Raw genomic sequence first — 72089 nt, 5'->3', positions numbered from 1 at the left:
CTTTTCAAGTGATGCTGTGTTCCTGAATGTTATATTCTTGTCACTATTAGTGATGAGCACCGGAAATTTTTCGGGTTTTGTGTTTTGGTTTTGGGTTCGGTTCCGCGGCCGTGTTTTGGGTTCGAACGCGTTTTGGCAAAACCTCACCGAATTTTTTTTTGTCGGATTCGGGTGTGTTTTGGATTCGGGTGTTTTTTTCAAAAAACCCTAAAAAACAGCTTAAATCATAGAATTTGGGGGTCATTTTGATCCCAAAGTATTATTAACCTCAATAACCATAATTTCCACTCATTTTCAGTCTATTCTGAACACCTCACACCTCACAATATTATTTTTAGTCCTAAAATTTGCACCGAGGTCGCTGGATGGCTAAGCTAAGCGACCCAAGTGGCCGACACAAACACCTGGCCCATCTAGGAGTGGCACTGCAGTGTCACGCAGGATGGCCCTTCCAAAAAACACTCCCCAAACAGCACATGATGCAAAGAAAAAAAGAGGCGCAATGAGGTAGCTGTGTGAGTAAGCTAAGCGACCCTAGTGGCCGACACAAACACCTGGCCCATCTAGGAGTGGCACTGCAGTGTCACGCAGGATGGCCCTTCCAAAAAACACTCCCCAAACAGCACATGACGCAAAGAAAAAAAGAGGCGCAATGAGGTAGCTGTGTGAGTAAGCTAAGCGACCCTAGTGGCCGACACAAACACCTGGCCCATCTAGGAGTGGCACTGCAGTGTCACGCAGGATGGCCCTTCCAAAAAACACCCCCCAAACAGCACATGACGCAAAGAAAAATGAAAGAAAAAAGAGGTGCAAGATGGAATTGTCCTTGGGCCCTCCCACCCACCCTTATGTAGTATAAACAGGACATGCACACTTTAACCAACCCATCATTTCAGTGACAGGGTCTGCCACACGACTGTGACTGAAATGACGGGTTGGTTTGGACCCCCACCAAAAAAGAAGCAATTAATCTCTCCTTGCACAAACTGGCTCTACAGAGGCAAGATGTCCACCTCATCATCATCCTCCGATATATCACCGTGTACATACTCCTCCTCACAGATTATCAATTCGTCCCCACTGGAATCCACCATCTCAGCTCCCTGTGTACTACTTTGTGGAGGCAATTGCTGCTGGTCAATGTCTCCACGGAGGAATTGATTATAATTCATTTTAATGAACATCATCTTCTCCACATTTTCTGGATGTAACCTCGTACGCCGATTGCTGACAAGGTGAGTGGCGGCACTAAACACTCTTTCGGAGTACACACTTGTGGGAGGGCAACTTAGGTAGAATAAAGCCTGTTTGTGCAAGGGCCTCCAAATTGCCTCTTTTTCCTGCCAGTATAAGTACGGAATGTCTGACGTGCCTACTTGGATGCGGTCACTCATATAATCCTCCACCATTCTTTCAATGGGGAGAGAATCATATGCAGTGACAGTAGACGACATGTCCGTAATCGTTGTCAGGTCCTTCAGTCCGGACCAGATGTCAGCATCAGCAGTCGCTCCAGACTGCCCTGCATCACCGCCAGCGGGTGGGCTCGGAATTCTGAGCCTTTTCCTCGCACCCCCAGTTGCGGGAAAATGTGAAGGAGGAGATGTTGACAGGTCGCGTTCCGCTTGACTTGACAATTTTGTCACCAGCAGTTCTTTGAACCCCAGCAGACTTGTGTCTGCCGGAAAGAGAGATCCAAGGTAGGTTTTAAATCTAGGATCGAGCACGGTGGCCAAAATGTAGTGCTCTGATTTCAACAGATTGACCACCCGTGAATCCTTGTTAAGCGAATTAAGGGCTCCATCCACAAGTCCCACATGCCTAGCGGAATCGCTCTGTGTTAGCTCCTCCTTCAATGTCTCCAGCTTCTTCTGCAAAAGCCTGATGAGGGGAATGACCTGACTCAGGCTGGCAGTGTCTGAACTGACTTCACGTGTGCCAAGTTCAAAAGGTTGCAGAACCTTGCACAACGTTGAAATCATTCTCCACTGCGCTTGAGACAGGTGCATTCCACCTCCTATATCGTGCTCAGTTGTATAGGCTTGAATGGCCTTTTGCTGCTCCTCCAACCTCTGAAGCATATAGAGGGTTGAATTCCACCTCGTTACCACTTCTTGCTTCAGATGATGGCAGGGCAGGTTCAGGCGTTTTTGGTGGTGCTCCAGTCTTCTGTACGTGGTGCCTGTACGCCGAAAGTGTCCCGCAATTCTTCTGGCCACCGACAGCATCTCTTGCATGCCCCTCTCGTTTTTTAAATAATTCTGCACCACCAAATTCAAGGTATGTGCAAAACATGGGACGTGCTGGAATTTGCCCATATTTAATGCACACACAATATTGCTGGCGTTGTCCGATGCCACAAATCCACAGGAGAGTCCAATTGGGGTAAGCCATTCTGCGATGATCTTCCTCAGTTGCCGTAAGAGGTTTTTAGCTGTGTGCGTATTCTGGAAAGCGGTGATACAAAGCGTAGCCTGCCTAGGAAAGAGTTGGCATTTGCGAGATGCTGCTACTGGTGCCGCCGCTGCTGTTCTTGCGGCGGGAGTCCATACATCTACCCAGTGGGCTGTCACAGTCATATAGTCCTGAGCCTTCCCTGCTCCACTTGTCCACATGTCCGTGGTTAAGTGGACATTGGGTACAACTGCATTTTTTAGGACACTGGTGAGTCTTTTTCTGAGGTCTGTGTACATTTTCGGTATCGCCTGCCTAGAGAAATGGAACCTAGATGGTATTTGGTACCGGGGACACAGTACCTCCAACAAGTCTCTAGTTGCCTCTGCAGTAATGATGGATACCGGAACCACGTTTCTCACCGCCCAGGATGCCAAGGCCTCAGTTATCCGCTTTGCAGCAGGATGACTGCTGTGATATTTCATCTTCCTCGCAAAGGACTGTTGGACAGTCAATTGCTTGGTGGAAGTAGTAAAAGTGGTCTTACGAGTACGACTTCCCCTCTGGGATGACCATCGACTCCCAGCAGCAACAACAGCAGCGCCAGCAGCAGTAGGCGTTACACGCAAGGATGCATCGGAGGAATCCCAGGCAGGAGAGGACTCGTCATAATTGCCAGTGACATGGCCTGCAGGACTATTGGCATTCCTGGGGAAGGAGGAAATTGACACTGAGGGAGTTGGTGGGGTGGTTTGCGTGAGCTTGGTTACAAGAGGAAGGGATTTACTGGTCAGTGGACTGCTTCCGCTGTCACCCAAAGTTTTTGAACTTGTCACTGACTTATGATGAATGCGCTGCAGGTGACGTATAAGGGAGGATGATCCGAGGTGGTTAATGTCCTTACCCCTACTTATTACAGCTTGACAAAGGCAACACACGGCTTGACAAATGTTGTCCGCATTTCTGTTGAAATACTTCCACACCGAAGAGCTGATTTTTTTGGTATTTTCTCCAGGCATGTCAATGGCCCTATTCCTCCCACGGACAACAGGTGTCTCCCCGGGTGCCTGACTTAAACAAACCACCTCACCATCAGAATCCTCCTGGTCAATTTCCTCCCCAGCGCCAGCAACACCCATATCCTCCTCATCCTGGTGTACTTCAACACTGACATCTTCAATCTGACTATCAGGAACTGGACTGCGGGTGCTCCTTCCAGCACTTGCAGGGGGCGTGCAAATGGTGGAAGGCGCATGCTCTTCACGTCCAGTGTTGGGAAGGTCAGGCATCACAAACGACACAATTGGACTCTCCTTGTGGATTTGTGATTTCGAAGAACGCACAGTTCTTTGCTGTGCTTTTGCCAGCTTGAGTCTTTTCATTTTTCTAGCGAGAGGCTGAGTGCTTCCATCCTCATGTGAAGCTGAACCACTAGCCATGAACATAGGCCAGGGCCTCAGCCGTTCCTTGCCACTCCGTGTGGTAAATGGCATATTGGCAAGTTTACGCTTCTCCTCCGACAATTTTATTTTAGATTTTTGAGTCCTTTTTTTACTGATATTTGGTGTTTTGGATTTTACATGCTCTGTACTATGACATTGGGCATCGGCCTTGGCAGACGACGTTGCTGGCATTTCATCGTCTCGGCCATGACTAGTGGCAGCAGCTTCAGCACGAGGTGGAAGTCGATCTTGATCTTTCCCTATTTTTGGAACCTCAACATTTTTGTTCTCCATATTTTAATAGGCACAACTAAAAGGCACCTCAGGTAAACAATAAAGATGGATGGATACTAGTATACTTATGGATTGACGAGCGACTGCCGACACAGAGGTAGCTACAGCCGTGGACTACCGTACTGCGTCTGCTGCTAATATAGACTGGATGATAATGATATAAAAAATATATATATCACTACTGCAGCCGGACAGGTATATATTATATAATGACGGACCTGCTGGACACTGTCAGCTCAGCACTGCAGACTCCTAAAGTAAGCTACTAGTATCAAGAAGATAGAAAAAAAAAACACCACAGGTAGGTGGTATACAATTATGGATGGACGAGCGACTGCCGACACAGAGGTAGCTACAGCCGTGGACTACCGTACTGCGTCTGCTGCAGTGCTAATATAGACTGGATGATAATGATATAAAAAATATATATATATCACTACTGCAGCAGGACAGGTATATATTATATAATGACGGACCTGCTGGACACTGTCAGCTCAGCACTGCAGACTCCTAAAGTAAGCTACTAGTAGTATCAAGAAGATAGAAAAAAAACAAAACACCACAGGTAGGTGGTATACAATTATGGATGGACTAGCGACTGCCGACACAGAGGTAGCTACAGCCGTGGACTACCGTACTGCGTCTGCTGCTAATATAGACTGGATGATAATGATATAAAAAATATATATATATATCACTACTGCAGCCGGACAGGTATATATTATATAATGACGGACCTGCTGGACACTGTCAGCTCAGCACTGCAGACTCCTAAAGTAAGCTACTAGTATCAAGAAGATAGAAAAAAAAAAAAACACCACGGGTAGGTGGTATACAATTATGGATGGACGAGCGACTGCCGACACAGAGGTAGCTACAGCCGTGGACTACCGTACTGCGTCTGATGCTAATATAGACTGGATGATAATGATATAAAAAATATATATATATCACTACTGCAGCCGGACAGGTATATATTATATAATGACGGTCCTGCTGGACACTGTCAGCAGAAGGCGTTTATAGAATAAAAACACCACACGACGAGTGTTTAACTTTTTCAGGCAGACAATCACAATATACTGGTGGTCAGTGGTCACTGGTCAGTCACACTGGCACTGGCAGTGGCACTCTGGCAGCAAAAGTGTGCACTGTTAAAATATGTACTCCTGCTATAACTGCTCCCCAGTCTCCCCCACAATTAAGCTGTGTGAGCAGTGAGCACTCAGCACAGTCAGATATACAGTATTACATAGATGATGCAGCACACTGAGGGCACACTGAGGCTGAGCACAGATATGGTATGTGACTGTGTCACACTGTGTATCGTTTTTTTTCAGGCAGAGAACGGATTAATTAAACTGGTGGTCACTGGTCACACTATCAGCAAGTAGTAGTGGTCACTGGTCAGTCACACTGGCACTGGCAGTGGCACTCTGGCAGCAAAAGTGTGCACTGTTAAAATATGTACTCCTGCTATAACTGCTCCCCAGTCTCCCCCACAATTAAGCTGTGTAAGCAGTGAGCACTCAGCACAGTCAGATATACAGTATTACATAGATGATGCAGCACACTGAGGGCACACTGAGGCTGAGCACAGATATGGTATGTGACTGTGTTACACTGTGTATTGTTTTATTTCAGGCAGAGAACGGATTAATTAAACTGGTGGTCACTGGTCACACTATCAGCAAGTAGTACTCCGTCCTAATATGCTCCCCAAAATTAGTAAATCAAGTGTCTCTACTCTCTACTCTCTAGTCTACACTAAACGGAGAGGACGCCAGCCACGTCCTCTCCCTATCAATCTCAATGCACGTGTGAAAATGGCGGCGACGCGCGGCTCCTTATATAGAATCCGAGTCTCGCGATAGAATATGAGCCTTGCGAGAATCCGACAGCGGGATGATGACGTTCGGGCGCGCTCGGGTTAGCCGAGCAAGGCGGGAAGATCCGAGTCTGCCTCGGACCCGTGTAAAAAGGCTGAAGTTCGGGGGGGTTCGGTTTCCGAGAAACCGAACCCGCTCATCTCTAGTCACTATGTGATGTGCTCTTATAAAAATAAAAGTCAAATACTTTGAACTTCCGTGACTCCTCACTGCTGATGTAACAGGAGCAGATACCAGCTCTTGCATGGTGGCTAGAATACAGTATACAGTATACATTAATACTGAAAATCTCACTGAGTGGTGACTGTGACCATTATTGGGGTCAAAATTAAAATAGCCCATACCCTGGTGGCCCAAATAGACACAATATCCTATTTCCTAGTGACCCAATGTACAATAGCGAGCCCTTTTTCTGGTGAGTAACTGTATAATGAAACCTAGCCCCATTCTCTTAAGAGAGCCGTATACAATAGAGCACAATGTTAGCATTATCATTTATTTATATGGTACTATGAGTTTAGCAGTGCCTCTACCCTCCCTGCATGTTAAACAGCCCTTTTAATCATGCAGTGCCGAGATGTCACATGGTAGTGTAGAGCATCTTTTTGTACAACTTTTTACATTAAAGTGTATCTTATTCGCAAAACAATGCGAATAGGTCACACAAGCAGCTTTTGGTGATTAAAATAATATGTGACATTTCTATATACTATTTGCGACCGCGGCTGTAACTGCATACAAAATATTCTGCTACTGTGTTTTCCTTGAAAAACAGAAAAAAAAGTGTTTTCGGAGAAAACCCTGTATCATAGCATTTCAAGTACAGATACAGGCATGGTCACACACAGAATATAGGCATACAGCATATCATTTTAATCTGCATAGTCCTATTCACATAGCAATGCAAATAAGATGCATTTTCTGCAAAAAAGATCACTAAAGGGCAGCGGGTACACACTACGCAACGGGGAATTGCTGGCGATGGACGACTACAGATTAATTGAGCCAGGGCAGTTGGACTTAATCCCCTGCTGTATTGTTCTCTCTGTATTGTATTGCAGCTGAGAACAATAGATGAAAGGCTTATGCTAATAAGCCATGGTGCACCTAGGCACAGCAGAGAAGCCTAGATGAGCGAGGCTCCATCTGTATATCGATAAAATCTTTATCGATGACATGACTGCCGGCATTCCCGATCATGCAGCTCAGCATGACATGATACTGGTGATCGCTGAACGGTGTGCGGGAGCGCGCATATAAGCCTAAAAATAAACAATAATGACACTTATATCATTAATGTTTATTTTTTAGGCTAAAATTGCCTAGTGTGTACTACCCTTAACACTAATGTAGTTGTACGGGACCTCAGCTCACTCACACCAGGCATCACTTGCTGTGTAGCGTATTGAGGCAAGATGTATGACGACACATCTGTATGTAAGAAGTAGAGATGTGCGGCAGACACTTTTTGGGTTTTGGGTTTTAGTTTTGGATCTGGATCTCCGTTCGTGTTTTGAAACTGGATTGGTGTTGCCAAAACCACCATATTCGTGTTTTGGTTTTGGATCTGTATTTTAAAAAACAAAACATAAAATCCGCTAAAATCACAAAATTTTGGGGTATTTTTGATTGTACAGTATTATTATCCTCAATAACATTAATTTCCACTCATTTTCAGTCTATTCTGAGTAGAGATGAGTGGGTTCGGTTCTCCGAGAACTGAACCACCCCTAACTCCACGTGGTTTACACGGGTCCGAGGCAGCCTCGGTTCTTCCCGCCATACTTGGAAAACCCTAACGAGGGAACACGTAATCATCCCGCTGTTGGATTCTCGCGAGATTCGGATTCCATATAAAGAGCCGCGTGTCGCAGCCATTTTCTTTCCTGCATTGTAGATTGAGCAGAGAGGATGTGGCTACATTCTCTATGTGGAAAGATCAATATCAGATCAATATCAGCTTAATATCTGTGCTTAGTATCAGTGCTGCATTGTGGTGACCAATATACTACAGTACAATAGTCCATTGCTGCATCTTGTTGCTCCGTGTCAGTTCTAGTATCCTCATCAGTGCTAAATATCTGTGCTCAGTATCAGTGCTGCATTGTGGTGACCAGTATATAATACTAGTACAATAGTCCATTGCTGCATCTTGCTGCTCCGTGTCAGTTCTAGTATCCTCATTAGTGCTCAATATCTGTGCTCAGTATCAGTGCTGCATTGTGGTGATCAGTATATAATACTACTACAGTACAATAGTACATTGCTGCATCTTGCTGCTCCGTGTCAGTTCTTGTATCCTCATCAGTGCTCAATATCTGTTGTCAGTATCAGTGCTACATTGTGGTGACCAGTATATAATACTACTACAATAGTCCATTGCTGCATCTTGCTGCTCCGTGTCAGTTCTAGTATCCTCATCAGTGCTCAATATCTGTGCTCAGTATCAGTGCTGCATTGTGGTGATCAGTATATAATACTAGAACAATAGTCCATTGCTGCATCTTGCTGCTCCGTGTCAGTTCTAGTATCCTCATCAGTGCTCAATATCTGTGCTCAGTATCAGTGCTGCATTGTGGTGATCAGTATATAATACTGCTACAGTACAATAGTCCATTGCTGCATCTTGCTGCTCCGTGTCAGTTCTAGTATCCTCATCAATGCCCAATATCTGTTCTCAGTATCAGTGCTGCATTGTGGTGACCAGCATATAATACTACTACAGTACAATAGTTCATTGCTGCATCTTGCTGCTCCATGTCAGTTCTTGTATCCTCATCAGTGCTCAATATCTGTGCTCAGTATCAGTGCTACATTGTGGTGACCAGTATATAATACTACTACAATAGTCCATTGCTGCATCTTGCTGCTCCGTGTCAGTTCTAGTATCCTCATCAGTGCTCAATATCTGTGCTCAGTATCAGTGCTGCATTGTGGTGATCAGTATATAATACTAGAGCAATAGTCCATTGCTGCATCTTGCTGCTCCGTGTCAGTTCTAGTATCCTCATCAGTGCTCAATATCTGTGCTCAGTATCCGTGCTGCATTATGGTGACCAGTATATAATACTACAACAGTACAATAGTCCATTGCTGCATCTTGCTGCTCCGTGTCAGTTCTAGTATCCTCATCGGTGCTCAATATCTTTTCTCAGTATCAGTGCTGCATTGTGGTGACCAGCATATAATACTACTACAGTACAATAGTCCATTGCTGCATCTTGCTGCTCCGTGTCAGTTCTAGTATCCTCATCAATGCCCAATATCTGTGCTCAGTATCAGTGCTGCATTGTGGTGACCAGTATATAATAATACTACAGTACAATAGTCCATTGCTGCATCTTGTTGCTCCATGTCAGTTCTAGTATCCTCATCAGTGCTCAGTATCTGTGCTCAGTATCAGTGCTGCATTGTGGTGATCAGTAAATAATACTAGTACAATAGTCCATTGCTGCATCTTGCTGCTCTGTGTCAGTTCTAGTATCCTCATCAGTGCTCAATATCTGTGCTCAGTATCAGTGCTGCATTGTAGTGACTAGTATATAATACTACTACAGTACAATAGTCCATTGCTGCATCTTGCTGCTCCGTATCAGTTCTAGTATCCTCATCAGTGCTCAATATCTGTGCTTAGTATCAGTGCTGCATTGTGGTGACCAGTATATAATACTACTACAGTACAATAGTCCATTGCTGCATCTTGCTGCTCCGTGTCAGTTCTAGTATCCTCATCAGTGCTCAATATCTGTGCTCAGTATCAGTGCGGCATTGTGGTGACCAGTATACTACAGTACATTACTAAAAGTCCAGTGTCTTGTGCTGCATCTTGCTGCTGTAGGGTGCTGTGGTAGTGTTCTGTCACTATGCATAAGTCATCATCATTCCAGTCACAGTGGAATCTGGTATCTATCTAGTGGTATCTAATTCCAGAAATTACTGCCGTCTAATTCCAGATATATTACTGGCATACCTAATCATGGCAGAGACGATTCAATGCCATCAACGTCGTCTGCCAAGGCCGATGCCCAATGTCCTAGTAGAGAGCATGTAAAATCCAAAAAAACAAAAGTTCAGTAAAATGACCCAAAAATCTAAATTAAAAGCGTCTGAGGAGAAGCGTAAACTTGACAATATGCCATTTACGACACAGAGTGGCAAGAAATGGCTGAGGCCCTGGCCTATGTTCATGGCTAGTGGTTCAGCTTCACATGAGGATGGAAGCACTCATCCTCCCACTAGAAAAATGAAAAGAGTTAAGCTGGCAAAAGCACAGCAAAGAACTGTGCATTCTTCTAAATCACAAATCCCCAAGAGAGTCCAATTGTGTCGGTTGCGATACCTGACCTTCCCAACACTGGACGGGAAGAGGTGGCTCCTTCCATCATTTGCATGCCCCCTGCAAGTGCTGGAAGGAGCACCAACAGTCCAGTTCCTAATATTCAAATTGAAGATGTCACTGTTGAAGTATACCAGGATGAGGATATGGGTGTTGCTGGCGCTGAGGAGGAAATTGGCAAGGAGGATTCTGATGCTGAGGTGGTTTGTTTAAGTCAGGCACCCGGGGAGACACTTGCTGTACGAGGGATGAATAAGGCCATTGACATGCCTGGTCAAAATACCAAAAAAATCACCTCTTCGGTGTGGAATTATTTCAACACAAATGCGGACAGCTGGTGTCAAGCCGTGTGTTGCCTTTGTCAAGCTGTAATAAGTAGGGGTAAGGACGTTAAACACCTAGGAACATCCTCCCTTATATGTCACCTGGAGCGCATTCATCAGAAGTCATTGACAAGTTCAAAAACTTTGGGTGACAGGGGAAGCAGTCCACTGACAACTAAATTCCTTCCTCTTGTACCCAAGCTCCTGCAAACCACCCCACCAACTCCCTCAATGTCAATTTCCTCCTTAGACAGGAACGCCAATAGTCCTGCAGGCCATGTCACTGGCAAGTCTGTCGAGTCCTCTCCTAACTGGGATTCCTCCAATGGATCTTTGAGTGGATCACCTACTGCTGCTGGCACTGCCATTGTTGCTGCTGGGAGTTGATAGTCATCTCAGAGGATAAGTCGGAAGACCACTTGTACTACTTCCAGTAAGCAATTGACTGTCCAACAGTCCTTTGCGAGGAAGATGAAATATCACAGCAGTCATCCTGTTGCAGAGCAGATAACTCAGGCCTTGACAACTATGTTGGTGTTAGACGTGCGTCCGGTATCCGCCGTTAGTTCACAGGGACTTAGAGAATTGCTTGAGGTAGTGTGTCCCCGTTACCAAATACCATCTAGGTTCCACTTCTCTAGGCAGGCGATACCAAGAATGTACACAGACGCCAGAAAAAGAGAGTCACCAGTGTCCTAAAAAGTCAGTTGTACCCAGTGTCCACTTAACCAAGGACATATGGACGAGTGGAGCAGGGCAGACTAAGGACTATATGACTGTGACAGCCAACATGTATTGCCACCTGCAGCAACAACAGCAGCAGCGGCAACAGTAGCAGCATCTCGCAAACGCCAACTCGTTCCTAGGCAGTCCACGCTTTGTATCACCACTTTCCATAAGAGGCACACAGCTGACAACCTCTTACGGAAACTGAGGAACATCATCGCAGATTGGTTTACCCCAATTGGACTCTCCTGGGGATTTGTGACATCGGACAAAGCCACCAATATTGTGCGTGCATTACATGTGGGCAAATTCCAGCACATCCCATGTTTTGCACATACAATGAATTTGGTGGTGCAGAATTTTTTTAAAAACGACAGGGGCGTAATGGAGATGCTGTTGGTGGCATGAAGAATTGCGGGCCACTTTCGGCATTCAGCCACTGTGTGCTGCAGACTGGAGCACCAGCAAACACTCCTGAACATGCCCTGCCATCAGCTGAATCAAGAGGTGGTAACGAGGTGGAATTCAACCCTCTATATGCTTCAGAGGATGGAGGAGCAGCAAAAAGCCAATCAAGCCTATACATCTGCCTATGATATAGGCAAAGGAGGGGAATGCACCTGACTCAAGCACAGTGGAGAATGATTTCAACGTTGTGCAAGGTTCTCCAACCCTTTGAACTTGCCACACGTGAAGTCAGTTCAGACACTGCCAGCCTAAGTCAGGTCATTCCCCTCATCAGGCTTTTGCAGAAGCATCTGGAGAGATTGAAGGAGGAGCTAAAATGGAGCGATTCCACTAGGCATGTGGGACTTGTGGATGGAGCCCTTCATTTGCTTAACCAGGATTCATGGGTGGTCAATCTGTTGAAATCAGAGCACTACAATTTGGCCACCGTGCTCGATCCTAGGTTTAAAGCTTACGTTGTATCTCTCTTTCCGGCAGACACAAGTCTGCAGATGTTCAAAGACCTGCTGGTGAGATAATTGTCAAGTCAAGCGGAACGTGACCCGCCAACAGCTCCTCCTTCATTTTCTCCCACCACTGGAGCTGCCAGGAAAAGGATAAAATTTCCAAAACTATCCACTGGCGTTGATGCAGGGCAGTCAGGAACGATAGCTGACTTCTGGTCCGGACTGAAGGACCTGTCAACGATTACTGACATGTCGTCTACTGTCACTGCATATGATTCTGTCACCATTGAAAGAATGGTGGAGGATTATATGAGTGACAGCACCCAAGTAGTCATGTCAGACAGTCCGTACATATACTGGCAGGAAAAAGAGGCAATTTGGAGGCCCTTGCACAAACTGGCTTTATTTTACATAAGTTGCCCCCCCCCCCCCCCAGTGTGTACTCCGAAAGAGTATTTAGTGCAGCCAGTAACCTTGTCAGCGATCAGCGTAGGAGGTTACTTCCAGAAAATGTGGAGAAGATGATGTTCATCAAAATGAATTATAACAAATTCCTCCATGAAGACATTTACCAGCAATTGCCTCCAGAAAGTACACAGGGACCTGTGATGGTGGATTCCAGTGGGGAAGAATTAATACACTGTGAGGAGGGGGATGTACACAGTGAAAGGGGTGAGGAATCAGACAATGAGGAGGAGGTCGACATCTTGCCTCTGTAGAGCCAGTTTGTGCAAGGAGAGATTGATTGCTTCTTTTTTGGTTTGGGCCCAAACCAACCAAACATTTCAGCTTCAGTCGTATGGCAGACCCTGTCGCTGAAATGATGGGTTTGTTAAAGTGTGCATGGGTGGGTGGGAGGGCCCAAGGACAATTCCATCTTGCACCTCTTTTTTATTTATCTTTCCATCATGTGCTGTTTGGGGACTATTTTTTTAAGTGCAATCCTGTCTGACACGGCAGTGCCACTCCTAGATGGGCCAGGTGTTTGTGCCGCCCACTTGTGTCATTTAGCTTAGTCATCCAGCGACCTCTGTGCAAATTTTAGGACTAAAAATAATATTGTGAGGTGTGAGGTGTTCAGAATAGAATGGAAATGAGTGCAAATTATGGTTATTGAGGTTAATAATACTATGGGATCAAAATGACCTCCAAATTCTATGATTTAAGCTGTTTTTGAGGGGTTTTTGAAAAAGAACACCCGAATCCAAAACGCACCCGAATCCGACAAAAATTCTTAAGGGAGGTTTTGCCAAAACGCGTCCTAATCCAAAACACGACCGCGGAACCGAATCCAAAACCAAAACACAAAACCCGAAAAATGCCCGCTGCACATCTCTAATTCTGAGCACCCCACACCCTATATTGTTTTTAGGCCAAAAGGTTGCACCAAGGTAACTGGATGACTAAGCTAAGCGACACAAGTGGGCGGCATAAACACATGGCCCATCTAGGAGTAGCATTTCAGTGGCAGACAGGATGGCACTTTTAAAAACTAGGCCCTAAAGAGCACATAATGCAAAGAAAAAAAAAAGAGGTGCAAGATGGAATTGTCCTTGGGCCCTCCCACCCACATGTTGTATAAACAGGACATGCACAGTTTAATACACCCATCATTTCAGCGACAGGTGGTCCCCCTGGAAAAAGCTCACCAAGTTCACAGAATCATTGCTAGCCACAAACATACCACCTCCATATTTAATTACTTTTCACATTATGAGAAGAGGCAAGAGAAGAAGACTGTGTCAAGAAGGTGATTAAAAATTAGAGAGGCACACGAAATCAGGAACAACACACAGGCTTTCACCTCCTCTCCTATATTGGTGTGGAACAGAAAGAACAGAAAGAACTTAAACCAAGCAAATATAGAATTACCACATTACTGGACAAACTGAAAAACTAGGGGCCAAAGCCTCAGAATTTGTACCCCCTTCTCCAGGGATTAAGATAATCTTGGATTTAATGCTGGGATGCAAATAAACTAGAGATGAGCGCCTGAAATTTTTCGGGTTTTGTGTTTTGGTTTTGGGTTCGGTTCCGCTGCCGTGTTTTGGGTTCGACCGCGTTTTGGCAAAACCTCACCGAATTTTTTTTGTCGGATTCGGGTGTGTTTTGGATTCGGGTGTTTTTTTCAAAAAACACTAAAAAACAGCTTAAATCATTGAATTTGCGGTCATTTTGATCCCATAGTATTATTAACCTCAATAACCATAATTTATACTCATTTTCAGTCTATTCTGAACACCTCACACCTCACAATATTATTTTTAGTCCTAAAATTTGCACCGAGGTCGCTGTGTGACTAAGATAAGCGACCCAAGTGGCCGACACAAACACCTGGCCCATCTAGGAGTGGCACTGCAGTGTCACGCAGGATGGCCCTTCAAAAAAATACTCCCCAAACAGCACATGACGCAAAGAAAAAAAGAGGCGCAATGAGGTAGCTGACTGTGTGAGTAAGACTAGCGACCCTAGTGGCCGACACAAACACCGGGCCCATCTAGGAGTGGCACTGCAGTGTCACGCAGGATGTCCCTTCCAAAAAACCCTCCCCAAACAGCACATGACGCAAAGAAAAAAAGAGGCGCAATGAGGTAGCTGACTGTGTGAGTAAGACTAGCGACCCTAGTGGCCGACACAAACACCGGGCCCATCTAGGAGTGGCACTGCAGTGTCACGCAGGATGGCCCTTCCAAAAAACCCTCCCCAAACAGCACATGACGCAAAGAAAAAGAAAAGAAAAAAGAGGTGCAAGATGGAATTGTCCTTGGGCCCTCCCACCCTTATGTTGTATAAACAAAACAGGACATGCACACTTTAACCAACCCATCATTTAAGTGACAGGGTCTGCCACACGACTGTGACTGATATGACGGGTTGGTTTGGACCCCCCCCAAAAAAGAATCAATTAATCTCTCCTTGCACAAACTGGCTCTACAGAGGCAAGATGTCCACCTCATCATCACCCTCCGATATATCACCGTGTACATCCCCCTCCTCACAGATTATCAATTCGTCCCCACTGGAATCCACCATCTCAGCTCCCTGTGTACTTTGTGGAGGCAATTGCTGCTGGTCAATGTCTCCGCGGAGGAATTGATTATAATTCATTTTAATGAACATCATCTTCTCCACATTTTCTGGATGTAACCTCGTACGCCGATTGCTGACAAGGTGAGCGGCGGCACTAAACACTCTTTCGGAGTACACACTTGTGGGAGGGCAACTTAGGTAGAATAAAGCCAGTTTGTGCAAGGGCCTCCAAATTGCCTCTTTTTCCTGCCAGTATAAGTACGGACTGTGTGACGTGCCTACTTGGATGCGGTCACTCATATAATCCTCCACCATTCTATCAATGTTGAGAGAATCATATGCAGTGACAGTAGACGACATGTCCGTAATCGTTGTCAGGTCCTTCAGTCCGGACCAGATGTCAGCATCAGCAGTCGCTCCAGACTGCCCTGCATCACCGCCAGCGGGTGGGCTCGGAATTCTGAGCCTTTTCCTCGCACCCCCAGTTGCGGGAGAATGTGAAGGAGGAGATGTTGACAGGTCGCGTTCCGCTTGACTTGACAATTTTGTCACCAGCAGGTCTTTCAACCCCAGCAGACTTGTGTCTGCCGGAAAGAGAGATCCAAGGTAGGCTTTAAATCTAGGATCGAGCACGGTGGCCAAAATGTAGTGCTCTGATTTCAACAGATTGACCACCCGTGAATCCTTGTTAAGCGAATTAAGGGCTCCATCCACAAGTCCCACATGCCTAGCGGAATCGCTCCGTGTTAGCTCCTCCTTCAATGTCTCCAGCTTCTTCTGCAAAAGCCTGATGAGGGGAATGACCTGACTCAGGCTGGCAGTGTCTGAACTGACTTCACGTGTGGCAAGTTCAAAGGGCATCAGAACCTTGCACAACGTTGAAATCATTCTCCACTGCGCTTGAGACAGGTGCATTCCACCTACTATATCGTGCTCAATTGTATAGGCTTGAATGGCCTTTTGCTGCTCCTCCAACCTCTGAAGCATATAGAGGGTTGAATTCCACCTCGTTACCACTTCTTGCTTCAGATGATGGCAGGGCAGGTTCAGTAGTTTTTGGTGGTGCTCCAGTCTTCTGTACGTGGTGCCTGTACGCCGAAAGTGTCCCGCAATTCTTCAGGCCACCGACAGCATCTCTTGCACGCCCCTGTCATTTTTTTAAAAATTCTGCACCACCAAATTCAAGGTATGTGCAAAACATGGGACGTGCTGGAATTTGCCCATATTTAATGCACACACAATATTGCTGGCGTTGTCCGATGCCACAAATCCACAGGAGAGTCCAATTGGGGTAAGCCATTCCGCGATGATCTTCCTCAGTTGCCGTAAGAGGTTTTCAGCTGTGTGCGTATTCTGGAAAGCGGTGATACAAAGCGTAGCCTGCCTAGGAAAGAGTTGGCGTTTGCGAGATGCTGCTACTGGTGCCGCCGCTGCTGTTCTTGCGGCGGGAGTCCATACATCTACCCAGTGGGCTGTCACAGTCATATAGTCCTGACCCTGCCCTGCTCCACTTGTCCACATGTCCGTGGTTAAGTGGACATTGGGTACAACTGCATTTTTTAGGACACTGGTGAGTCTTTTTCTGACGTCCGTGTACATTCTCGGTATCGCCTGCCTAGAGAAGTGGAACCTAGATGGTATTTGGTAACGGGGGCACACTGCCTCAATAAATTGTCTAGTTCCCTGTGAACTAACGGCGGATACCGGACGCACGTCTAACACCAACATAGTTGTCAAGGCCTCAGTTATCCGCTTTGCAGCAGGATGACTGCTGTGATATTTCATCTTCCTCGCAAAGGACTGTTGAACAGTCAATTGCTTACTGGAAGTAGTACAAGTGGGCTTACGACTTCCCCTCTGGGATGACCATCGACTCCCAGCAGCAACAACAGCAGCGCCAGCAGCAGTAGGCGTTACACGCAAGGATGCATCGGAGGAATCCCAGGCAGGAGAGGACTCGTCAGAATTGCCAGTGACATTGCCTGCAGGACTATTGGCATTCCTGGGGAAGGAGGAAATTGACACTGAGGGAGTTGGTGGGGTGGTTTGCGTGAGCTTGGTTACAAGAGGAAGGGATTTACTGGTCAGTGGACTGCTTCCGCTGTCACCCAAAGTTTTTGAACTTGTCACTGACTTATTATGAATGCGCTGCAGGTGACGTATAAGGGAGGATGTTCCGAGGTGGTTAACGTCCTTACCCCTACTTATTACAGCTTGACAAAGGGAACACACGGCTTGACACCTGTTGTCCGCATTTCTGGTGAAATACTTCCACACCGAAGAGCTGATTTTTTTGGTATTTTCACCAGGCATGTCAACGGCCATATTCCTACCACGGACAACAGGTGTCTCCCCGGGTGCCTGACTTAAACAAACCACCTCACCATCAGAATCCTCCTGGTCAATTTCCTCCCCAGCGCCAGCAACACCCATATCCTCCTCATCCTGGTGTACTTCAACACTGACATCTTCAATCTGACTATCAGGAACTGGACTGCGGGTGCTCCTTCCATCACTTGCAGGGGGCGTGCAAATGGTGGAAGGCGCATGCTCTTCACGTCCAGTGTTGGGAAGGTCAGGCATCGCAACCGACACAATTGGAGTCGGACTCTCCTTGTGGATTTGGGATTTCGAAGAACGCACAGTTCTTTGCGGTGCTACTGCTTTTGCCAGCTTTAGTCTTTTCATTTTTCTAGCGAGAGGCTGAGTGCTTCCATCCTCATGTGAAGCTGAACCACTAGCCATGAACATAGGCCAGGGCCTCAGCCGTTCCTTGCCACTCCGTGTGGTAAATGGCATATTGGCAAGTTTACGCTTCTCCTCCGACAATTTTATTTTAGGTTTTGGAGTCCTTTTTTTACTGATATTTGGTGTTTTGGATTTGACATTCTCTGTACTATGACATTGGGCATCGGCCTTGGCAGACGACGTTGCTGGCATTTCATCGTCTCGGCCATGACTAGTGGCAGCAGCTTCAGCACGAGGTGGAAGTGGATCTTGATCTTTCCCTAATTTTGGAACCTCAACATTTTTGTTCTCCATATTTTAATAGGCACAACTAAAAGGCACCTCAGGTAAACAATGGAGATGGATGGATTGGATACTAGTATACAATTATGGACGGGCTGCCGAGTGCCGACACAGAGGTAGCCACAGCCGTGAACTACCGCACTGTACTGTGTCTGCTGCTAATATATAGACTGGTTGATAAAGAGATAGTATACTCGTAACTAGTATGTATGTATAAAGAAAGAAAAAAAAACCATGGTTAGGTGGTATATACAATTATGGACGGGCTGCCGAGTGCCGACACAGAGGTAGCCACAGCCGTGAACTACCGCACTGTACTGTGTCTGCTGCTAATATAGACTGGTTGATAAAGAGATAGTATACTCGTAACTAGTATGACTATAAAGAAAGAAAAAAAAACCACGGTTAGGTGGTATATACAATTATGGACGGGCTGCCGAGTGCCGACACAGAGGTAGCCACAGCCGTGAACTACCGCACTGTACTGTGTCTGCTGCTAATATATAGACTGGTTGATAAAGAGATAGTATACTCGTAACTAGTATGTATGTATAAAGAAAGAAAAAAAAACCACGGTTAGGTGGTATATACAATTATGGACGGGCTGCCGAGTGCCGACACAGAGGTAGCCACAGCCGTGAACTACCGCACTGTACTGTGTCTGCTGCTAATATAGACTGGTTGATAAAGAGATAGTATACTCGTAACTAGTATGTATGTATAAAGAAAGAAAAAAAAAACCACGGTTAGGTGGTATATACAATTATGGACGGGCTGCCGAGTGCCGACACAGAGGTAGCCACAGCCGTGAACTACCGCACTGTACTGTGTCTGCTGCTATTATATAGACTGGTTGATAAAGAGATAGTATACTCGTAACTAGTATGTATGTATAAAGAAAGAAAAAAAAAACACGGTTAGGTGGTATATACAATTATGGACGGGCTGCCGAGCGCCGACACAGAGGTAGCCACAGCCGTGAACTACCGCACTGTACTGTGTCTGCTGCTAATATATAGACTGGTTGATAAAGAGATAGTATACTCGTAACTAGTATGTATGTATAAAGAAAGAAAAAAAAACTACGGTTAGGTGGTATATACAATTATGGACGGGCTGCCGAGTGCCGACACAGAGGTAGCCACAGCCGTGAACTACCGCACTGTACTGTGTCTGCTGCTAATATAGACTGGTTGATAAAGAGATAGTATACTCGTAACTAGTATGTATGTATAAAGAAAGAAAAAAAAAACACGGTTAGGTGGTATATACAATTATGGACGGGCTGCCGAGTGCCGACACAGAGGTAGCCACAGCCGTGAACTACCGCACTGTACTGTGTCTGCTGCTAATATAGACTGGTTGATAAAGTGATAGTATACTACTAATATTATATATACTGGTGGTCAGGTCACTGGTCACTAGTCACACTGGCAGTGGCACTCCTGCAGCAAAAGTGTGCACTGTTTAATTTTAATATAATATTATGTACTCCTGGCTCCTGCTATAACCTATAACTGGCACTGCAGTGCTCCCCAGTCTCCCCCACAATTATAAGCTGTGTGAGCTGAGCACAGTCAGATATATATATACATTGATGCAGCACACTGGGCTGAGCAGTGCACACAGATATGGTATGTGACTGAGTCACTGTGTGTATCGTTTTTTTCAGGCAGAGAACGGATATATTAAATAAAACAAACAACTGCACTGTCTGGTGGTCACTGTGGTCGTCAGTCACTAAACTCTGCACTCTCTTCTACAGTATCACAGCCTCAGGTCAATCTCTCTCTCTCTCTCTCAACCCTAATCTAAATGGAGAGGACGCCAGCCACGTCCTCTCCCTATCAATCTCAATGCACGTGTGAAAATGGCGGCGACGCGCGGCTCCTTATATAGAATCCGAGTCTCGCGAGAATCCGACAGCGTCATGATGACGTTCGGGCGCGCTCGGGTTAACCGAGCAAGGCGGGAGGATCCGAGTCTGCTCGGATCCGTGAAAAAAACCATGAAGTTCTGGCGGGTTCGGATTCAGAGAAACCGAACCCGCTCATCTCTAAAATAAACTGGCATATACCACAGGATCAAGATTGGATATTTTCCCCTCCACAGAGTCTGGAGACTTATTTTTTTTATTGCATTTTTATTTACATATTTTGTGACAGATGCCTTATTTTTGTTTTTCACAGCTCCCAGTTACACGCATGTGAGCATACCTGTGTGTCTTGTTTATTTTATTCATATTTTATTTTTAAATAAAGCAGTCCCTTAGATGTTTTAGCAGCCCCTTGTAAGCCCCCACAGCAGCCCCAGATCAGGAAAGTTGAGTTCGGGTGGGTTCAGTATAGTACTAAGCAGGACTGTGCAGTGAAAATTTTGATATTTAGCCCCTTTCCTTGTGGAGCTTACCACTCTACTGTCCAAACTCATTTCATATTAGATATAATTTTCATTTCATACTACAAGTAGGACTGTGGGAGGAAGCTATGCTAACCTCTGTGCCAAGAGCATGACTCATTTGTGCGACACTGTACGTGCAGTGTGTGATATAAAAATAATAATACATATTTCCGACTCATTTGTTCGACCCTGTAACCGCAGTGTGTGATATAAAAAATTATATATATATATATATATATATACACACTGCTCAAAAAAATAAAGGGAACACTTAAACAACACAATGTAACTCCAAGTCAATCACACTTCTGTGAAATCAAACTGTCCACATAGGAAGCAACACTGACTGACAATCAATTTCACATGCTGTTGTGCAAATGGAATAGACAACAGGTGGGAATTATAAGCAATTAGCAAGACACCCCCAATAAAGGAGTTGTTCTGCAGGTGGTGACCACAGACCACTTCTCAGCTCCTATGCTTTCTGGCTGATATTTTGGTCACTTTTGAAAGCTTGTGGTGCTTTCACTCTAGTGGTAGCATGAGATGGAGTCTACAACCCACACAAGTGGCTCAGGTAGTGCAGCTCATCTAGGATGGCACATCAATGCGAGCTGTGATAAGAAGGTTTGCTGTGTCTGTCAGCATAGTGTGCAGAGCATGGAGGCGCTACCAGGAGACAGGCCAGTACATCAGGAGACATGGAGGCAGTAGGAGGGCAACAACCCAGCAGCAGGACCGCTACCTCCACCTTTGTGCAAGGAGGAACAGGAGGAGCACTGCCAGAGCCCTGCAAAATGACCTCCAGCAAGCCACAAATGTGCATGTGTCTACTCAAACGATCAGAAACAGACTCCATGAGGGTGGTATGAGGGCCCGACGTCCACAGGTGGGGGTTGTGTTTACAGCCCAACACCGTGCAGGACATTTGGCATTTGCCAGAGAACACCGAGATTGGCAAATTTGCCACTGGCGCCCTGTGCTATTCACAGATGAAAGCAGGTTCTCATTGAGCACATGTGACAGACATGACACAGTCTGGAGACGCCAAGGAGAACGTTCTGCTGCCTGCAACATCCTCCAGCATGACCGGTTTGGCAGTGGGTCAGTAATGGTGTGGGGTGGCATTTCTTTTGGGGGCCGCACAGCCCTCCATGTGCTCGCCAGAGGTAGCCTGACTGCCATTAGTTACCGAGATGAGATCCTCAGACCCCTTGTGAGACCATATGCTCGTGCGGTTGGCCCTGGGTTCCTCCTAATGCAAGACAATGCTAGACCTCATGTGGCTGGAGTGTGTCAGCAGTTCCTGCAAGACGAAGGCATTGATGCTATGGACTGGCCCGCCCGTTCCCCAGACCTGAATCCAATTGAGCACATCTGGGACATCATGTCTCGCTCCATCCACCAACACAGACTGTCCATTGCACCACAGACTGTCCAGGAGTTGGCAGATGCTTTAGTCCAGGTCTTGGAGGAGATCCCTCAGGAGACCATCCGCCACATCATCAGGAGCATACCCAGGCATTGTAGGGAGGTCATACAGGCACGTGGAGGCCACACACACTACTGAGCCTCATTTTGACTTGTTTTAAGGACATTACATCAAAGTTGGATCTGCCTGTAGTGTGTTTTTCCACTTTAATTTTGAGTGTGACTCCAAATCCAGACCTCCATGGGTTAATAAATTTGATTTCCATTGATAATTTTTGTGTGATTTTGTTGTCAGCACATTCAACTATGTAAAGAACAAAGTATTTAAGAAGAATATTTCATTCATTCAGATCTAGGATGTGTTATGTTAGTGTTCCCTTTATTTTTTTGAGCAGTGTATATATATATCTATATATATTTTTTTATTTTTTTATTTAAATTAATATTTTATACTGTGTCATCCCAGTATACATCCAGGGACTGCAGCTGCTACGTCCATCTAGGGGAGTTCTGCCAGCCCACCCAAAAATAAAATGTAAAAAAAATAATTTTGCTGTATCATCCCAGTATTCATCCAGAAATGCTCAGTCCATTTCAGGGTTCTGTGTCCATAGCTTATATTCTTATGTTATAACTAATTGTCCTATTTTCAGAATTCTTCTTATCACAACATTGGGATTCATTCAAATTAATATTATTATTATTATTAATAATAATAATAATAATAATAATAATAATGATAAATTAACTTCCTTTAAATTAAATTAATATACACTAAATAAACTCTCCACACTTGAACAGTGAACCTTCTGAATGTTGAATATATCTTTGAAGAACAGAAGAACTTAATCCTAATTTGAAAATATTTTTAATGGATGATTAGCAAACATTCTCCATGTCGAATATATCTTTCAGGGACCAAAGAACTTTATCCTAATTTTAAAATAATTTTAACAGATGATAGCAGCATTTAAAAATATATTGTTAACTGCCACGTGTTTGCTGTCCACTGCTGTTGCTTAGTTTAGTCATCCAGCTACCTCGGTGCAGCCTTTTGACCTAAACTGGATAAAAACAATATTGTGAGCTGTGAGGTGTTCAGAATAGACTGGAAATTAGTGGAAATTAATGTTATTAAGATTAATAATACTGTAGGAACAAAAACACCCCCAAATTCTGTTATTTTAGCTGTTTTTGTGATGATTTTTTTTAAAATCCAGATACAACATCAAAACCAAAACCGGCAAGGACAGTTTTGGCAAACCCATACAGATCCAAAACACAAAGGAGATCCCAATACAAAACCAAAACACAAAACCTGAAAAATGTCCCAGCATACACCCCTACTGCCAATACACAATATAGCACACAGCATCCCCAATTCACAAGTGTCCCCAGTTAATATTATTGCAAGGGGGGTGGGGCAGATATAGCATGGGCAGAGAGATTATTGTTTCTGTGCAGAGTAAATACTGGCTGCTTTATTTTTACACTGCCAATTAGATTACAGTTTGAACACACCCCACCCAAATCTAAAGGTGCCCAGTGTGTATGCAGAGAGATGATGTAAAAATCGCACACTGTATACACACTGAGCGATTTTCACCCGGCCTAGTGATTTTCACGGGGGTGAACCTTTAGGAGTCTGAAGAAAGTGGTTCACTCGGCCGGTAAAACAGGACGATGGCCGGCAGCGGTCGGCGATGATGCGGGAACTATTTTACGACCATCTTGTCATGGTGAGCACTAGGACAGAGATCATTAATAAGATTTTTGGAGTGCCGATTGTGTGTGTTTTTTATATCTCTGTACAAAAGGAGGGATTTTTAAGGACCTCTGTCTGATAATGGATCCACTGAGATGGCAAAGTTGAGTTAATGCAGAAGACAGAAGGATTAATGCAGGGTACATGGGATGACTTGAACGCAGTCATAGCAGCAAAGAAAGGCAAAAACATTAATTTATCATGTAAATGATTATGTCAGCCAGCCTACACTAGTTTATGTATAGGCTTTTCTTCCAATAAGGTCTTCATTAGAATCTTAGAAACACCTTACAATAGTGGGAAAATACAATACAACGCATACATGGGGGGGTTAGAATTAATTTCAAAACATAAGGTGGGGAGGGGCGATGATGCTGTTTCTTGCACATAGCACTAAAATGTCTAGTTATGGCACTGTATTTACTCCTTTGTGGAAAAAATGCCACATCATTTTTCTTTAATGCAAAAGAGGGTTTAATTTTGTTCGTGCTCCTCCAGAATATTTTGAGAAATCTTGCACTCACTTTGTTGCTCTCAATTTTTTATCTGGGTTAATTTACCCCATAGCCACCAATCAGTCTACTCTTTAGCTACATGATTCACATGGGGGTTTATTTACTAATATTCGTGTTTTGACCGTTTTGAAGGGTGTTTGAACTCGAATGGTATCGGGTGCATTTTACTGCAACTTTTTGAATCCTGATACGGTCATTCACTAAGCTGCCGAGTTTTGCACAATCGTTTTTCCCGATGTCGATGTGATTCGTAATATCAGGCAGTGTTTTACGGGAGTGATGAGTAAAACGCTGCCTGAAAAAAACACAAGGAAACCCGGCCGGATCTGTGAGATCCGTGCAGGGCTTCATTGTGTACCTTAAAAAGTTCATTAAAGTCTTTAAAATTCTGGAAAAAATTGCGTGGGGTCCCCCCTCCTAAGCACAACCAGCCTCGGGCTCTTTGAGCCGGTCCTGGTTGAAAAAATATGGGGGAAAAAATGACAGGGGTGGGAACTTTGTGGTCAGCGGTGAGGTTCCTTTCGGTCAACCGCTGACCACAAAGTTCCCACCATTGGTTACAATGGAGCGCATAGGCGCTACATTGTATCACTGCTGTGTGCTACCTGACAAACACTACAGGAGCACACAGCCAATCAGGAGGGTGCCACGACGTGGCGCTCCCTGATTGGCTGAATGAACCCTCTTAGACAGAAGTCAGGGGGGGTTCCTGGCAGTCGGGGAAATGGGTCCCATGTGAAAACATGGGGCCCCTTTCAGTGCGTGGTCGGGTGTCCTTTTTTTATTTTGCAAAGTACGTGGATTACAAAAAAAACAGAAGAGGACCGATCTACACTGGATTATGTGAGTATAATTGTTCCCACAGGTACCCCATGGATTCTACATGGAGAAGAGGACCGACCCTCGTGTGAACATAGGTAAGTGTGTATGTTTGGAGGTGTGCATGTATGGAATAAACTTATACTTTCAAGGTGTGTGTCTCCTGTTTTTATTGGGGTATTTTTTTAGTAGTAGTACTACTACAGGTACCAGCGGGCCCGGTTTTCCACCGCATGCTGGTACTTGTGGTTCTCCAAGTACCAGCTTGCGGGGGAGGCTTGCTGGGACTTGTAGTACTGCTACTAAAAACAATATTCACATTTTAACAAAAAGGCTATCAGCTCCCCATCCGCCGCCCTTGGATGGGGGGACAGCCTCGGGCTTCACCCCTGGCCCTTGGGTGGCTGGAGGGGGGGACCCCTTGATTTAAGGGGTTCCCACTCCTCCAGGGTACCACGGCCAGGGGTGACTAGTTGGGTATGTAATGCCAGGGCCGCAGGGACCAGGATAAAAGTGTCCCCCGGCTGTGGCATTATGTACCTGGCTAGTGGAGCCCGGTGCTGGTTTGAAAAATACGGGGGACCCCTACGCTTCTTGTCCCCCATATTTTTGGAACCAGGACCAGGCGCAGAGCCCGGTGCTGGTTGATTAAATATGTGGGAACCTCTGTCATTTTTTCACCCATATTTTTTCAACCAGGACCGGCTCAAAGAGCCCGAGGCTGGTTATGCTTAGGAGGGGGGACCCCACGCATTTTTTTATTCTGATTTTACACTAAACATACCCTTTCCCATTGATAACCATGCACAGATCTCACTGATCCGTGCATGGTTATCCAAACTCGACTGGAAAAAGCAGGTCTATTTTTTTGCTGCTTTTTTTAACGAATCGAAAAAAAACAGACCCGCACTTGAGCACTCAGAAACTAACACCCAAATACGAATGAATAGTGAATGGCCGTATTCTATGAAATAACAGCCGCGTTTGACCGATGGTCTATTCATTCGTATTTCGGAAGGCTGCCATTCAAATCATTACGAATAGACCAGACACTGCCGAGATTGGTGCTTAGTAAATTCCCGGATTGGGACTTAGAAAAAAAAACACAAATCGTCCAAACTCGGATATTTAGTAAATACTGGCCATGGTTTTATACATTGGCAAATCACCAATTTATACTGTGTGATATATAAATATAGATCCATCTACTTTGACATACTGTATTTAAAAATTTACTTTAACAAGCCTGAAACTATTTCTTGTGTTAAAAAAACATACCACTTTACAGGTATACAAGAGCTACAATGTCTAGGTCCACAGTCATTAGGTCGACCCCGTATGGTCGACATGCATTAGCTCGACACTGACAAAAGGTCGACATGGACAAAAGGTAGAAAGGTCGACAGTAAAAAAAAGTTGACACGTACAAAACGTCTGCAGGATCAAAATGTCAACATAGCACTCGTTAATGCAATAATGGTTGACACACTTTTTTTGCATTTTTGGGGTTAGTGTGGATAGTTTTTCCTTCTGGGACCAACATTTGTAGAAATGCATCCCCTTGTGGGCTTGCTTTGCTCGCCATGGTTTGGGCACATTGTCCTGTTCTGCTTCCCTCAACACAAGATTAATTTAGGTTATGATTTGTGACATGCATAGTCAAAAATGGAAAAAGTCCAAAAACATGAAAAAAAACATGTGTCAACCATATGTGTCGACCATTACCACGTCAGCCATTAGAGCCTGTCAACCTTTTGTACATAGCAAACAGAAAGAGGGGGGTGCTTTCCCCTCCCCCACCCCCCACCCCCCGGTATCCCCCCAGCACACTAACTAATACCTGTAACAATACTTGAACCTATCTGGTAATAGAATTTCAGAGATATTTGTTACGGGTGGTCTTCTGTTTGCCGGCGGTCGGGCTCCCGGCGCTCAGTATACCGGCGCCGGGAGCCCGACAGCCGGCATACCGACACTTATTTTCCCTCGTGGGGGTCCACGACCCCCATAGAGGGAGAATAAAATAGTGTGGCGCGCGTAGCGCGCCACCGTGCCCGTAGCGTGGCGAGCGCAGCGAGCCCGCAAGGGGCTCAATTGCGCTCGCCAAGCTGTCGGTAAGCCGGCGGTCGGGCTCCCGGCGCCAGGATGCTGGTCGCCGGGAGCCCGACCGCCGGCCAGCCGTAGTGAACCCATTTGTTACATGACTGTGTAAATACATGGGAAGCTGCTGAGCCACTTCACAGTCTTACACTACATAACAGTAGTGCCCACATAGGGCCATGTGATTTGTCTACAGTAAGGCCTCATGATAAAGGCTCATACAAATTATACATCCAGACTGTGGGCTAGCTTACCTGAGAGCCACCCCTAAGATCTTCCATTAGCACCACAATTTGCCTTCCAAATGCTGCTCCCGTTTAATGTAAACAAACATCTACAAATATCTCTGAAATTCTATTACCAGATAGGTTCAAGTATTGTTACAGGTATTAGTCAGTGTGCTGGGTGAATACAGGGAGGAGGGGGGGGGGGAGAACACCACCCCTTTTCTGGTTGCTGCTTGTTGTTACCCCTTTCCCTATTTTAGCACCTGATAAGTATCTACAGAGTGATTGAGCTACTACCACTGTTTGAACCTTTTGTACATGTCAACCTTTTCCAGTGTCAACCTTTTATAGGTCGACCTTTTGTCCATGTTGACTTTTTGCCAATGTCTACCTAATGCATGTCAACCATATGCGGTCGACCTATTAACTGTCGACTATTGTAGATCTATATTCCAGATCTCCCACTTTACTATGTGCTTCTATCCATCACAGCCAGATAGAAGTGATGAATGCTTCCTTAATTTATGGTCACATGACAACAAAAGTATACAATTGCTGAGATACAGAGGGTGGGGCAGCTTACCCATTGGATCATCTTACAGATGTGTCCGCATACACTAATGCTGCAGTTGCACCAAATATCACTTCTCTGGGCGCCAAGTCCCATATGACTTAGCTTGCGTCAAGCATCTTTTTCATATGAATGTGTGTCTTAACCACAATGTGATGTGACAAAACTACTTATGAAGCAGCAGGCCATGGCTTTTTTTCACAACAAATTCCATTATGCTTTGTACACAGATTCAGACTCAGTCACTCATAAATATGCAAGTGTCATATGTTTGCACATTTGTGTGAGGAAGATGTTATCCCCACTTGGTGCAGCTCACTTCAGGCGTCGCACCCAGCATGTCGTATTGATACTAATGGTCAATTTTGGTCAATCTTAATTGATTTAAAATAGATGAAAATCGATCAAAATCGATTGCAACCAACGTTGGGCTTCAGGGTCTGAAACACACATTTGCTAACTTTTTTTTTATTTTTTATTAATGATTAAATATTAATAAATGTGTGTTTTGGCCCCAGAATTACAACATTGATTTTGATTGATTTTCAATTGATCAAAATCGATCAAAACCAATATTTGGTAAATGCCCCTCCCCCCGGGTGTATGAGGACACATCTGTATGTTGCAAGATGTCAGAATGAATCATCTTAGTCAAAAGATGAAACTCTGTTTTCCTTAAATGCAACAGGGTAAAAATGACTGTTTACAATGCGTACATTTGAAATAATTAATATCACTATTTTCTAAAGCACAAAAATAAAACACTAAGGCAGTATCTAACTATCCGCAATAACATGATACATGAATAGGGGTAAAGTTATCACACCTAGCGCACCAAAAAAATCCACTTTTTCTACTTATACTATTAGAAAATTTCAAAAACAGTTAACCTGCAATGTGTTACCCAGCGAAATGTGCAGGTTAAAAAAAATGGGGAAATTAGCCTTTACTTCCAAAAATGCCAAAATGACATATGATAACAATATTCAAGTACTGCATATTAGAGGGCATAATAAAAAGATTGGGGGACTTAAAATGTGTTAAATAGCTGCAATATATATTTTTAAAAACACTTGAAAAATGATAAAAAGCTAGCTTTTTTATAAAATAAATGCTCTCATTAAATTTGGGCTACATGAAAATGGGTATAAGTATATATTTGGGTTAATTAAAGGTACTTTTTAAAAAATCTTGCAAAAATTACCAATTTCCCCTACCTGCAAGCCTTAAAACACTTGTCCCACTCATAAAGCACCTGCATATACTTGTCCCATAACTTGTACCCCAATTTCAATAAGATGACATCTTATTATTGGCTAATAAAAAGTAATTAAAAACTTCAAGGTGCCTAATTAGAGGTGTGTCCAATGGGTTCTGAACCAAGTCCTAACAATTTTACCCGATATTAAGGATTTTCTCCAACCTTTCACCTGCTCAGAGAAGGTGAAGAGAAATCTGCAATAAACCATATGGAGAATTATTGCATGCGAGTAACATTGCGGGTCACAAAAAAAGCTTAATTTTTGCATTTCTTTTGCAGTGAAAATGTTTTTTTTGGCTAATTAAATAGCCCTTTAAATGTAGGCTGATATACACTGACATGCTCATGCTTATATTATTTTCCAAATACCAATTGCAACAATTGTAGAAAAAAAACTTGAAAGCCAACATTCCAGTACTAATTGCCATAGATCAAACAATCATAGACAAAAGGTCACAGTTAATACCATTATGCTTTTTCTTTGTTTCAATTAGAGATGAGCGGGTTCGGTTTCTCTGAATCCGAACCCGCCAGAACTTCATGTTTTTTTTCACGGGTCCGAGCGACTCGGATCTTCCCGCCTTGCTCGGTTAACCCGAGCGCGCCCGAACGTCATCATGACGCTGTCGGATTCTCGCGAGGCTCGGATTCTATCGCGAGACTCGGATTCTATATAAGGAGCCGCGCGTCGCCGCCATTTTCACACGTGCATTGAGATTGATAGGGAGAGGACGTGGCTGGCGTCCTCTCCATTTAGATTATAAGAGACTGAGAGAGATTTACTGGAGCTGACTAGGAGGAGTACTGTTACTGTAGAAGTGTAGAGACTGAGTGGAGAGAGTTTACTAGTGAGGACAGTGCAGTTTACTTTATAATCCGTTCTCTGCCTGAAAAAAGCGATACACAGCACACAGTGACTCAGTCACATACCATATCTGTGTGCACTGCTCAGGCTCAGGCCAGTGTGCTGCATCATCTATTATCTATATATAATATTATATATATCTGTCTGACTGCTCAGCTCACACAGCTTATAATTGTGGGGGAGACTGGGGAGCACTACTGCAGTGCCAGTTATAGGTTATAGCAGGAGCCAGGAGTACATAATATATTATATAGTGAGTGACCACCAGACACACAGTGCAGTTTATTTAATATATCCGTTCTCTGCCTGAAAAAAGCGATACACACAGTGACTCAGTCAGTCACATACCATATCTGTGTGCACTGCTCAGGCTCAGGCCAGTGTGCTGCATCATCTATTATCTATATATAATATTATATATATCTGTCTGACTGCTCAGCTCACACAGCTTATAATTGTGGGGGAGACTGGGGAGCACTACTGCAGTGCCAGTTATAGGTTATAGCAGGAGCCAGGAGTACATAATATATTATATAGTGAGTGACCACCAGACACACAGTGCAGTTTATTTAATATATCCGTTCTCTGCCTGAAAAAAGCGATACACACAGTGACTCAGTCAGTCACATACCATATCTGTGTGCACTGCTCAGGCTCAGGCCAGTGTGCTGCATCATCTATTATCTATATATAATATTATATATATCTGTCTGACTGCTCAGCTCACACAGCTTATAATTGTGGGGGAGACTGGGGAGCACTACTGCAGTGCCAGTTATAGGTTATAGCAGGAGCCAGGAGTACATAATATATTATATAGTGAGTGACCACCAGACACACAGTGCAGTTTATTTAATATATCCGTTCTCTGCCTGAAAAAAGCGATACACACAGTGACTCAGTCAGTCACATACCATATCTGTGTGCACTGCTCAGGCTCAGGCCAGTGTGCTGCATCATCTATTATCTATATATAATATTATATATATCTGTCTGACTGCTCAGCTCACACAGCTTATAATTGTGGGGGAGACTGGGGAGCACTACTGCAGTGCCAGTTATAGGTTATAGCAGGAGCCAGGAGTACATAATATATTATATAGTGAGTGACCACCAGACACACAGTGCAGTTTATTTAATATATCCGTTCTCTGCCTGAAAAAAGCGATACACACAGTGACTCAGTCAGTCACATACCATATCTGTGTGCACTGCTCAGGCTCAGGCCAGTGTGCTGCATCATCTATATATATTATATATCTGTCTGACTGCTCAGCTCACACAGCTTATAATTGTGGGGGAGACTGGGGAGCACTACTGCAGTGCCAGTTATAGGTTATAGCAGGAGCCAGGAGTACATATTATATTAAAATTAAACAGTGCACACTTTTGCTGCAGGAGTGCCACTGCCAGTGTGACTGACCAGTGACCTGACCACACTGACCACCAGTATAGTTAGTAGTATACTTATATTGTGATTGCCTGAAAAAGTTAAACACTCGTCGTGTGACTTCACTTGTGTGTGTTTTTTTTTTTTTATTCTATAAAAATAAAACTCATTCTGCTGACAGACAGTGTCCAGCAGGTCCGTCATTATATAATATATAATATATACCTGTCCGGCTGCAGTAGTGATATATATATATTTTTTATATCATTTATCATCCAGTCGCAGCAGACACAGTACGGTAGTTCACGGCTGTGGCTACCTCTGTGTCTCTGCACTCGGCAGGCAGTCCGTCCATAATTGTAATACCACCTAACCGTGGATTTTTTTCATTCTTCTTTATACATACATAGTTACATAGACATCTTCTCTTTATCAACCAGTCTATATTAGCTGCAGACACAGTACAGTACGGTAGTTCACGGCTGTGGCTACCTCTGTGTCTGCACTCGGCAGGCAGTCCGTCCATAATTGTATACCACCTAACCGTGGTTTTTTTTCATTCTTCTTTATACATACATAGTTACATAGACATCTTCTCTTTATCAACCAGTCTATATTAGCTGCAGACACAGTACAGTACGGTAGTTCACGGCTGTGGCTACCTCTGTGTCTGCACTCGGCAGGCAGTCCGTCCATAATTGTATACCACCTAACCGTGGATTTTTTTCAGTCTTCTTTATACATACATAGTTACATAGACATCTTCTCTTTATCAACCAGTCTATATTAGCTGCAGACACAGTACAGTACGGTAGTTCACGGCTGTGGCTACCTCTGTGTCTGCAGTCGGCAGGCAGTCCATAATTGTATACTAGTATCCATCTCCATTGTTTACCTGAGGTGCCTTTTAGTTGTGCCTATTAAAATATGGAGAACAAAAATGTTGAGGTTCCAAAATTAGGGAAAGATCAAGATCCACTTCCACCTCGTGCTGAAGCTGCTGCCACTAGTCATGGCCGAGACGATGAAATGCCAGCAACGTCGTCTGCCAAGGCCGATGCCCAATGTCATAGTACAGAGCATGTCAAATCCAAAACACCAAATATCAGAAAAAAAAGGACTCCAAAACCTAAAATAAAATTGTCGGAGGAGAAGCGTAAACTTGCCAATATGCCATTTACCACACGGAGTGGCAAGGAACGGCTGAGGCCCTGGCCTATGTTCATGGCTAGTGGTTCAGCTTCACATGAGGATGGAAGCACTCAGCCTCTCGCTAGAAAAATGAAAAGACTCAAGCTGGCAAAAGCAGCACAGCAAAGAACTGTGCATTCTTCGAAATCCCAAATCCACAAGGAGAGTCCAATTGTGTCGGTTGCGATGCCTGACCTTCCCAACACTGGACGTGAAGAGCATGCGCCTTCCACCATTTGCACGCCCCCTGCAAGTGCTGGAAGGAGCACCCGCAGTCCAGTTCCTGATAGTCAGATTGAAGATGTCAGTGTTGAAGTACGCCAGGATGAGGAGGATATGGGTGTTGCTGGCGCTGGGGAGGAAATTGACCAGGAGGATTCTGATGGTGAGGTGGTTTGTTTAAGTCAGGCACCCGGGGAGACACCTGTTGTCCGTGGGAGGAATATGGCCGTTGACATGCCAGGTGAAAATACCAAAAAAATCAGCTCTTCGGTGTGGAGGTATTTCACCAGAAATGCGGACAACAGGTGTCAAGCCGTGTGTTCCCTTTGTCAAGCTGTAATAAGTAGGGGTAAGGACGTTAACCACCTCGGAACATCCTCCCTTATACGTCACCTGCAGCGCATTCATAATAAGTCAGTGACAAGTTCAAAAACTTTGGGTGACAGCGGAAGCAGTCCACTGACCAGTAAATCCCTTCCTCTTGTAACCAAGCTCACGCAAACCACCCCACCAACTCCCTCAGTGTCAATTTCCTCCTTCCCCAGGAATGCCAATAGTCCTGCAGGCCATGTCACTGGCAATTCTGACGAGTCCTCTCCTGCCTGGGATTCCTCCGATGCATCCTTGCGTGTAACGCCTACTGCTGCTGGCGCTGCTGTTGTTGCCGCTGGGAGTCGATGGTCATCCCAGAGGGGAAGTCGTAAGCCCACTTGTACTACTTCCAGTAAGCAATTGACTGTTCAACAGTCCTTTGCGAGGAAAATGAAATATCACAGCAGTCATCCTGCTGCAAAGCGGATAACTGAGGCCTTGACAACTATGTTGGTGTTAGACGTGCGTCCGGTATCCGCCGTTAGTTCACAGGGAACTAGACAATTTATTGAGGCAGTGTGCCCCCGTTACCAAATACCATCTAGGTTCCACTTCTCTAGGCAGGCGATACCGAGAATATACACGGACGTCAGAAAAAGACTCACCAGTGTCCTAAAAAATGCAGTTGTACCCAATGTCCACTTAACCACGGACATGTGGACAAGTGGAGCAGGGCAGGGTCAGGACTATATGACTGTGACAGCCCACTGGGTAGATGTATGGACTCCCGCCGCAAGAACAGCAGCGGCGGCACCAGTAGCAGCATCTCGCAAACGCCAACTCTTTCCTAGGCAGGCTACGCTTTGTATCACCGCTTTCCAGAATACGCACACAGCTGAAAACCTCTTACGGCAACTGAGGAAGATCATCGCGGAATGGCTTACCCCAATTGGACTCTCCTGTGGATTTGTGGCATCGGACAACGCCAGCAATATTGTGTGTGCATTAAATATGGGCAAATTCCAGCACGTCCCATGTTTTGCACATACCTTGAATTTGGTGGTGCAGAATTTTTTAAAAAACGACAGGGGCGTGCAAGAGATGCTGTCGGTGGCCAGAAGAATTGCGGGACACTTTCGGCGTACAGGCACCACGTACAGAAGACTGGAGCACCACCAAAAACTACTGAACCTGCCCTGCCATCATCTGAAGCAAGAAGTGGTAACGAGGTGGAATTCAACCCTCTATATGCTTCAGAGGTTGGAGGAGCAGCAAAAGGCCATTCAAGCCTATACAATTGAGCACGATATAGGAGGTGGAATGCACCTGTCTCAAGTGCAGTGGAGAATGATTTCAACGTTGTGCAAGGTTCTGATGCCCTTTGAACTTGCCACACGTGAAGTCAGTTCAGACACTGCCAGCCTGAGTCAGGTCATTCCCCTCATCAGGCTTTTGCAGAAGAAGCTGGAGGCATTGAAGAAGGAGCTAAAAGGGAGCGATTCCGCTAGGCATGTGGGACTTGTGGATGCAGCCCTTAATTCGCTTAACAAGGATTCACGGGTGGTCAATCTGTTGAAATCAGAGCACTACATTTTGGCCACCGTGCTCGATCCTAGATTTAAAGCCTACCTTGGATCTCTCTTTCCGGCAGACACAAGTCTGCTGGGGTTGAAAGACCTGCTGGTGACAAAATTGTCAAGTCAAGCGGAACGCGACCTGTCAACATCTCCTCCTTCACATTCTCCCGCAACTGGGGGTGCGAGGAAAAGGCTCAGAATTCCGAGCCCACCCGCTGGCGGTGATGCAGGGCAGTCTGGAGCGACTGCTGATGCTGACATCTGGTCCGGACTGAAGGAACTGACAACGATTACGGACATGTCGTCTACTGTCACTGCATATGATTCTCTCAACATTGATAGAATGGTGGAGGATTATATGAGTGACCGCATCCAAGTAGGCACGTCACACAGTCCGTACTTATACTGGCAGGAAAAAGAGGCAATTTGGAGGCCCTTGCACAAACTGGCTTTATTCTACCTAAGTTGCCCTCCCACAAGTGTGTACTCCGAAAGAGTGTTTAGTGCCGCCGCTCACCTTGTCAGCAATCGGCGTACGAGGTTACATCCAGAAAATGTGGAGAAGATGATGTTCATTAAAATGAATTATAATCAATTCCTCCGCGGAGACATTGACCAGCAGCAATTGCCTCCACAAAGTACACAGGGAGCTGAGATGGTGGATTCCAGTGGGGACGAATTGATAATCTGTGAGGAGGGGGATGTACACGGTGATATATCGGAGGGTGAAGATGAGGTGGACATCTTGCCTCTGTAGAGCCAGTTTGTGCAAGGAGAGATTAATTGCTTCTTTTTTGGGGGGGGTCCAAACCAACCCGTCATATCAGTCACAGTCGTGTGGCAGACCCTGTCACTGAAATGATGGGTTGGTTAAAGTGTGCATGTCCTGTTTTGTTTATACAACATAAGGGTGGGTGGGAGGGCCCAAGGACAATTCCATCTTGCACCTCTTTTTTCTTTTCTTTTTCTTTGCATCATGTGCTGATTGGGGAGGGTTTTTTGGAAGGGACATCCTGCGTGACACTGCAGTGCCACTCCTAGATGGGCCCGGTGTTTGTGTCGGCCACTAGGGTCGCTAATCTTACTCACACAGTCAGCTACCTCATTGCGCCTCTTTTTTTCTTTGCGTCATGTGCTGTTTGGGGAGGGTTTTTTGGAAGGGACATCCTGCGTGACACTGCAGTGCCACTCCTAGATGGGCCCGGTGTTTGTGTCGGCCACTAGGGTCGCTAATCTTACTCACACAGCTACCTCATTGCGCCTCTTTTTTTCTTTGCGTCATGTGCTGTTTGGGGAGGGTTTTTTGGAAGGGACATCCTGCGTGACACTGCAGTGCCACTCCTAGATGGGCCCGGTGTTTGTGTCGGCCACTAGGGTCGCTAATCTTACTCACACAGCTACCTCATTGCACCTCTTTTTTTCTTTGCGTCATGTGCTGTTTGGGGAGGGTTTTTTGGAAGGGCCATCCTGCGTGACACTGCAGTGCCACTCCTAGATGGGCCCGGTGTTTGTGTCGGCCACTAGGGTCGCTAATCTTACTCACACAGCTACCTCATTGCGCCTCTTTTTTTCTTTGCGTCATGTGCTGTTTGGGGAGGGTTTTTTGGAAGGGACATCCTGCGTGACACTGCAGTGCCACTCCTAGATGGGCCCGGTGTTTGTGTCGGCCACTAGGGTCGCTTATCTTACTCACACAGCGACCTCGGTGCAAATTTTAGGACTAAAAATAATATTGTGAGGTGTGAGGTATTCAGAATAGACTGAAAATGAGTGTAAATTATGGTTTTTGAGGTTAATAATACTTTGGGATCAAAATGACCCCCAAATTCTATGATTTAAGCTGTTTTTTAGTGTTTTTTGAAAAAAACACCCGAATCCAAAACACACCCGAATCCGACAAAAAAAATTCGGTGATGTTTTTCCAAAACGCGTTCGAACCCAAAACACGGCCGCGGAACCGAACCCAAAACCAAAACACAAAACCCGAAAAATTTCAGGCGCTCATCTCTAGTTTCAATATGTAAACTCAAAAGGCATTTTTCTCTGCAAAGTCTTCTTCTCAGTTTCCCACACAATCGTCATCCAATTTATAATCACGTATAAAATATGTTTAGAATATAAAAAACTATTTAAAAAGTATTATGGAAACTTAAAATGTATATTTACTGTACATATCTTCCATTTTAAATGATTGATTTGTTGTGCTACAAGGCACTAATGAAATTAGGTCCCAATATAAGAAAGCTAATCACATAGAAGAACACAATTTATAATATACTGTGCGTGCAACCTAAATACTAGCACACTAATGCATCTGGAGCAAAGATACACAAGTCATCATCATTAACTCATACATTCTGCTTAGGATTACATAAAATAAGATATAAAAAAATTGTAAAACAAAATATTGACCTGCATAATGAGTTTCAAATATACTGTAAGATGCTTTCTACTTCAAATATTGGTTTAAATTATACACGTGAGGTGGATATTTATACTGCACGAATAAACATGCATATAACTCTAAATCATCCTCAAACTATACAACAACAAAAAGCATTCAACACTAGTATAAAATGTTTATGTTATTTTATATATTTTAGAAATTGTGTTTACATAAATTTCCTTTCACAGATATGTGAAGAGGTTGAGGAGAACTGTATTGCGTTATAAGGAGGGCTGGTACACTTAATTAAAAGGTATATTAAACTGAACATTTCAAACTTGGAAGACTGGTAGAGAGTCTGACTGAGCAAAGGAGTGAATTCCAGGGGATGAGATGAAGTGATCAGGGTGAAGGAGTCAAGTACTGTAGATCAGAGAAGAAGGGGAGAGGGTGGGAGAGAGTGTTGAGAGAGGTTAGATTAAAGGTGTAGGCGGAGTGGTTTAAGACTTTGTAAGTGAGGGTGAGGCCTTTGTATCAGATTCTGAGTGTCAGAGGGAGCTATTAAAGCAAGTTGCAAAGTTGCTAAGGCATTGGCAGATGCTATATATAAGAGGGGAAAATAAGATGAGTAGTAATATTAAGATTAGATTAAAGTGGGGCAAGAGAGAGTGAAACAAGAGAGGAGAATTTTATAGCAGTATATAGAATTATAAGCTGTAAATTGTGAGTGAGAGTTTGAGTGGTATCATGGTAAGAATGGGACAGATTATGGTCATGTTCCGGAGGTAGAAACTGCAATATAGAGACATGGCCTAAATGTGGGGCATGAAGGAGAGAGGATGACACTGAGGCAGCAGACTTGGGGAACAGAAGAGAGGTTGTTTTGATAAATAGAGAGAGATGATGAGAGGTGGAGTGACCCTGAAATGTTGAAAAACTGGAACATCTAGAAGCAAATGGCAAAAATGCATTTAAATACACAAGATGGATAGAGGAAGAAATGTCGTACAAGGAGATACTGACTTTTATGTCATCAGTGTGTAGATGGTATTGAAAGATACGGAGTTGTTGAGGTTACAAAGGGAGGATGTGCAGAGGAAGAAAAGAAGGGAGAGAGAATGGACCTTTGGGAGAGGAAGTGAGAGGGAAGTGGAAGGAGAGGTAGAGACAGAAAATAAGCAATTGGTGAGGTAGGAGTTGAACCGTGATAAGACATATTTATGTAAGCCTATAAATTAGAGATTGTGGAGTAGGAGAGGATGTTTGACAGACAGTGGTGAAGGTAGCAAACATATCAAAGAGGATGAGGAGAGAGAAGTGACCCTTGGATTTAGTCATGACAAGGTCATTGGCGAAGTAGGGGAGGACAGTATCCGTGCATGTTACGAGAAGGGATGTCTGATTAAAGAAGGTCAAGTAGTGAGTGGATGGAAAGTAGTGAAGTTATATGGGCATAAACAATCCTTTCAAGGAACTTGATGGCAAAGGGGAGGAAAGGGTTTGGGTGGTAGAGAGAGAAAGGGTAAATGAGGCACGAAAGACACTAAAAGTTTCCTTTTCTAATGAACTTATGGACTCCCCTCTTTAAAACAAGGGTGCACACATCTTTGTATCTTATACAGTCGGGAGACAGAGGGCCTTAAAATCCCCTCCCCACTCTATAAAAATGTAATTTTTATATTTTTACAGATTAGAGGATGATAGTTAGTTCTGTAGGCTGCCAGAGTGTCCCAACCAGTCATCCAGACCAGTGGGGGAGGTTAGTTTAGTTTATTCCCTCCACCCCAAAAAGTGGATGAGAAGTACCACTTGTCATATGCAGTTCTAGTATACATGTGGATGATGAGTGGGATTTGCCAGCGGCAGGAAAGAGATTAAGAACCACTAACTTTATTAAACAAGAACTTTAACATGTGTCTCCTAAAATGCTGCTTTTTAGGAATTACAACATTACGTAAATGAATCATGTGTATGAACATTTCTAGAAATGTTAAGCTTTTTTATTACATCAGTAAAAGTGGTCCACAAATCCCTGTTATTAACCCCAAAAATAGGTGCAAATTAAAGCAAGTGCATGACATCACAAAACAATATTTGCATATTCATAAATCATCTTTGTGTAAAAATCATCATTATATTAGATGATCAATTAACAAAAACTGTGCTGACATGTTTCACATTACTTCCTCTGGCTGTTTACACATTTGGAAAATAAATATACATGACACATGGGGGTATATTTACTAAAATTCGTATTTTTCCGAATGAGGTTAAAGTTCAATCACGAATGACATCGAAAGTGTAAAATTGCAACTTTTTGAATTTATTACGACTAATTTACTAAGCTGTCGTATTCTGCATTTTCGTATTTACCGATGTCGATGTCATTCGTATTTTTTGGCAGTGTTTTACGTGAGTGAATTGTAAAACACTGCCGACTTTAACACAATGAATCTCGGCCGTATCTGTGAGATCCGTGCTAGGCTTCATTGTGCACCTTTCATAAAAAAATAAAACATTGTTAAAATTAAAAAAAAAATGAGTGGGGTCCCCCCTCCTAAGCAAAACCAGCCTCGGGCTGTTTGAGCCGGTCCTGGTTGAAAAAATATGGGGGAAAAATTGACCGGGGATCCCCCATATTTAATCAACCAGCACCGGGATCTGCGCCTGGTCCTGGTTCCAAAAATACGGGGGACAAAAAGCGTAGGGGTCCCCCGTATTTCTGAAACCAGCACCGGGCTCCACTAGCCAGATACATAATGCCACAGCCGGGGGACACTTTTATATTGGTCCCTGCGGCCCTGGCATTACATACCCAACTAGTCACCCCTGGCCGGGGTACCCTGGAGGAGTGGGGGCCCCTTCAATCAAGGGGTCCCCCCCCCCTCCAGCCACCCAAGGGCCAGGGGTGAAGCCCGAGGCTGTCCCCCCCATCCAAGGGTGGTGGATGGGGGGCTGATAGCCTTTTTGTTAAAATTTGAATATTGTTTTTAGTAGCAGTACTACAAGTCCCAGCAAGCCTCCCCCGCAAGCTGGTACTTGGAGAACCACAAGTACCAGCATGCGGTGGAAAAACGGGCCCGCTGGTACCTGTAGTACTACTACTAAAAAAATACCCCAATAAAAACAGAAGACACACACCTTGAAAGTAAAAGTTTAATTCATACATCCACACCTCCAAACATACATACTTACCTATGTTCACATGAGGGTCGGTCCTCTTCTCCATGTAGAATCCATGGGGTACCTGTTGGAAAAATTATACTCACATAATCCAGTGTAGATCGGTCCTCTTCTGTTCTATTTGTAATCCACGTACTTTGCAAAATAAAAAAATGGACACCCGACCACGCACTGAAAGGGGCCCCATGTTTTCACATGGGACCCCTCTCCCCGACTGCCAGGAACCCCCCCTGACTTCTGTCTAAGAGGGTTCCTTCAGCCAATCAGGGAGCGCCACGTCGTGATCAGCGGTTGACCAAAAGTAACCTCACTGCTGACCACAAAGTTCCCACCATTGGTTACAATGGAGCGCATAGGCGCTGCATTGTATTACTGCCGTGTGCTGCCTGACATACACTACAGGAGCACACAGCCAATCAGGAGGGTGCCACGACGTGGCGCTCCCTGATTGGCTGAAGGAACCCTCTTAGACAGAAGTCAGGGGGGGTTCCTGGCAGTCGGGGAAAGGGGTCCCATGTGAAAACATGGGGCCCCTTTCAGTGCGTGGTCGGGTGTCCGTTTTTTTATTTTGCAAAGTACGTGGATTACAAATAGAACAGTAGAGGACCGATCTACACTGGATTATGAGAGTATAATTTTTCCAACAGGTACCCCATGGATTCTACATGGAGAAGAGGACCGACCCTCGTGTGAACATAGGTAAGTATGTATGTTTGGAGGTGTGGATGTATGAATTAAACTTTTACTTTCAAGGTGTGTGTCACATTTTAACAAAAAGGCTATCAGCCCCCCATCTGCTGCCCTTGGATGGGGGGGACAGCCTCGGGCTTCACCCCTGGTCCTTGGGTGGCTGGAGGGGGGACACCCCTTGATTGAAGGGGACCCCACTCCTCCAGGGTACCCCGGCCAGGGGTGACTAGTTGGGTATGTAATGCAAGGGCCGCAGGGACCAATATAAAATTGTCCCCCGGCTGTGGCATTATGTATCTGGCTAGTGGAGCCCGGTGCTGGTTGATTAAATATGGGGGATCCCCGGTCAATTTTTTCCCCATATTTTTTCAACCAGGACCGGCTCAAAGAGCCCGAGGCTGGTTTTGCTTAGGAGGGGGGACCCTACGCATTTTTTTTTGCCAATTTAACACTTTCCCACCCCTTCCCACTGATAAACATGCACGGATCTCATGGATCCGTGCATGCCTATCAGAACACGGTAAAAAAAAGAAGGTCTGTTTTATTTTAGCACTTTTTCACGACTGGTATTTTTTCACGGCAGTGTTTGGCTATTGTTGGCAGTGTTTGTGAATTACACTTTTTAGTAAATGACCGAGTTCTACCAAATTACAGGCGAATTTGACCGATGGTGTATTCATTCGTATTTTTTTACTTGGACTTCCAAAAAAATACGAATGCCCTCATCACTGCCGTGAATTGAGTTTAGTAAATTCCCGAGATGACACTTTGAAGAAAAAACACCATCTCGGTCAAAATCGGGAATTTAGCAAATATACCCCATGGTGTCTTCATGCTTCTGTATTTTATGAAAATGTACTTCATTATTTTCTGTACTATATTATGCTATGTATCTGTTAAGCACCTTGAGTCCTATTGGAGAAAGAGCGATATATAAATAAAATTATTATTATTATTATTATTATTATTATTATTATGAAACACAACTCTGTAAAATAGCCAAATAATACCACTGGAATTAATATGACAAAGTGCTACAGTTATATGAAGTCATAGTATAATATAGCCAACAACCATCAATAGCATAAAGGACAGTGAAGATAATATTTGTTGTACCCATTAGATGCACATCTACATTAATGTGCCTACTTAGTATTAGAGATGAGCGGGTTCGGTTCTCAGAGAAATGAACCCTGCAAGGACTTCACATCTCGAGCCCGGATCCGAGTCAAGCTCATGTTTTCCCACCTGACTCGGAAACCAGAACGAGGCAAAACGTCATCATCCCGCTGTCGGATTTTCGCGGGGTTTGGATTCCATATAAGGAGCCGTGCGTCCCCACCATTTTCACTCCAGTCTTGGAGAGTGTAGTGAGAGGACGTGTCCTCAGTGTCTGTGTGGACGGGAAAGTGGGGTGGAGATTCCAGTGCTGTCTTGTGCTGCTCAGTCCAGTGTAGTGTCTTATGCTGCATCAGTCCAGCCAGTCACAGTGGTGGTGTTCTCTGCTGCTATTTGTCCCCAGTGCTGCTGTATAAATCCCTTTCAGTGGTGCTGTGCTGTCCTGCATCAGACCAGGGGTAGTGGCTTGTGCAGCATCAGTCCAGTGACCAGTCAAAATAGTAGTGTCCTCTGCTGCCAAAATAATCCAGTGTTACTGCCATATAACTCCCATGATACTGGCGTATAATTCCCGTGATACTGGCATATAATTCCAGTGATACTGACGAATAATTCCTGTGATACTGGCGTATAATTCCAGTGATAGTTCCGTATAATTCCAATGATATTGCTGTATAATTCCTGTGATACTGGCATATAATTCCAGAGATATTGCCGTATACTTCCTGTGATACTGGTGTATAAATCCTGTGATACTGCCAAATAATTCCAGTGATACTGACGTATAATTCCAGTGATATTGCCATATAATTCCTGTGATACTTTCATATAATTCCTGTGATACTGGCGTATAATTCCAGTGATACTGCCGTATAATTCCCGTGATACTGCCGTATAATTCCAGTAATACTGGCATATAATTCCAGTGATATTGCTGTATAATTCCAATGATATTGCTGTATAATTCCTGTGATACTGCCGTATAATTACAGTGATATAGCCGTATAATTCCCATGATACTGGTGTATAATTCCCTTGATACTGCCGTATAATTCCAGTGATATTGCTGTATAATTCCAGTGATATTGCTGTATAATTCCAGTGATACTGGCGTATAATTCCTGTGATACTGGCGTATAATTCCAGTGATATTACCATATAATTCCTGTGATACTGACGTATAATTTCTGTGATACTGATGTATAATTCGAGTGATATTGCCGTATAATTTGAGTGATATTGCCAAATAATTCCTGTGATACTGGCGTATAATTCCTGTGATACTGGCATATAATTCCAGTGATATTGCCGTATAATTCCAGTGGTACTGTCGTATTAATCCAGTTGTACTGGCATATAAATCCAGTGTTCCTGCTGCATAATTCCAGTGATCCTGCTGTATAATTCCAGTGGTACTGGTGTATAAATCCAGTCCAGTGATCCTGCCATATATGTCAAGTGGTACTGCCATATAATTCCAGTGATACTGCCGTATATATATATATATATATATATATATATATCCTATTACAAAGCAGATTACTGAGGCCATAACAACTATGCTGGTGTTAGACGAGTCATACAGCTACCTCATTGCACCTCTTTTGCTACTTTGCATAATGTGCTGTTTGGGGCCTTTTTTATATCTGCCCTCCTGTCTGACACTGCAGTGCCACCCCTAGATGGGCCAATTGTTTGAGTTGCTTAGCTTAGTCATACAGCTACCTCATTGCACCTCTTTTACATATATGCATGCTGTGCTGTTTGGGGCCTTTTTTATATCTGCCCTTCTGTCTGATACTGCAGTGTGACTCCTAGATGGGCCAGGTGTTTGGGCCGCACACTTGTGTCGCTTAGTTTAGTCATACAGCGAGCTCTGTGGACTTGTCTCTTCCAAGTGCTGCTTGGACTTCTAAGTGTGAGTTTTAAACAGCAAAAAGGTGAACTCTGATTAATCTCTGTCTATCCATATAGGGATAGTAATATTGTGAGAGAAAGTAATCTGATTCTGATTGTTTGTATCCATAATGTTTCTTTTTGTTTTATTATATCTGTACTGGGTTGTTGTTTTTTTGGGGAAAAAAAAAAGTGTGAGGTGAAAAGCCAGAGGGGTTAAATCAGGTGTGAGTAATCAGGAGTAATCAGGAGGAGGAGGGGCTGATTAAAGCAGCTGGCTGAGCCTATATAAGCAGTGACTAGACTCTGGGAGCTTGCTCTGTGGACTTGTCTCTTCCAAGTGCTGCTTGGACTTCTAAGTGTGAGTTTTAAACAGCAAAAAGGTGAGTTAGAATACAGAAAAAGGTGAGTTTTATAATACACAATCAGGAACACACATTTGCAGTACCATTAAACTTCTGGTGAGGCTGCAAGGGGCTGACCTTGTGAGTGAGTGAGTGAGTGAGTGAGTGAGAGGGTCTCTTACTTGGAGTAGCAGAGGGGCTGTGATTGTGCGTGTGTGAGGGGCTTTTTTTTTTTCTCTTTTTTTATTAGCAGGAGCTGGAAGCCGAGTGAAAAGGAGGTGCAGTGAGCTGGAACAACTGCAACTGCTAAGTGGAGTATAGGTGCCGCAGGAGAGAGTACTACGGCTGCATAAAAGTGAAGGACCAAGAACCGCACAAAGATAGATAAGTATAAGCCAGCTTAATTTATTGTATAAGTGAGATTGCTTGTCTTCTACTTTTTATTTTTGCTGCTTTTTCTGTGAGAGTAACAGGGAGTTAGACCTTACAAACAATATGGGAGGGGCTGTGATCGAGGACCTCACTCAGTGCATGTCGTGCAAGATGTATGCACACCTGGAGCTACCGGCCCTGTGTGATTACATCTTCACGAGGTGTGTGTGAACTGTTGCCCTGGAAGCCCAGGTAACTGATCTAGAGCAAACCGTTACGCGACTGAGGGGGATTCACAATCTCGAGCGTAGTTTAGACAGAACGGTGGAGGAGTTGCGGGAGGGGTCACTGGTAGAAGAGGATGATGATCAGGTAGCCAGTTGGGTCACAGTTAGAAGGAAGAAAAAGAGGGGGAGGCACGACATCTCCGAACTATCAAACCCGAACAAATTTGCCCGATTGGACGAGGAATCGGAGGATGATAGTGAAGAAATGACGGTGCCGGAGGAGACTGCTCCCTCTAGCATCCAGAGGTGCGGTCCCTCTGGCGCGGTTGGGATAAAAGATAGAGAGGTACCTAGTCAGATGGTGGTGGTAGGGGATTCTATCATCAGGAAGGCAGATAGGGCAATCTGCTACCGGGACCGTGATCGCCGTACAGTCTGTTGTCTTCCGGGTGCTCGGGTACGGCACATCGCGGACCGGGTAGATAGATTGTTGGGAGGGGCTGGCAAAGACCCGGCGGTCTTGGTGCACGTTGGCACCAATGACAAAGTTAGTGGAAGGTGGGATGTCCTTAAGAAAGACTATAGGGACTTAGGAAAGAAACTGAAGGCAAGGACATCCAAGGTAATATTCTCGGAATTATTACCCGTGCCACGCGCTAGTCCAGGGAGGCAGAGGGAGATTAGGGAGGTAAATGTGTGGCTTAGGGATTGGTGCAGGAAAGAGGGGTTTGTGTTCCTGGAACACTGGGCGGACTTCTCAGTCAGGCGCCATCTCTTTTGTCGTGACGGATTGCACCTGACTGAGGAGGGGGCAGCGGTGCTGGGGGGAAGGATGGTTAGAAGGTTGGAGGAGATTTTAAACTAGGAGCCTGGGGGGAGGGTTTAGCTAGAAACTACGGGTCATGCAGTGAGAATAGTGGGGATGGCGGTAGTAAACGAAATGGGGGAGAAGTTGGGGGGAGGGTAAGAGCAGGCGGTAAGGTTACTAACATGGGTACTAAAAGGGATTTTACCAAAGCACTAACCAATGACGATTACAGGTCATCCTTGCTACATAAGGTGAAAGATGTCCCTAACGCTAGGGAAAATACTTATCTTAGTTGTATGTATGTAAACGCCAGAAGCATTACTGGTAAAAAGGGTGAACTAGAAATACTTGCAGCAAGCAAACAGTATGATATTATAGGAATTACTGAAACTTGGTGGGATGAATCTCATGATTGGACAGTCAATCTAGAGGGCTATACACTGTTTAGGAGAGACAGACTAAATAAAAAGGGTGGAGGGGTGTGTCTTTACGTAAAGCCGTTTTTAAAACCTAATATATGGGAAGATATTCAGAAGGGGACTGTAGACACTGTCGAGACATTATGCGTAGAAATTGCATGCGGGGAAAAAGGAATAAAAAAGTTAGTATTGGGTGTATGCTATAGGCCGCCTGGTATCAACGCATCTGATGATGAATTGTTACTAAAGCAAATTGAAAGAGCAGCAGGAGTAGGAGACATAGTAGTGATGGGAGATTTTAACTATCCAGAGATAAACTGGAAAAACGATTCATGTGATACTGCTAGGGGCAATATGTTCTTAAACACACTTAATGATAACTACTTAGTCCAACTAATTGAGGAACCAACTAGGTACAATGCAATCTTAGACCTGGTATTAACAAACAATGGGGATTTGGTATCAGGTGTTATAGTAGGGGAACCCATAGGAAATAGCGACCACAATATGGTCACATTCAATATCAGTTTCTATAAAATGCCCTATACTGGCTCAACTAGGACTCTAAACGTTAGCAAAGCAAATTTTGAAAAGATGAGGGTATTTTTCAGGGATATTGAATGGGAAGGTTTGTTTTTAGAAAAAAATACTACGGAGAAATGGGAGGTACTAAAATTCCTGCTAGCTAAAAATACACTCAAATGTATTCCTATGAGTAGCAAAAAAAGGAATAAAAATCATAAGCCGATGTGGCTTAACAAAAAGATTAAGGAACTTATGGGCAAGAAAAGGCGAGCATTTAAAAAATACAAATCTGACGGGGAAGCAGAGTCATTTCAGCACTATAAGGAATGTAGCAAAATTTGCAAAAAGGAAATAAGAGCGGCTAAAGTAGAAACTGGAAAACTAGTAGCAAAGGAAAGCAAAGCGAATCCCAAAAAATTCTTTATAATACATTAATAGCAAGAGATTAAAGAAGGAGAGGATAGGCCATTTAAAAGACAAGTTGGGAGTCTTAAGCAAAAATGATAATGACATAGCGGACACACTAAATGAGTTTTTGTCAACAGTATTCACTCGTGAGGACCCAATTCAGGGACTAACGCACAATCTCAATAATGAGAATATCCCACTGATAGGTACTTATTTAAGCGAGGAAGTAGTCTGTGACCGATTAAAACATTTAAAGATTAATAAATCACCAGGTCCCGATGGTATTCATCCAAGGGTTCTAATGGAGCTTCACTCTGAACTGGCAAAACCGCTATCTTTGATCTTTAAGGATTCAGTTATATCAGGTATGGTTCCTGGCGTATAGCGGAAGTAGTGCCTATATTCAAAAAGGGAAGTAAAGCTGAACCAGGTAATTATAGACCAGTTAGTCTTACATCTATAGTGGGGAAAGTATTGGAAGGTATTCTAAGAGATAGTATTCAGAAGTTCCTTGAAACCAATAAGGTCATTAAAAGGAATCAACATGGGTTTATGAAGGACAGGTCCTGTCAAACCAACTTACTTGTCTTTTATGAAACAGTAAGCACAAACCTAGATCAGGGTAAAGACGTGGATGTAATCTTTTTAGACTTTGCCAAAGCGTTCGATACTGTACCACACATGAGACTTATCTACAAGCTACAAGAATCAGGGCTAGGAAGCACAATATGCACTTGGGTCAAAAACTGGTTAGATAATAGGAAGCAGCGCGTTGTGGTTAATGGATCTTTTTCAACTTGGACTGAAGTGCTAAGTGGTGTGCCGCAAGGCTCAGTATTAGGACCGCTATTGTTCAATATTTTCATTAACGACCTAACAGAAGGTCTAGAGAGCATGGTGTCAATTTTTGCAGATGATACTAAATTGTGTAAGGCTATAAATACAGAGGAGGATGCCGAGTCTTTTCAGAACGACTTAGTTAAATTAGAAGCATGGGCAGCCAAATGGAGAATGCGCTTCAACACAGACAAGTGTAAGGTAATGCACTGTGGTAACAAGAACATAAATTACACCTACCTACTAAATGGGGTAAAATTAGGGGTTTCTGTACTGGAAAAGGACTTAGGTGTCCTCATAGATAGCAAGCTAAGCAGTAGTACCCAAAGTAGGACTGCAGCAAAGAAGGCTAATAAGATATTAGCATGCATAAAACGGGGTATTATACTCCCGTTATATAAATCACTAGTGAGGCCACACCTTGAATACTGTGTACAATTCTGGGCACCGTACTACAAAAAGGATATCCTGGAGCTTGAAAAGGTACAGAGGAGGGCGACCAAACTAATTAAGGGCATGGAGACGATGGAATACAAGGAAAGGCTTGAAAGACTAGGCATGTTTACATTGGAAAAGCGGAGACTAAGAGGGGATATGATCAACATCTACAAATATATAAGGGGACAATACACAGAGCTTGCGCGGGACCTGTTTTTGGTTAGAGCAACACAGAGGACTTGTGGACACTCGCTCAGGTTAGAGGAGAGGAGATTCCGCACAATACGGCGTAAATGCTTTTTCACGGTAAGGACAATACATGTTTGGAATTCCCTGCCCGAGGGAGTTGTAATGGCGGAATCTGTAAACACCTATAAGAATGGGTTAGATAAATTCCTAATGGATAAGGATATCCAGGGGTATGGTGCATAGTCATGCATTATAGTTACTATAAATAGGGATAAAATGTAACGGCTGACAGCAGCATCAGTCAGAAATTTTAGTCAAATCATCATGCATAGGAGACCACAAATAGGTTGAACTCGATGGACAATTGTCTTTTTTCAACCTCAGATACTATGTTACTATGTTACTATGTTACTATGTAACCTTGGTGACCTCTTTTTCATCTTTGTGCTGTTTGGGGCATTGCTTTTTTAAAGTACCGTCCTGTCTGACACTGCCGTATAAGTCCAGGGTTACTGTTGTATTAGTCCAGGGGTACTGCCATATAAGTTCACCAATTGCAGAATTTTAGAAAAATGACAGGGGCATACAGGAGATGCTGTCAGTGGACTGAAAAATTGTGGGCCACTTTTGACATTCAGCCACTGCATTCCACTACTAGATGGGCCAGGAGGTTGTGTCGCTAAGCTTAGTCATACAGCAACCTCGGTGCACTTCTTTTTCTTGTTTGCATCATGTGCTGTTTGGGGACTAGTTTTTTAAAGTGCCATCCTGTCTGCAACTGCAGTGCCACTCCAAGATGGGCCAGGTGTTTGTGTCGCACACTTGTGTCGCTTAGCTTGGTCATACAGCTACCTCATTGCACCTCTTTTTCTTCTATGCATGATGTGCTGTTTGGGGCCTATTTTTTTAATCTGCCATCCTTTCTGCCACTGCAGTGCCACTCCTAGATGGGCCAGGTGTTTGTGCCGAACACTTGTGTCGCTTAGCTTAGTCATACAGCTACCTCGGTGCAACTTTTAGGCCTAAAAACAATATTGTGAGGTGTGAGGTGTTAAGAATAGACTGGAAATGAGTGTAAATGAATGTTATTGAGGTTAATAATACAGTAGGAGCAAAATTACCCCCAAATTATGTGATTTTAGCTGTTTTTATGTTTGTTTGTTTTTTCACAAATCATCCACATCCAAAACCAAAACCAAAAAACGAAAGGGTGGATTTGGCAAAACCAAGCCAAAACCAAAACACGAGCGGGGAGTTAGAACCAAAACCAAAACAGAAAACACGAAAAGTGCCCGCCGCACATCTCTACTTAATATGCAACTCTATCACTATTTCTCCAATACAGAAGGCTGCTACTCATTTCCTTGATGTGCCCATTTACATTGGGAAAAAAACCCTCGCTAATCTGAAACTAACAGCTGTGAAAATGAGGAAAAAGAGGCACACCAAAATTAGAGATAAATCAAAAGAAATACCAAAGTGTTTGGATATTCCAATGTTAATTCAATACTGAGTATAGGAATCTACATTAAATATGTTTTACCTATCACACCAACCACAAATGATTTGATTTAGCCCTGGACCACCAACCTATGGCACCCCTGTAAGTGCCGCTAATTAGTCCAGGGTTCCAGGGCACTTTCTGGTTGGTAGCCACTGAATTAGACTAAACTAAACATGCACCAAATAACAATATCAAGAGCTATTATTATCATATACTGTATATTTGTAAATCACTACAGAACTCCACAGTATTGGGCAGAGTTACAAATCATGCATAATAAAAATCTTGCATAAAACCAGAGCAAATACAGACATGTTTGACAAATGAGCTGCAGATGTGAGAAAAGGGTACATAGGGCCCTGATCATGAAAGCTTATATTCTAGAAGGAGAGAGCAATAGGTAATAGTAACTAATATGTCTTAGAGTGGAATTGAGCTAGTAAAGGCACATGTCAAAGGTGAGGGAGTGATGCTAAGAGAGTGATGAGGTCAGAGCTATAGTATAGGAAGAGATAAAGTTAGTAAGAACTTCGACATGAGGCTTGTATCCTGAGGAAAATAAAGTACCATTGTGGTGATTAACAGAATGTTGCTGTGGATCTGTAGTGGAGAGACAAGAAAACTAGTAGCACAGGAGCATTTAGGATGTATTATCAAGGGGAAAGACAAATGAATGCATTGCAAGATAGCAAGAAGCTGTAGTGGTCAAGCCAGGATATAATGAGACAAAAGATACAGGTTTTTGAATATGATGAGGAGTGAAGCTAAGGATGGTCAAGTCATCAGGCTTGGGGAATATGCCATTGGAGCATATTATTTTACTGAGAAAAGAGTAAAAAAACAGACATGCATAGGGAAAATGGAGCCATAATAAACCAAAACAGACAGAGGGAAAGGAGATGAGGATGTGTCAGTAGTAGGAACATTTACAGTATGAGATGAACTAGGTGTAGACAAGCACTGAAGAGGAGGGTGTGAAGGAGTTGGAATGAAATGGGGTAGGTTGGGGTGGAAATAGAAGAGAAGGGTGTCAATATCTTCTCTTTAAATCCAGGAGAGATAGAACAGGATTTGAGAATGACTGGAGGAGAAGGAATGTGTTGGGGTGTTAGCGAATATGAAAGGCTGTGACCAGTACTCGTCCAGCATGAGGGAACTGAGCTGCATGAGACAGGATAGAGGTCAAGTGATGCCAAAGGGAAGGTGAGAGGGCTTGAGACAGAAAGTACTTAAGGGAAGGAAAGTTGTTAGGTGAGTAGAATAGCTGAAGTACCTGACTGATTAGCATAGCCTGCGAGAACTGTTTAGGAAACTGTCATAATGGACATATTTCTTGTCAAGGTTGCCAGACTGGTGCAAGGAAGAGGGAGGAACAGTGGAAGGAGTATTTTGCTTGCTGGGCCAATCCTTGAAATGAGACCTGGCCAGAGGGCTGTCTAGTAGATGAAGATATCCATTCACATTCACTGCCTGAAAGGGACAGAGCCTGTAGGAAAGAGGTTAATATTATAAACTGCCAAAGAGATGGACATATGACAAATATCCATACAGAGTTAGCACCCAGGTCAGACTACTAAATACTATAAATAAAGCAGAATAAAGGTTTTCCCCACTAAATAAAAAAAACGCCCCTTGTAGTAAGGCCATGCCCCTTTTCTGGGACCGTGTGCACCATCTGCTCACCCAAATGTAGATGTCAATGCTATCTACTCCCCCTTCAACTATCATGGTGCCCCAGTGTAATTTTTTCTGCATCCGCCCCTGTACTCTGTTACTTTATGCCAATGCTGCTACATACTCTTTTTCTGTTGTACAACTGTGCAGCTTAATATACAAGGACTGAGATGCCCACTTTCAGTGAACATGCATGCAGTAATACAGATTTGTGCATCCTTAAGCGTTACCATTGGTCCACCATAGAAACTTGCACCAGCCTTTTGTCAGGTGCAGTTTCTCCTTTACTATACATTGTTGCAAACTGAAATCGTCAAAGAAGTAGAGATGCTTTAATAATTGAAATGGCTGAAAACATTTGACAGCCCCAGACTTGTTCGCAGTACAAGTGGCTTCTTAAATGTGTCACTCTGCCCTAGAATCTAGCACTTGCATTTATGGTTTCTGTTTCATGTTCATACATGTAATTTGCAAAGACTTTACATTTTTTTTTATAAAAGAACACTGAATTACTACACTTTAAAATATGCTAATAGCTTTGTAGCCATTAAGCGTGGGTATCTTCCTTACTCTCCTAGGCTATATGGGGCCAGGAAATTAAGAAGATTGGGACCACTGAAGTATTATGTACATTGCACCACAAATTATGTAGTGCTACACAAAAAGAATATTTGTCTCTCACATCAGCCCCATTGGAACATAAAGTCTAAATTCCCTAACAGACAATCATACACTAGGGTAAATATTTTCAGCAAACAATTAAATCAAATAGGTTTATAAGGAAACTAGAGTACCTCAAGGAAACCCATGCAAACAAAGGGAGAACAAGCAAACTCTATGTAGAGAATCAAACTCATGATCCAAGATCTACTGAATGAGGCTGCATTGCTATCCTCAGAGCTGTGAAGCAGCAAAACTAACAACTGTGAGATACCTTTGTCCCAGTACAACGAATATATACCTGCTGTAAAGGTATGTTTCATTCAAATTAATCTTAAAAAGCTTTTATTGTATGTATGGAAATTTATTAGGTTGTGAGTATGCCTGACGTAAACCTGGAGCATATGCTATTGATGCATACTGCACAGCTTTTCAACCTTTTCAAACAAGATTTCAAAATTGCCAAGGCACACCATGAGTCCCACATGGGTAAAAACACAGACACATTGTACCCCATGATAAAAAACAAAAACAAAAAAACACATCTGCTACCATGGGGAAAAAAACAGGGATGGGGAAATGATGTCACAATTCCCACTAGTATAAAAGGAGAGTAAATGCCCTCACCCTAGCATCTGTGATACTAGGACACACTTCACTTTTGACCAGATGGTAAGCACTTTTGCTCAGTATATTTTTTTAGGTAGATAAATATTATATTTATTATTATGTACTTAAAGGTCACATTGTTTGATTATGACCCCACTTGTATACCAATGTAGTGTCCAATGGGTAAGAAATATAGAGGACACAAGGTATTTATATGTTATAATTAGGTTTATTTCGCATATACAAAGTGTTGTCTATAAGACATGCTTTAAGGACATCGGTTTAGAATTACAAGTAATATTTTTGTTTGGTTCAGGCTCAATTTTCTGTAATTCTTTAGATCCGGTTTATGTGTATGTTTTGTAACACTTTTACGATACTGTGAAAAAAGGACACTAAGTTGTTAATTACATCCATTATTAGTTTAAGGTGGATTTTGATACACCCTTTGTATGGATTTTGATACCCTTGTCTGTAAGTAGTCAATTTAGTTGATGAAAAGATTTGGGCTCTGATTATATGTAATGAACCTCACCAGGTTGACTGTGTTTGAGATTCTCCGGTGAGATTTCCCTGTGAATTTGAACCCCTAAGTATCACACGCCCTTTTTTGGAGATTATCAGGTACATTTCATTAGTCTAAATAGAAAAGGCCATGTTGTAGTTATTATATGTTGACTATATATAAATGGGGATATATATTTTTTCAATAGGCACGAGTATTTACTTGTTTACTAACTTGTGGCCTATTTGAAGAAGTGTCCAAGAACATTTGATCTGTTTGAAAAAGTGTCTCAAAACACTTCCATATGACACAATTATTCAATGGTATAGTCCTAATATGAGGTATGTCGTTTATTTCCATCTCCATACCCAGATTTGCTTTCCTACATGTCTTTTATTCCTCCTTATTTCAATTCCTCCGTTATAATTCCTCCGTCTTAGTCTATAACTTTAGTGGTTGATTCTCAGTGAAGTTCCAATTTTTACTTTATGTAATAATGTAATAATGCAATACCCAGCCCAGTGGCCCCCTCTCTTACCTGCGTGTCCAGTGTAGGCGCTGCTGCTGGCTGGGAGGGCGGAGGAAGGAGGGAAAAATGCTGGCCTCCGCATCTGCCACATGCACTCTGGGATTCCCACCGCCACCGCTTCACTGCTCTACCGCTGCTGTAGCTGGCCAGCTCCAACACAAATCACTGCCAGTATCCGGCGCCACTTCTGCCTGCTGCGCCACGTATGAGTGTTTTGACAGCGGATCCAGCACTGGATCCGCTGTCCAATCACAGCTGCCTCACTGACATGGGCGTGTTGTTCTTGTCAACGAGGCACTTATAGAAGTGCCACTTACAGCATCTTTTTTTAATGGGCTTTTACAGCCCAGTGCTTGGCCCCGCTCCCCGCTATGTCCCCGTTCCCATTATCTACGGGAGGCACTGCTATCAGTACCTTCCAAACTAATTTAATGAGTTACAATTATAAAAATAAAATAAAGAAGATACTTATGACACAAAATATGTGTCATAAGTATCTTCTTTGTATTATGTTAATAATTAATCACAGGTGAGGCACTGCCTCCCCTGCCTTCCCTGAATGCACGTCCCTGGTAGTAATGAGGAGAGCGATGAAAAATACAATTAGTAATAATCAACAAACCTGTCAAACCCAGTCTTTCAAAATAAATATCTGTATTTGCGCTGTTACCACAACTTAGTTTTACTGAATGTGGTAGAGGAAAAGGTTGTCTCAATAAACTCCTTACAGTGTTTGGCTGGCGGAATTGTGGCGTTGCAGTGTCTAACTTAAGGAATGTGGCATGATGCTGTCCGTGCCCTTTACTTTCACAGAAATGGATAGGGGTCTCTTAGCCTGGTTGCCAAGCTCTTGATGTTTATATATTTTTGTACTCACTCAGAGCCTCTTAAGTGGAGGTGTTAATTTGCTCAGCCAGTCCTTAATGGTTCCTTTCAGTCTCAAGATGGCCGTGGCATCCGTCCCCCCTCTCCTTTCTCTAACAGCACCCAGCTGCCTGCACTCCAGAGGCGTAACTAGGGCTTTTGGAGCCCAGGGCAAGATCAATAATGGCGCCCCCCCCAAACCCCCCCCCCCCCCCACAAAACTACAAAAGGAAAGAATGTGCGCACTGTCACTGTATGTAAAGATGTTAGGGTGTGTATGTATAGATGTATTTGCAGTGGTCAAAGTGCATTTTTGAAGGGGGAATGAACATGTGAAGGTTACAGTTCTGCGCGCGCCGAAGGCGCGCGCGTCCCAGGAAAAAGGGGGCGTGGTCACTCAAAAGGGGGTGTATCCTTCAGTGTAGTAGGACCCCTTATACTATCTAATACTGGTGCCCCTTTCACATTATAGCACACGGTATGAGCCGAAAATTCACATTATAGCACACGGTATGAGCCGAAATTCACATTATACCACACAGAATGAGCCGAAATTCACATTATAGCACACGATATGAGCCGAAATTCACATTATAGAGTGAGGGGAGCCTACCCCTTAATGAACTAATCCTGCGGGGCACTGTGGTGAAGGGAGCCTACCTCCTTAATTGACTAATTGCAGAGTTTAGCAGCGGAACGGTTGCAGCGGTTTCTCACCCCAAGCTGCGGCGCTTCTGCCACCTCCAACACTCCACGTCTTCGGCGCCACCCGGGATGCAGAGCACCGCACCGGGGATGCACCCTTTTCAGTGTGGCCTGCTGCGTTCCGAAGGGGGATCTTCTCTCCTGCTGCAGGATCCCGATGTGCGCCGTCCTCCCCGCTGTTCCGCGCCGTCTTCTTTAAGCCAGCTGGGGTCTTCTGCGGGTCCTTGTTCCGGTAAGTGGGTGTCCTCCGTGATGCCGGTGCTCCCGTCGCTGGTCAGTCTCCTCCTTTGCTGCAGGGTCCCGGTCCACTGAAGGTTGGATGTCCTTGTCTCTTCTGCGGCGTCTTCTCCACTCAGCGCGGATGGCTCTGGTCACTCTGGTGAAAGGCGCAGGCGTGGGCAGCTCCTCCCTGGTGAACACAGTCACGTTATATCACACAGTGGCGAACACAGTCATGTTAAGCCACACAGTGGTGCCCACATTCACGTTACACCACATGGTGGTGCCCACAATCATGTTATGTCACACAGCCAGCCCTCACGGTCACTTCTGCCCTCAATGCAGCTCTCCTTTCCAGTGTCTAAGTTCCGGACCCACCCAAATAACCTTCAATGCCTCCCTATCTAATTTCACCTCTCTGCTCGTAGATACCGCCGGCGCCGCGAGATAACAGCGTATGGGGTGGGGGGGGCAACGGGAGAGCAGCTACGCCCTCCGACAGCGCCAGGGAGACCACAGCGCAGAGACAAGAAGCTACAGCACCCGGCGGGCAGTCTATATTACACGCTGACAAGGTTGCCGGGTGCTGCAGCTTGTCGGCTGCACGCTGGTTTCCCTTGTGTGGCGCAGCCCTGTGCGACGTGTGTGGGTCAGCGGATGCGCCTACAGCGCAGATGCGCTGTGGGCAACGCACCGTTGGCCCACACGCAGTTACGGCACTGGACACCACTGCAGGAGTAGATGATAGATAGATAGATAGATAGAAAACTCAGAGCCTAAAACTAAAATTTAGTTAGTAACAAAATAAAATAAGAGTGAATACAGCCTGTCTTCCTTATGCTTCACAGTCTCTCTGAACGTACACAGGAATCCTCCTTCCCTGCAGCCTACTGGCTGCACACAGTTTAACTTGACTGACAGCTGGTCAGTTTGCTCAGCTCTGGGTGGTTCGGTTCAGGCAGTGGTGACAGGGTAGGGGGAGAACCTATGTGGGATGCAGTCGGGGGATGGGGGAGAACAATCGCGGGGGGCTGGGAGGCTGAATGCAGCTTAACTGTCCAGTTAAGACAGTTGACAGCTGGTCACTTTGCTCGGCTGGGAGGGGGGGGGGGAGGGGGGCGGTTATGATGAAGGGTAGTGGGGAGAGTAAAACTATGCATGCGGGATGTAAGTGCGGAGGGGGGAGCTGTATATATGAGTATGCGGTTGTGGCATGGAGCGGGAAATGCTGGATGATATCGCGGCTTGGAGGGGGGGAGAGAGGTGCTGGTGGAGGGGTGCTCCATATAACAAGAGCCAGCTTACCTTAACCGCGTATCTGCAATGTGTGGCGCCGCCCCCTAGTGGCGCCGACCCTGCTGGGAGGAGACACTGGCTGCGGGGACGGGTCTGGCGGCGGCCGCGGCATATAATGAGTCATTGTAATGCAGGCGGCTGAGGGGCTGCACTGCCGTACGTTCTGCCACTGTTAGGGGCATACCCTTACTGCCCGGCGCCGTGACCATGCATTTTTTGACTGTCACATGGGGCGAGCGGGCCGTGTAGGTGCCTGTGGCGCCCCCCTCTGCTGGGGCTGCCACGGCGCCCAGGGCACGTGCCCTGCTCGCCCCATGCTAGTTACGCCTCTGCTGCACTCTGAAGTGTTGCTCTCACCGCCCAGTGTCCTGTGGCTGTCACTTGGTCTCTCTGCTCCAGCTCAGCTCCGCATCTGGGCAGCGTTCCGACACCTTCTCTCCTCTGCACTGCTTCACCTTCTTCTTCCAGGTGGCCCTTGGCTAATTTGTAGAGTGTCGGTGAATTACATGTGAGTCATACCTGTTTATGGGCTTCGGATGTTGGTTTTCTTGAAGCTATGCAGAGGAATGAGAACCCCCACCAAAACCCCTCAACAATACCAATCACTACACTTGTGGACAGTGACTAACTGTTTATTCAAAGAAAATAACTGTCACTGTAAGGGGATTCGAATGGTTAATTTCACAAAAGGTTGTACACTTACATGTGCTATGCAATAAGTATATGAAATTGACACAATTCTATAAAAGTCCATCAACAGTCTATGGAATTTATTAGCAGGTTACTAGAGCTGAGGATAGATGAAGGCAGCCTCTGAATGAAGACAATGTTAGACTTTTTCTTAACTTCTTATGTCCTAACTTCTCCTGAACGCTGACTGTTTTGTGAGAATTTGTAAGTATCATGTAGCATAGGGTGCGGTTACTTGACAGGAATAGTTACTTCTGAGTCTGACTTTCTGCTGGTAATAAATTGCCTGCTTGCTTTTGGGCAGTAAAATCCATCTACTATATTTTTTAATATTAATTCAGTTCTCAGACTGAGTATGCTGGCTCCAGGTTTTACTTTTAACACTGCTTTATAAGCCAAATGCTGTCCCTATGGGCTGCTATATCGCTGTGTTACCATAGGCAATGTGATGCTGCAGTGAAATGAGACACATCTCCTGTAGCTAGATGGTAAGTCCGCCTGCTATCTTATATGGATCATCCAGGTCTGCGTTATGGACTTTCCCTCTCAATCACTCACTATGCCAGGCTGTACTGACGACTCCGCCTGCTCTTGTCACTCAGCTCCCAGCCGATTCCTATAGGGGTGTCTACAGCAAGGAGGCACAGGGTTTGTCAATGAAGAGTTGTCTGCCCCATCGCTGTCGTCACTACTGAGGCCACCTCCTTCCCCTGAGCTATGGATGAAAGTCAGCATCACCGGACCTACACTGCCCAGCCAGCAATATATCACCGGAGGGGTTATAAAGGATATGGTGGCTAATTTTACTTTATTTATCTTATGTCCTTGGGGATATTGGGAATCCGTTTAGTACCATTGGGTATAGACGGGTTCACTAGGAGCCTTGGACACTTTAAAAATTTGGTAGTGTGTGCTGGCTCCTCCCTCTATGCCTCTCCTACCAGACTCAGTTTAGAAAATGTGCCCGGAAGAGCCGGTCACTTCGCTGGAAGCTCCTGAAGAGTTTTCTGCATTTATTTTATCTCTTTGTTATTTTCAGGCAGGACTGGATGGCACAAGCCTGCCTGCTCCGTGGGAATTAAGGGGGGCAGGGGGGCGGCCCAACCTCTTGAAGGGTTAATATGGTCCCGTTCCCCGCTGACAGGACACTAGCTCCTAAGGGAACTATTCGCAAGCCCTACCACGGCGAGCGTACATTTCCGCAGCATGCCGCCACCCCTACAGAGCCAGAAGAAAGAAGAGTGGTGAGTTCTAAGCCGGCGTCCCAGTTAGCGGGTCACCGGCTATTATATCAGCATGAGGGTATAGAGACACACAGCTTCTACATGGGGCGGCTGAGTCTCCAGACTCAGTACACAGTGCAGACGCACAGCTTCTGATGGGGCGAACTGAGTCTCAGTACACTATATGTGTACACGGTACCCAGACTGGCATTAGAGACTTAAAAGGGGTCTGACTACATTTTAGTCACAAAATGACCTCAGCCAGTATAAAAAAGTGTGGTAAGACTGCACGCCATTGAAGGGGCGGGGCTTCACGACGAGATGATCCAACATCTCACCAGCGCCATTTTCTCTCTGCAGTGGACACAGATGCTGATTGACAGGGACGCAGCCCACAAGCCGGTTCACCACAAAAGAACCTCACCAAAAGTTCAAATGATTCTACAAGTTTAAATACACATATGTGGGATCCAAAATAGTAGGCGCTTCAATCAACAAAAAATATACTCAGCACAACATCCCTGGGGTGCGTAGATGTATTTGATCTCCAAATTGCAGCGTGGGTAATCTCTTTCTTTTTCCTGAAGCAAAGTTCTCCTCTCAAGTTGGTATTATCATGAAAAGAAAACAGTATATACAGTATATATATATATATATATATATATATGTGTGTGTGTAATGTTTCAATAATAGGAAATAATAAATAAGTCTCTCTAGGTGTTCAAGATGTTCACACGGTGCGAGCAATATTTCTCCACCAAGAAGGCATACCCCAACTCACTTTCCAAATGGTAGGTTAAATCCTATAAAGGTATCTTTTTATCCACCACTGTGCCGGAAAATGTTAATTCAGATGGTGAGACCCATTTTCCCAAGGAAGTAAGCGTACCTCACTCACACAAAAAAAGTGCAGTAAAAGCATATAAAGGTTCCTTTAACACTTTAGGAGGTGAATGTAAGGCGTACCCTACTCACGGCAATAAAGATTATATTCAGATGCCTCTGGGTTTCTTTTGATGGTCAACTGTGTGGATTATAACCATTAGTTTTTCCCATAATAATTTTCCAGAAAGGACATCAAACCACAACAGAATCACGATAGATCCACAGAATTTTTTTGGTGGATCTATTGTGATTCTGTTGTGGTTTGATGCCCTTTCTGGAAAATTCTTGTGGTAAAAACTAATGGTTATAATCCACACGGTTGACCATCAAAAGAAACCCATATGCGTCTTAATATAATCTTTATTGCCGTGAGTAGGGTACGCCTTACATTCACCTCCTAAAGTGTTAAAGAAACCTTTATATGCTTTTACTGCACTTCTTTTATGTGAGTGAGGTACGCTTACTTCCTTGGGAAAGAGGGTCTCACTATCTGAATTAATATTTTCTGGCATAGTGGTGGATAAAAAGATACCTTTATAGGCTTTAACCTACCATTTGGAAAGTGAGTTGGGGTATGTCTTCTTGGTGGAGAAATATTGCTCGCGCCGTGTGAACATCTTGAACACCTAGAGAGACTTATTTATTATTTCCTATTATTGAAACATTACTACACATATATATACTGTTTTCTTTTCATGATAATACCAACTTGAGAGGAGAACTTTGCTTCAAGAAAAAGAAAGAGATTACCCACACTGCAATTTGGAGATCAAATACATCTACGCACCCCAGGGATGTTGTGCTGAGTATATTTTTTGTTGTTGTGCTGATCATATTGTTTGTTGATTGAAGCGCCTACTATTCTGGATCCCACACAGAGCCGGCCATAGGCATAGGCAAACTAGGCAATTGCCAAGGGCATTTGATATGCCTAGGGGCATCAGCAGCTTCTGCTGATTAAAATGCTATGCTGCATGCCTATATTCTGTGTGTAGCATTTCATATGCAGATACAACCACAGTCTCACACAGTATATAGGCATGCTGCATAGCATTTTAATCAGCAGAAGCTGCTTTAGCATCCTAGCCACATAGCAATGCAAATAAGATGCATTTTCATTAAAAAAATGTGCCCGACGTTAGCATTGAGGCAAGATTTATGAGGACACATCTGTATCCAAGCAGAGGCAGAGATCACAATGTTAGTGGCAGTGTGAGTGCTGTGTGCATGTGAGTGGGTTGGTTGTGCAGTAGTGTTCGGAATATGTAAGGAGCATTATGTGTGTCATGTAAAAATGCATTAATAATGTGCAACATATGTGTAAGGGGCACTATGTGTGTCATTATGTGTATAAGGGCATTAATAATGTGCGGCATATGTGTAACAGGGTACTACTGTATGTGTGTCATTATGTGTATAGGGGCACTAATAATGTGCAGCAAATGTGTAGGGTGCATTATGTCTGTCATTATGTGTATAAGGGCATTAATAATGTGCAGCATATGTGTAAAGGACATTATGTGTAAAAGGGCATTAATAAAGGTTGTCATAATGTGTAAGGCACATTATGGTTATAAGGACATTATTAATGTGTCTCATATGTGTAAGGGGCATTACTGTGTGGCATTATGTGTATAAAGTGCTCTACTATGTTGCATTGCGTATATAAAGGGCACTACTGTGTCGTCTAATGTTAATAAAGAGCAATAGGGTGTAGTGTAATGTGAATAAGGAGCAATTCAGTGTGATGTAATGTGAATAAGGGGCTCTACTGTGAGGAGTAATGTTTATAAGGTAAAGTGATACTACTGTGGGTTGTAATATGAATTATGGACACTATCGCATGATCAAATGTGAATAAAGTTGCAGTACTGTGTGGCGTAATTGGAATTGGGGCTACTATTGTGTGGCCATGCCCCTTGCTAGCAAAAACACACCCCTTTTTGGGCTGTGCGCCAAATGTGCGAACTGTTCCTATTTAAAATATAGGGGGTACAAACACCAAAATAAGGACTGTTATGGATGAGGGATGGTGGTGCTGGGAAAGAGGTGCAAGGTCAGAGGCGGAACCAGCGGTGGTGCTAGGGGGCACCAGCCAAAATCTTGCCTAGAGCATCATATTGGTTAGGGCCGGCTCTGATCCCACATATGTGTATTTAAAATTGTGCATTTAATCTGTTCCTGTGTGTGTGTCCTGTCACTGTCAAAGTATGTCAGACAAAGAGTGTGTTTCATGTAAGGCACAGTGTTCCTCTTCTCCAGCGGGTTCACTGCTGTGTACTCACTGCAGTGTACCGTCCCAGGCTAACGGGGCAGAGCCAGCTTGGATGGACTCCATTAGGGGAATGTTTTCCAATATTTCTACTAGAGATGAGCGGGTTCGGTTCGTCGAGATCCGAACCCCCCCGAACTTCACGTGGTTTATACGGGTCCGAGGCAGCTTCGGTTCTTCCCGCCTAAGATGCAAAACCAGAACAGAGGAAAATGTCATCATCTCGCTGTCGGATTCTCGCGAGATTTGTATTCCATATAAAGAGCCGTGCGTCGCCACCATTTTCACTCGTGCATTGTCGATTGAGCAGAGAGGACGTGGCTACGTTCTCTGCCTGAAAAGCTCAATATCTGTGCTCAGTGTGCTGCATTGTGGGGACCAGTATATAGTAGTACAGTGCTGCACTGTGGTGACCACCAGTATATAGTAGTATAGTACAGTAGGCCATAGCATTATCTTGTAGCTCCGTGTCAGACTCAGTTCTATTCTCCGGATCAGTGCTCAATATCTGTGCTGCATTGTGGGGACCAGTATATAGTAGTACAGTGCTGCATTGTGACCACCAGTATATAGTAGTACAGTACAGTTGTCTATTGCTTTATCTTGCAGCTCTGTGTCAGACTCAGTTCTATTCTCTGGATCAGTGCTCAATATCTGTGCTGCATTGTGGGGACCAGTATACTACAGTACAATAGTCCAGTGCTGTTCTCGCTGCTCAGTGTCAGTTCTCCGTAGTATCATCAGTGATCAGTATAATCAGTTCTCAGTATAATCAGTGCACTGTTAGACGTGCGACCGTTTTCCGCCATTAGTGCATTGGGATTTAGACAATTGATGAAGTTTTTGTGTCCCGGTACAAAATCCCATCTAGATTCCACTTCACTAGGCAGGCGATAGCGAGATTTTACCAATTAATATCAGTGATTTATAATTATTAATTACAGTGATCTTGGCAAATAATTCCAGTGATTTTGTCATTTTCTTCCAGTGATTTGGACTAATAATACCATTGATTAGAACAAATAATTCCTGTGATATTGAGGTGTTTGTGTCGCTTAGTTTAGCCATCCAGCGACCACAGTGCACCTCTTTTTCTCTTTTTCTTTGAATCATGTGCTTTTTGGGGCCAATCTCCTGTCTGACACTGCAGTGCCACTCCTAGATGGGCCAGGTGTTTGTGCCGCCCACTAGGGTCGCTTATCTTAGTCATCCAGTGACCTTGGTGCAAATTTTAGGACTAAAAATAATATTGTGAGGTGTGAGGTGTTCAGAATAGACTGGAAATTAGTGGAAATTATGGTTATTGAGGTTAATAATACTATGTGATCAAAACTACCCCAAAATTCTATGATTTAAGCTGTTTTTGAGGGTTTTTTGAAAAAAAACACCCGAATCCAAAACACACCCGAATCCGACAAAAAAATTTAAGGGAGGTTTTGCCAAAACGCGTCCGAATCCAAAACACGGCCGCGGAACCGAATCCAAAACCAAAACACAAAACTCGAAAAATTTCCGGTGCACATCACTAATTTCTACTAAATTGTCCCGCAATGAGAAAGAGACACATTACTTAAGACAATCGATGACTGAGTTTATGAAAAGAGACTCAGTACCCAACCCATCATCTCAGTCCCCTGCCATTTGTCCGCAAATCGTACTTTGGCCCATATCCTGCAGTCTGACTCTGATGATGAAGGGTCAGATATGGGGGAGGGGGAGGTGGACTCAGAGGTTGGGGAGGCTACTCTGTCATAGGGAATAGAAACTCTCATAGAAGCTATCGGAGAAGTTCTGCATATCCCTGATAAGGTGACAGAGGAGTCTGAGGAATCTTATTTTAATATAAAAAAGAAATCCTCAGCCACTTTTCCTGTGTCAAAGAAACTAAATAGCCTGTTTGAAGAACCATGGGTTAATCCTGATAGGAAATTTCAATCCCTAAAAGGTTGATAGGAAAAAATGGGAGAATTCACCAATAGTGGATGTATCAGTACCCAGGCTGTCACAGAAAATTGTATTGCCTGTACCGGGTGCAGCCTCCCTAAAAGACACGGCTGATCGTAGAATTGAGACTACACTCAAATCCTTATATACAGCTGCTAGGGTGGCCCAGAGACCCACTATAGCATGTGGGTGGATTACTAAGGCCATCGCCAAATGGTTGGGTAACCTACTTGAGGGATTAGATACCTTGCCTCAGGGGGAGATTATTTTACTCCTGCAACATATACAGGACTCTGCAAACTTTATGGTGGAAGCCATAAAAGAAATAGGCTTGCTTAATGCACGCACCACTGCTATGGCAGTATCAGCACGCAGAGGCTTATGGCTACGCCAGTGGACTGCTGATACGGACTCCAGGAAAGGCATGGAAGGCCTACCCTTCACAGGAGAGGCCTTATTTGGTAATGAACTTGACAAATGGATCTCCAAAGCTGCTGTGGTTAAGTCCACGTATCTTCCTTCTACAGCTCCCCCAGCCAGGATGGCCTACTCAGGACCGACTGCCAAGTTTAAGGTTAAAATCAGAGGTTCTTCTACAGCCACCAGAGGTGCTAGAGGTAAACCACGCAAAAAAGCAACTGACGGTTCGCAGGAACAGAGCTCAAGCTCTGCTTCCTCAAAGCCTTCAGCATGACGGTGGACCGCAAGACCTGGAAGACTGGCGGGTGGGAGCCCGATTGAAAATTTTCAGTCACATCTAGACAGGTGCGTGCCAGGATCCCTGGGTCATAGAGCTTATTTCCCAGGGCTATAGACTGGAGTTTAAGGAGCTCCCACCTCACAGATTCTTCAAATCAGGCTTTTCAGGTTCGCAAGAGGCACGTATAATCTTACAGGACGCCATTCAAAAACTGGTACAGACTCAGGTCATTGTTCCAGTTCCTTCTCATCTGCAAAATAAGGGATATTATTCCAACTTGTTTGTAGTACTGAAACTGGACGGTTCGGTAAGACCGGTTTTGAAACTCAAGTCGTTGAACCCGTACTTACGAGTGTTCAAATTCAAGATGGAGTCTCTGAGAGCGTTGATCTCAGGTCAGCAGGAGGGGGAATTCCTAGTGTCTCTTGATATCAAGTATGTGTACCTTCACATTCCGATTCTGGCCGCCTCATCAGGATAATCTACGGTTTGGTTTTGAAAAGAGGGTAAAGGATTGGACTTTGGGTGGCGCACTAAGACTAATAATAACACAATTAAAATGTAACTTTTATTTCCATATTGTTAAAAAAGCCAATAACTGTGAAATATTAAAATCAATAAAGGACAAATGCAAGACAAAGTGTAACATACAATATTAAAAAACACACACTCGCTTCATCCACTGTGCTGTGAAATGTCTTATATGATCAATGAGATTAACCTAGGTACTATGACCTTAATAAAGATTATTGGTGCTGTCAGAATATAGTCCCAATAGTTGGTCTGGGCTCCTTGAGTGTGAACCCAAGGAGCCCAGACCAACTATTGGGACTATATTGTCTTGCACTTGTCCTTTATTGATTTTAATATTTCACAGTTATTGGCTTTTCCCTCTTTTCCAAACTAATCATATATATTGGCAACAATATATGGTGTCGCAGCACCCCCAAACTTGACCTGATACAAGGCGGTACAATATATTATGGGCTATCTTGTTTATAATATAATGTACAATTCAATACTAGTGCAGTAGACTCCCTATCCCTTTCCCCTTTGTAACACTTATCTACGGTTTGCACTGCAGGACTGTCACTACCAGTTCCAGGCACTGCCATTTGGTCTCTCCACGGCACTGAAGGTGCTCACCAAAGTAATGGCAGAGATGATGTTTCTACTCCGCAAACAGGGAGTGAACATAATCCCGTACCTGGATGATCTTCTGATAAAGGCACCATCCAGGAAGCAGTTGTTGGATAGCATTGGCCTCTCAACCAGACTACTCCTGTATCACGGGTGGATTCTTCACTTACCAAAATCTCAACTGGAACTGAGGCAGAGGCTTCCTTTCCTGGTAATGATACTGAACACAGAGTCTCAGAGAGTGTGCCTTCCCTTTGAGAAGGCTATGTTAATCCAGTCAATGGTTCGGGGTGTCCTGAAGCCAACCCGGATCTCGGTGCATCTGTGCATTCATCTTCTGGGAAAAATGGTAGCCTCTTACGAGGCGCTTCAGTATGGAAAGTTTCATTCGAGGCCCTTCCAGCTGTATCTGTTGGACAAATGGTCCAGATCACATCTTTACATGCACCAGAGGATCCGTCTGTCACCAAGAACCAGAATCTCCCTTCTGTGGTGGCTACAGACTTCTCACCTCATCAAGGGTCGGAGGTTCGGGATTAAGAATTGGATTCTGCTAACCACATACTCAAGCCTCAGAGGTTGGGGAGCAGTCACCCAGGGGTTGCAGTTTCAAGGAAAAGGGTCAAATTGGGAAGTTGTCCTTCCAATAAACATCCTGGAACTCAGGGCAATCTACAATGTCCTTCTGCAGGCCTCATTTTTACTTTGGAATCAGGCCATTCAAGTCCAGTCGGACAATGTAACGGTAGTAATGTACATAAACTGACAGGGCAGAATGAAAAGCAGAGCAGCAATGTCAGAGGTGTCAAGAATTCTCCTCTGGGCATAAAATCACGCCATAGCGTTGTCGGCGGTCTTCATTCCGGGAGTAGATAACTGGGAAGCAAGACTTGCTCAGCAGACACGACCTGCACCCGGGGGAGTGGGGCCTCCACCCAAAGGTGTTCCGGTGGTTGACACATCGGTGGGGATATCCACAGATTGACATGATGGCCTCTCGACTCAACAAAAAGCTCAAGCGGTACTGTTCCAGGGACCGAGGGGTTGAGAGACCCACAAGCAGTGGCAGAAGATTCTCTGAAAGCTCCGAGGGTCTACCAGCTGGTGTATGTGTTTCTTCCACTTCCTCTGATCCCAAGAATTCTAAAGAGAATAAAAAGGGAAAATGTGCAAGCATTCCTCATTGCTCCGGACTGGCCTCGAAAGGCCTGGTACACTGATCTTCTTGAGATGCCGATAAAAGATCTGTGGCCTCTACCTCTTCGCAAGTATCTTCCGCAACAGGGTCAGTTCATCTATCAAGACTTACCGCGGCTACGTTTAACGGCATGGAAGTTGAACGGCTGATTCTAGCCAGGAGAGGGATTCCTGAAAAGGTAATCTAGACCATGATCCAAGCCAGGAAGGGTGTAACATCTAAACATTACCACCGTATATGGAAGAAGTATGTCTCTTGGTGTGAGAGCAGACAATATTCTGCGGTGGAATTTCATCTGGGATGTCTCCTGCTTTTCATGCAGTCGGGAGTGGATGTGAGCCTATGCCTTCATTTTCCATGAGGACAGAGCTGAACTCAGAACTCATCAGCAATTTCTTCCTAAGGTGGTGTCCACGTTTCACATCAACCAACCTATTGTGGTTCTGGCTGTTACGGACTGCTCTGCTACTTCAAAGTCTTTGGAAGTTGTGAGGGCTTTGAAGGTGTATGTAAAGAGAAAAGCTCATCACAGGAAATCCGACTCGCTGTCCATTCTTTATGATCCCAATAAAATTGGGTGTCCTACTGTACTTCAAAGTAGTCCATTGCACGCTGTATCAGGCTTATTATCTAGCATGCTTATTCCACGGCAGGATTGCCGGTTCCAAAATCTGTACAGGCCCACTTTACTAGATCAGTGGGTTCTTCTTGGGTGGCTGCCTGGGGTGTCTCGGCTTTACAGCTCTGCCGAGTAGCTACTTGGTCAAGTTCGAACATGTTTGCAAAATTTTACAAGTTCTATACTTTGGCCTCTGAGGACCTTCAGTTTGGTCATTCAGTTCTGCAGGAACCTCTGTACTCTCCCACTCGGATTGGGAGCGTTGGCATTTCCCCATGGTACTAAATGGATTCCCAGTATCCCCAAGGACGTAAGAGAAAATAGGATTTTAATTACCTACTGGTAAATCATTTTCTCGTAGTCCATAGGGGATACTGGGCGCCCGCCCAGTGCTTTGTTCTTCCTGCACTGTTACTTAGTTAAGTATTCTGGTTGGTTCAGCAGTTGCTGTTCCTGGTTTCAAGTTTAGTTAGCATGGCTTTCCTCTTGTTTTGTGTGTGCGGGTTCATAATCTGACCACTTTCCTTATCTATCCTTCTCTCAAAGTATGTCCGTCTCCTTGGGTACAGTTTCCTAGACTGAGTCTGGTAGGAGGGGCATAGAGGGAGGAGCCAGAGCACACTGTCAAATTCTTAAAGTGCCCATGGCTCCTAGTGGACCCATCTATACCCGTGGTACTAAATGGATTCCCAATATCCCCTAAAGATTACGAGAAAAGGATTTACCGGTAGGTAATTAAAATCCTATTTTTAGGGGCTGTTGAGGGCTATAATTGCCGGACTGTGTCTAACCGGCAGCGCAGCTCCACCGCACTTCACTGTCCACTCAGAGAGCTCAGTAACAGTCATGGCAGTTGTCCTTATATACCCCTGGTCTCCCCGGTCCACTCTCCCGCTCACCCCGCGCGTTGGCTCCTTACACACACACACACACACACACACACACAGAGCTGTGATTACCCCATTTGTGGGAGCATGTAAGTGTCCCTAATAACATGGGCTCACTAAGTCCTTCAAGCGCTGACCTTTTTGGCTGAACCAACTCCCCTGCATGAGGGGGACTATTAGTGAACCTTAACTTTTCACCGTGAGGGGAACTATTAATTCAACAAAACTTCTCTCACTGAGGGCAACATGTTTCTATTATTAACTTGTTTTAACAGTCTCCATAAGGATGGTCAAAAACCATATTTATACTACAACAGGGTATTAACCTGGGTATTACAGGGTATTACACAATCAGCTGTCTCCATCACGACCATGTTATCTTGGATTTAGCTACTGCTGTGCTGCTGTGGACCTGTGAGTAACTTTTAACACACACCATTTTCCGGGGTGCCACACCCACACTAGTTACAACACACATTGGCCTCCATAATAGATACAGCATACATTGGCACCCACAGTAATTACAGCATATATTGGCCCCACTATATTTACAGCACACATTGCCCTCCACACTAGTTGCAGCACACATTGGGCCACACACTAATCACAGCACACCTTGGCCTCCACACTAGTCATGTCTCACATTGGCCTCCACACTAGTCACAGCTCACATTGGCCTCCACACTTTGCACAGCACACATTGGCCTCCACTTTACACAGCACACATTGGCCCCCACACTTTGCACAGCACACATTGGCTCCCACACTTGTCACGGCACACATTGGACCCCACTAGTCACAGCACACATTGGCCCCCACACTAACAAAATAAATCTAAATACAGTATAATGGAACTTACTGTACGTGAGTTAGTTAGTACCTGTAGCTGTGTTGGAGATGTTTTCCATCTCTCTAATGCAGTCGCACAGCTAGCAATCATGAGCGAGGAGCAGCACTGGGAGGGTAGGCAACGTGGTGTGCTTGACCTATGAGTCATATTGCGGCTCCATAGGTCACAGGTGGAGTCGCATCTGGGCCACCCGGAAGAGCCCAACACTGTCTGAGCCCGAAATGGTAGCATCAGCTGGCATCTCTGGTGGCATATTTAAAAACTGCTCATGGCACACCAGTGTGCCGCAGCACAGTGGTTGAAAATCACTTGCATACTGTGTGGCCACTGCAGGTAGATTTATTACTGTTTGTTTATACCAGTATCTGTACCTTTTTATGCGTAGATTCACCCCCGACTATTCTTGGGTAAGCTGCTGCAGTTGTCATTATTACTATTGGCACTTACACCAGCCTCATGATGGATGAAAAAGATGCATCAGAAACAGGTGCCTCAGAACAGCATGGAAGACTGGTTCTAACCCTCAAAACGAGATTGGTATGGGATGCCAGTGCACGGGATGCCTAATGTCAGGATACGAACATCAGCACCCCATGTACCAGAATGCCAACAGAGGGGTGAGCGCAATGAAGCCCCTTTCGGGCTCGATCTTCACTCGCCACAGCTTCTATTCTCCCTCTACGGGTGTCGTGGACACGCACAGAGGGGGAATCACTTACTTCACCGGTATTCTGGCTGCGGTATAGGATCCCTGTTGGGATACCGGTGATGGTATTGGGACAGCTGGGTGTTATAGGGCTAGGTGTTTGTGTACCCAGAGTGTCTTCTGATGGTAGGGAAGGAGAACTGGTGCAGTGCAGGAACTGTGGAGGACAGATGTAAGTCTACTTCATGCAGGGACACAGGTAGCACTAGGGACAGAGGTGTGACAACTGGATACTGGTGTACTCAAACTGAACTGACTATCGGTGTATCTGTTCCAGACTGGTTACCAGAACACTCCTGGGTTATGGCTAGAGATGTGCGGCGGGCATTTTTCGTGTTTTGTGTTTTGGTTCTGGTTTCATGCTCGTGTTTTGGATCTTGATTGGTTTTGTCAAAACCACCCTTTTGTGTTTTGGTTTTGGTTGTGGTTTTGGATGATTTTTGAAAAAAACATAAAAAAACCGAAAATCACAGTATTTGGGGGTCATTTTGATCCTACAGTATTATTAACCTCAATAGCATTCATATCCACTCATTTCCAGTCTATTCTGAACATCTCACACCTCACAATATTGTTTTTAGGCCAAAAAGGTTGCACCGAGGTGGCTGGATGTCTAAGCTAAGCGACACAAGTGTGCAGCACAAACACCTGGCCCATCTAGGAGTTGCACTGCATTGGCAGACAGAATGGCACTTAAAAAAATAGTCCCCAAACAGCACATCATGCAAAGAAGTAAAAGAGGTGTAATGAGGTAGCTATATGACTAAGCTAAGCGACACAAGTGTGCGGCACAAACACCTAGTCCATCTAGGGTTGGCACTGCAGTCCCACTACACTAATGACGTATACCAGACGCACATCTAATACCAACATAGCTGTCAAGGCCTCAGTTATCAGCTTTGCAACAGGATGACTGCTGTCATATTTCATCTTCCTCACAAAGGACTGTTGGACAGTCATTTGCTTAGTACAAGTGGTCTTCCAACTTCCCCTCTGGGATGACGATCGACTCCCAGCAGCAACAACAGCAGAGGCAGCAGCAGCAGGAGGAGTAAGTGGTTCTTGATCTTTCCCTATTTTATCCTCCGAATTTTTGTTCTCCATTATTTATCTGGAGTTACATAACAAAATGCAGCAAAGGAGAGAGTAACTGTATATCACACAGGGCAAACCCTGTAAAAATTATTTGAATTACATTTTAATAACTCCTTTATTTGGAGCAAATAATATACAGCATAGGACAGCACCACTGAATTTATATGGCAGCACCACTGGACAGGACTTATATGCCAGTACCACTGGATTTATATGGCAGTACCACTGGACATATACGGCAGTATCACTGGAATTATATGGCAGTATCACTGGACTGGATTTATATACTAGTACCACTGGATTTATACGGCAGTACCACGGGACATATATGGCAGTATCACTGGACTTGATTATATGCCAGTACCACTGAATTTATATGGCAGTACCACTGCACATATACGACAGTATCACTGGACTTATACGGCAGTATCACTGGACTGGATTTATACA

The sequence above is a fragment of the Pseudophryne corroboree genome, chromosome 5 (genome assembly GCF_028390025.1).
Source record: "Pseudophryne corroboree isolate aPseCor3 chromosome 5, aPseCor3.hap2, whole genome shotgun sequence".
NCBI lineage: Eukaryota > Metazoa > Chordata > Amphibia > Anura > Myobatrachidae > Pseudophryne > Pseudophryne corroboree.
Note: the sequence above shows the minus strand (reverse complement) of the source record.